The following is a 72,089-nucleotide window of genomic DNA, read 5'->3' on the forward strand; positions in this document are numbered from 1 at the left end:
TCCGGTCTTCTCCCCGATACCCTGTGCACTGACTTCCTCTTCTTCGCCCGAACTCGATTCTGTACTACCCACTGCACCTCTTGCTCTTTCGCCGGTTTCTGGGTCAGTACTTCTTTCACGCTCTTCCTCAACTCGATTCAGTGCACCCTCAGCCGCTTCAGCAACCCTTACAGCTTGACTGGCCCTCTCAGGAGGCTCTGTCGGCTCACTGGGATCTTTGTTCTCGAGAGGGGCTGTATCTTCCAAGGGTGCTGGAACTCTACGGGTATGAGAAGCATGCACCCAGTTCGGTAAACCTCCACACTTGACAGCGGTGTTCGTGACAAGGATCACTTGGAAAGGGCCGCGCCACTTAGCATCCAAACAACTCTTCCTCACGTGCTTTCGGACTAGGACCCAATCGCCTGGGTCCAAGTCGTGGCACCGGTCACTCGCAGCTGGAACCGTTGCTGTCTGCACCTGCTGAGACACAGAACGGACCACGTCAGCAAGGCCTTTACAATAGTCCAGGATCATATCATCAGTGATATTTATCAGAGCAGTAGCAGGTATTGCAGGCAAACGCATCGCTCTTCCCATGAGGATTTCATGGGGTGACAACCCAGTCCTTCTATCAGGCACACTTCGGAGGCTCATAAGGACCAAAGGTAATGCATCAGGCCATTTCAGAGACGTAGACGAACACACTTTCGCCATCCGAGCCTTCAGAGTTCCATTCACCTGCTCCACTATCCCTGAAGCTTCTGGTCTATAGCTACAGTGTAACTTCTGATCTATATTCAAAGCAGCACAAAGCAACTTCATAACTTCGCTGTGGAAATGAGTTCCTCTGTCCGATTCAAAGGACGTCGGGAACCCGTACCTAGGAATGAGTTCTCTCAATAACAGTTTCGCTACTGTGAGTGTGTCGCATCTGCGTGTAGGGTATGCCTCCACCCACCTGGAAAAGACACATACTATCACTAATATGTACCTCAACCCATTACACTTCGGCATTTCGACAAAATCCAGCTGCATCCTATTGAAAGGTCCTCCTGACCTCCCTATGTGGCTCAATGTCACAGCAGTTCTTTTCCCTACATTCATCTGTTGACAAGTGACACACCTCTGGCACACGGTTTCAGCCACTGCACGAAACTTCGGGTTGTACCAAGTCTGACGAAACACTCTCATCATGGCATCCCTACCAAGATGTACAGCACCATGTATCAACCTCGCCATGGGATTCAACAAACTTTCCGGCAACACTGCTCGTCCATCATTCGAAACCCATATATCCACATCTCCCTTCTCACATCCAGCTCGTATCCAACTGTCACGTTCCTGATCCGAGACCCCTTCCTGAAGCTGTTTCAGTTCCTCCCATGAGTCTGCCATTGCTAACATCTGACCGTACACCCTCTCCTCCCCAGTTTCCTCCATGTAGGTCTCAGTGAAGTTGCATCCCTGTTCTGCACAAAACCGAGCTACTTCATCAGCGTAGTTATTCCCCAACGAAACGAAATCGTTCCCCTTTGTGTGTGCAGCACATTTAACAACAGCAATTTCATCAGGACCTTGCAATGCTTTTAACAGTTTCCGCACATGATCACCATTTCTTATGGGAGATCCTGAAGACGTCATGAACCCTCTCTGGGACCATAGCTGTCCGAAGTCATGAACCACACCAAACCCATACTGGCTGTCCGTGTAAATAGTTACACGGATCTTGTCGGCTGCCAAACAGGCACGAGTCAGAGCAATGAGCTCAGCCACCTGCGCGGAGTGTACTCCTTCTAAACAAGCGGCTTCAACCACACCCGTGATGGTGCATACAGCAAACGCTGCTCTCAATCGACCGACACTGTCTCTTAAACATGAACCATCTACAAAGAAAATCTCATCTGACACTGGGAGCGGTTCATCGACAATGTCGGGTCTCGGTTTGGTGCATAGTTCAGTCACATCGAGACAATCATGGTCCTCACAATCTTCATTATCATCTATAAATGGAATAGGTAACAATGTAGCAGGATTTAAAACAGCACACCTCTTCAATGTCACATTATCGGCTGCAAGGATAACTTGCTCATAACGAGTCAGCCTATTATTCGTGAGGTGCTGTGTTTTAGTCCTAGTCATCAACAATTCAACAGAGTGTGGCACATGTACAGTAAGAGGATGCCCCATCACAATGCTCTCGCATCTCTCGATGCTGACACCTGTTGCCGCAACGGATCTGAGACATCCGGGCAACGCAGAAGCTACTGGATCTAAAGTAGCTGAGAAATAAGCAACTGGTCTACGGACACCTCCATGATTCTGGGTTAACACTGCTAATGCGCAGCCTTCTCTTTCGCAGCAGAATAATGCAAATGCCTTGTTGTAATCCGGCATTCCCAACGCAGGAGCGCTACATAAGGCTTCTCTCAGCCTCAGAAATGATTTCAAACAGTCGTCGTCCCATGGTACCGGATCACTTACATCCTTTCGCGTCAGCCGCTGTAAAGGCTTCGCTTCAAAGGAAAAGTTTGGGATCCACTGGCGGCAATAGCCCACCATTCCCAAAAACATTCTAACTTCCCTCTGCGTCGAGGGAACTGGCATTCTCAGAATCGCATCAATGCGATCTGGAGACACCTTCCTTTTACCCTTCTCAATTCTGTGCCCCAAATACTGTACCTCAGGTAAACAGTATTGCAGCTTGTTTGGAGACACCTTGTGACCGTTCTCTCCCAGGAAATTCAACAACGCAATGGTATCGACCCTGCAAGCGTCTTCTGTCTCTGACGCAACAAGCAGGTCGTCAATGTATTGCACCAAAACAGAGTTTTTCGGCAACACAAGACCTTCAAGATTCTTCTTTAAAAGCTGATTAAAAATTGACGGGCTCTCCGTATACCCCTGTGGGATACGACACCACGTTAATATACGATTCTCTAGCCTAAATGCAAAAAGAAATCTACTCTCTTCATGTAGGGGAATCGAAAAAAATGCCTGACACAAGTCAATCACTGTGAACCATCCAGCTTCGCATGGGATCTGGAACAGTATCACAGATGGATTCGGTACCACTGGACAACATGGAACAACTATGTCGTTTATTTTCCGCAGGTCTTGCACTATCCTAAACTTCCCGCTTGGTTTCTGCAGTCCCATAATGGGTGAATTACATGGACTACCCATGATCTCCACCAGTATTCCCTGCCTAATCATAGACTCAATCACAGGTTTAATCCCTGCTACTGTTTCAGGCGACAGTTTATACTGAGGTGTTCTCGGGAATTCTGCGTTTGGCTTAACCTGTATCTTCACTGGTTCCACTCCCCTGACTAAGCCGATCTCCTCTCCGCTTAGATCCCACACATCGGTCGATACAGACTCCCTCAAATCCTGTGGAAGCTCCTCCACTGTCAAAGCCGGGTACATTTCCACGCACACCTGCTGATTTGCAACCTTAAAGGTCGCGTCATCATCTCTTGTCTGTACCTCTACTCCCTTCGGGGTACAGTAGATTGTGCAATTGAGCTTACACAATAAGTCTCTTCCCAACAAACAAACAGGACTAGAATCGCACACCACGAACTGATGTCGATCCCTAAAGTTTCCTATCCTGACTGGAATCGGTTCCGTTAAGGGGCTCACTAGCCTCTTGTTCGCCACTCCAACCACTTGTATGCATTCCCCCGAAAGGGCTACCCCCGGAACTACTGCTGATCTTATAGTTGACCTGGTAGCCCTGTATCTACCAAAAAGGTAGTCGGGCGTCCGTCGAGTTCTGCTTCCACAAAGGGTCCTCTCTGATCTACCTCTAGAATAGCCCTAAGGAGGCAATCATCATCCTGACCTAGACTTAGCTGCGCCAGCAAATCTGCATCCCTCTCCTCTCCCACTTCGAACATGGGCATCTGCAAATAAGTCCGAGCTCCCTGCTGTATGTTCTGCATCCGGGGTGGCTGGGGAACCTGCACCTGCGAGACGCCGGTCCCCCCTTGCATCATTCTTGGTACAGTCACCGTCTGTACCTGCTCCGCCCCAGGGACCTGACCCATTCCTCCCTCCATCTGCGGCTGATTATAGGGGTTCAAGGGACACTCGCGCCTCCAATGTCCCACCTGGTGACACTGGTGACAGGCAGTCGTCTTTTTCAAGATCGCTACATCTATGCCTGTCCTAGGGTCAACGGGCCTCGGCCTTCCCTGACCCTGCGCGTTCTGATTCCCTGTCTGATAATTTCCCTGTCTCCGCCCCACCTGACCCCCATTCGGCGGTCCCTGAGCAGCTTGCATCTGAATGAGCAATAGGTTATCCTTCATCTTCTTGTGCTTGGACTCAATCTCATCCGTGCAGTACCTAGCATACCGCAAGATCTCATCTACAGGCTTATTCTGCCAACAAATCAAATGCTGCTGTATCATGAGACTGACTTCGGGCTTCAAACCCAGCACAAACTTAGACACAAACTGTCCCATGTCCTTCGTTTCCAGCTCATCTAAACCACTGTACTGCTTAAAAGCCTTCAAAAGTCTCTCATAAAATTCATGTACTGTCTCCTTTGGCTCCTGCACTGTCCTGTCTATCTTCACCCAATCGATGTCTTGGGGTGAAACCTTCGATTTCAACCAGGTAATTACCTTATCGTACAGCCTCATTACCACGGGCGACGGACCATTGGTAACTATGTTCCTATCAGGCTCATAGTCCGGCCAATCAACAGCAATTTTACATGCGTTCCACAGATCTCCCGGAACCACGATATCGAATAAGGTGTTCAGATCTATCCACAACACCTTCGAAATCTTAACGAAACGCTCAACTTGCTTGTACCACTCTGCAGGCTTCTCCCTGAGCCTGGGAAAATCATTCGTAAATGATGCCAAATCCCCCCTGCTCCATGGTACATGCACATATCCTCCATTCGCCACCTCTCTCAAGGGAAGGATCTTTACCTCCTGCAAATCTCCTTCAGAGCTCCCTCCTTTCGCTCCCATAGAGTTCTTTTTCCTAGCCCATTTCTCTTGCCATTTGTCAAGCATCAGCCATATTCTCATAGCTATAATCAGTTCCCTAGTATGTGACCTTAGACCAACAACTCTTTTCTCTTCCAATTCCCGCTCGGTACAATGCATCCTATGGTTCCCTTGCAATGCTCTAGTCTTGGATAGATCCACCCCATATTCTCTAGCCAAACCCGCCAGTTTCTCATGTGCCACTCGTGCTTTTCGAGTCACATCTTTTGCTACAAAAAGCAATTCATCCGGAGTATATGCCACTACTCTCTCAAGAGGTAGATTCCCATATATTATTTCATCCGCCTCTGCTTTAAGTCTTACTACATCTATCATTCCTGCCTTCAAGGCCCCTTTCAACACCTGACAACTTGCTCCACGTCCCTCATCATACTCGCATTCCGGCTCCTGCTCTCTCCTTTCTTCTGGTAGTTCTATGGGAGCAGAATGGCTCGTAAAGGCAACTGGGGTTGTCCCCGCTCGGCCCATATTCCAGCTCATTTGCTTCTTTGGCGGTACCCATGACCCTGAATCTGATCTTGACTCCATCAGAGTCCTCGGCCTCACCGGTCTCTCGTCCTCTTCGCCCCTAGATGTGTCTGACACCGCTGCTAATGGTGTACTCCATTGTACAGGGCTTGGAGGTCGGGCCGTTGCCCCTTCCAACTCACTTTCCCCGCTTTCTCTCCTCGTTCTTTCTGCCACTCGTTCTGACCTCTCTCTTTCCTCTGATTCCGGACTGTATATCGACACAATCGGTCCAATGGTGACCGGTACCCTTAAGGCATCCGGTAACCTCATCTCTCTTCCAATCCTTCCACTGGTCTCCGACTGACCCTGAGAACTCGCTGTTTCAAACGAAACCAACCCTTCCACTCGGGTCTCAGGCTGGATCGTTACCCTCCTAGAGTCTCCCCTCTCACCCCACCTATCATCCTCTTCATCTGGATTATAAGGGGGTGGTCTCTCGTCTAGCAATCTTTGCAATACCCCATCATCAGAATCACTATCCTCTTCTTTCTGTGCTTTCCCATGCCTTATCCCAGTCTCCTCCATTAGCGCGGGATACAGTTTCGCTTCCTCAATTGTCTGCACTCTCCATCTTTTCTCCGCTGCGTCCCACTTGGCATCCTGAAATGCCCTAATCGACTTCCTCATTCTCTCCTGACTTCTTCCCATTTCCTTATCATGCGCTGCTCTAATCCACGCATGTAATGCTTCAAACTGTGCTGGTCTTGGCAAGGGTTTTAAGGACCCCATCACCGTCTTCAGTTGGTACAGCACTGCTAATCTAAATGAGCCGTACCTCGGGAAAGCTAATTCCCCTTCACCTTGTGTAACCTTGTGCCAATTCTCAATCCAAACTATAGTATGTAACCCCACATTCTGTGCCATGTAATGTGCCGGGGTATCCTCGGGAGGGGCTTCTTCTCCCCCACGAACCACCACATGCTTATCGCCTCTACACAACTCTCGCAAAGCCCTAAGGCACTTCATAATGAGCGAATTCGATCTCGCGCTCTATTTACTTCTTGTTCTCGAATCCTCCAATAACAGCGCGACTCACACCAACCGGCCTATCACAGCGCGACACCCTCTGACGTCACCTTCCTTCGTTCGCAGCAGTTCCCTTCTCCAAAACTCGTTTCACGCTTGCTCACGTCCCATTCACACACCGAAATAACCGATTAAGTTACTTCTCTGGCTGTCCGTCCACAGCCTCTGACTGTTCGTCCACAGTCTCTCGACCTTGTTGACCTCGATTGGCGCCCGTCTGCCCCGTCCGGCCAGACGACTCGCCTCTGATAGGTTACTAACACTCCGATCTGCACACCACAACCCACGACCAGCGTTAAGTTGCCATACACACACGCATTCGCTCCCCCTATCTCGGTCCAGGTGATCGATGGTACCTCACGATCTCCTTTGGGTGGTCAACAAAATCTATCTCAGGTGTCTTCTACACCACAATTCCCGGGCTGCGCGCGCTCACAGCCTGATCTCACAATCACACAACATACACAACAACTCCGCAAGACATCACACAACAAATCAACACCGCAATCTACAACATCTCATTTTCATACTCACTCCTGGAACTGCTGCTTTCGGCCGTGCTGCTACTCGCCGTCGATGCTCATCTGCTGCCGTCTGCTGCTCGCCATCTGATGATTCAGCATCACTTATCGTCTCTTGGGCCTCAAGGGTCACTTATCCTTATCTAATCTTCCCTCGCTATCAGTAAGAAACCATCCTCGTTTGCTACCAACTGCTCCGGCCCATTTGGGTATCTCGCAATTATCTACTGGAACCCACTCTGGTCAGATGGACCTTTTTACTTGCCCAATAGCGTGGAGGGAAAAACACAATTATCAAAATTACTGTCCGCAATTTTCCATAATCAAGGACTCGAGACTTAATCTCTTGGCTCTCTGGTTTTTATTATCAGCATGAAGATTTGCAGATACAAAGTCCTCAATACGAGGCACAACATGTACATAGGCACTAACACAAATGCTACTCTACGAAGAATCCGCATACGGCTAAAAATAACTAAAAGTACAATCTCTAAAAGCATGAGGTAGAACACCACCAAGCAAATGTCGATACTAGGGACACTGAACCATACCATCTCTGTCCCTACTCTGCACTAGATGACATCCCTACTTAGCAATCCCTTGAGACCCTCATCGAATAAAAGGTGTCAGAGTGAAACTTCATAAGAAGACTTCACTTAGAGAGCTGGTCTAAGTTGCCCCCTCTATCTCTTCGCCTAGCCTTCCTCTGCTCAGGGCTGCTCTGATCTGCCTCCACCCTCGGGGCGCTGTCCCTAATACAGAACCCCAAATCCCAGAACACGCCCTTTGCGCCTCCTCTTCTCCGGGGTCGTCTTTCAGTAAATTTCCACAGAGCGCTGTCCAGTTCCATCGTCCATCGCTTGGCCTTGAGTCCCAGACGCCATCCGCACTAGGAGTTACGATTGGCACATTCCAATACACTCCCATGTCTGGCTTTTACTACATAAGTCAAATTGTGAACAAAGAGCTTCTCTACTAACGAGCAACTGTCCTTGCACCTGGGGTGAGATCATGCAAAGCAGACATTCTTCACATCTTTTAAGTTGCAATTTACTACAGCCTAAAACCTCTACTGGAATAAATCCTTTTTGGCCTATTGCCCTTGGCTAACATAAGAAAATACCAGGCCTTTCGCCTCAACGATATATGCGAATTCTGGCCACTACTTCGGTTACACAAGCAGGTTTCAATCACAGTATTGACATTTACGTCTTTCTTTCATGTGTGGTCAAACTAAACAAACTACAGACACGAAGTCTAGGGTGCACATTTCTAACACCACATTACATTTCACATAAACTAAACTCTATACATTTCTCCAATACGTTTACAATGGGCTTGTACATAGCTAGCACTTCTATTAAAATCGATATAGGTTATACAATTCGTAATACACTGCACACAAGATACCTGGATACACATTTGATTATATGCGGGTGCCGACTAACAGTGAGTATAATGCACCCCTACAATTTTCAAACTTTTAAGCGCTACATCAACGGCGTTAAAATTACGGCCGATATAGCGGCAGTTTCCTGCCGCTAAAGCGGCGATAATGGGCTTGATAATATGCCGCAGAGAATTCCAATAGAAGCCCATGTTCTGGTGTCAACATGGGCTTCTATTGGAATTCTCCAGGGCATATTATCAAGCCCATTATCGCAGCTTTAGCAGCAGTTTTTTGCCGCTAAACCGGCGATAATTTTTAATGCCGTCCTTGATAATATGCCCCTAAATTATTTCAATTAAATCAACTGATATCTTTAGACATAGTCACAATGTATTACTTCAAACCAAATCGCTCCACCTCAAACAAAAAAAGCCAAACATTTGATATCAGTAATCCAGTGCATTAGCATCTGATACTAATCACATTTTTCACTCATGCAGTAGCAATAAAAGTGCGCTTACTGTTTTATGCAAGTTGTCTGAATATTGCGTTTTTTATGTTGAATACATAATAATGCCACTATACTTCTGTTGATGCATGTAGATTTATCTATTGTTATAAATTAGTGATGGCTAGATAGACGTCACTTAATGTAAACTCATTAAACCATTAAATCTCTAAATGGTGTTCTTCTTCACATCACTGCATATTCATTTTCATTACTAAATTGCATATGTTTTCTAACATTCTAGTGAGCCTTAGGCCTTCTGAAAGATGTCAAGCATGTTTTTTTTTACAGAGCGAAGGTATCGGGTATCAGAGCGCTTTACACGAGCACCATGTACATGTGGACAGGTTCATTTTTGTTAGGCACGGGGAGATTGAGTGATTTGCCCAGAATCACAGGATATTGCGCATCTTTGCAGAGACTCAAATCTGGTTCCCCAGATTAGAGGTCGGACACCCTTGAGTTAGGCCAACTCCTCTCCCCAACCATAAAGATTTACTTTTTGACAATGAAACCTCCCCCTTTTGGTTGTCTCGTTCTTTAAAAAATAATTTTAAATTTTCTTTTTTTAATATTGGCAACAATACACATCTGTATAAATATTACTTTTATAATGCCGTAGCGCTTCAGGGTGATGTACAAAAATATTTTTTCGAATGAATTTGTCGTCTATTTATAGGTAATTATGTATTAAGAAGATTTGTTTAAACTCCTGTGCACGCATCTTTGATGAGATGTTGCAGAAATCATGCTGACTTACACTTAGGAATAGCACAACATTTTAAGTCTACATCTTAATGTATTTGATCTCTGCATGTTTCTCTGTTATGTGTTTTATACTCCAGGAGGTATGGCTCTGTGTCTGTGAGGTTGATTTTGGAACTTGGAAAACTGATCTATATATGTTTTTTGGAGTCACAGTGTCTTGCATCTGTAGAACCAAAATGAGAGTCTTTTTTAACCTGCCAGCAACTTGGTTCAATAGGGAGCTCTAATCAAATTGTGCAACGTCATTAACGCTATAAGTAGCCCTTGTGTGTCCCGTTATCCTCAATGTGTCAGCCTCACATTAAATTACATGAGGGCAAACGCTTTTCTCCATGAGGGAGATCTGCACACCACACCCTCTTGCCTGGAGCACACATCCATGAGCAGAAAGTCAAGATTGCTTGACAAATGCGGAATTTTCTCAAATATTTTGACTGTTTTGGAGGTTCACAGGGGTGGGAACACCAACTCCCAAACCTCTGCCTCACCACTTTAAATCTTGTCCAGCCACCCCTGATGCTAGATACTGGGTCATGACAATTTTTTTTTTTTTAATGATGTTGATATCTTTGTTGGCTGATAACCCAACAACCTTACATGAAGTTTGGCTAACATTGATTCTGTGAATATGAGTATAAATTCATAGTTGACAATGTTAATATCTAGTTCTATCATAGTTGAGTGTTGTAAGAATTAACCCATGCTTAAACCTCTGGTAGTTTGGCACAAAAGCAGTCAAGAGTTACTTAGATGCAAAGTGTAAAGTAGTCATGCAGCATACAAACAATAACAAAGTGAGAACACAACAGAAGAAAATCCCACACCAATTTAGAAAAATATGGTAATATTTACTAAACCATGTGACACCTAAGTGACAAAAATCCAATCAGTAGAACCAAAGATATGCAGTTTCAAAGAATTAGAATAAGAATAACACCTTAAAGCACAAAGCGTCACTCATGGTTATCTGGTCATGCAAAAAAAGGTGAAAATCACACGTTCTGGCCACTCAGTGCTTTGCTGGAGTAGTCCAAGAAATCTACAGAAGACAAGCTTGATAGTTTATGACTGTCCCTAGACCTGAGAAGGTACCTCTCAGGGTTCAACCTAAGCTTGTCAAGTAAAATAGCCTTCATACGCGCATACTTCATCTGATCCCTCACCTTTAGTGTCAGAATGGTGTCCCTCTTCATTGTGAGTGTATATTTACACAAGCTTGCTCCCCAATTCCCACCTGAAACCCTCTGCATATGAGGGCTACCTCATAGGCAAACAAACATTTGTCTATGTCATCTTACAACACATAGCTGGGCACCAGGTTTTGAGGTATGCTGATTCTCACCTCTACATTGGACACTGGCTGAATGCTGGCACCATATTTTGCTGGATTCTCCTGCTTGGGTAACTTTAAGGTCTAGCTCCCTCAGGCTTACCTCATGAGCTAGGACCAACTACCTATAAGCCAAGGCTATCAGCCTTCTCCAGGGACAGCATCTTCTCCTCTAGAGCCCTTTTGGCAGCACCCTCCTTCGCTGCTTCCAGTTTTAATTTGACCATCTGCAGCCTGAGCTGCTTCTCAGCATCCCTGTGAGACAGGTTGAGGGCTGACACATTGCTCCCTGCCATGGCAGGGACTCCTCTACTGTAGCCACGTAGTCATCCTCTTCCTCAGGGAGCTGCAGCTCAGGGTTTGTGACCAGATCGTCCTCCTCTAAGTCTACTTCTTTCTTCTCAGGGTTGTCAGTCTCTGGCACCTCTTCTACGGACTGCATCCTCTTGACTTCCTCATAGGCATGGCGGGCTGCCTGAAGGTCCACCTTTGTGGCTTTTCTTCCAGCACTCAGTCTTCTCTCCTTGCAAAGCCTCTGCAGCTTAGCTCCACCTTGATCAGCTCTTTCTCCATTGTAGCAAAAAAGGATGTGAGGTAAACTTAAATTTGGGAAAAGAAAAAAGTAGCCAAATAAAAACTACAGACAATGTAAAAAAAGGTCAAATCTTGTGTCAAATGAGGGCACAAGTTCAATATAACTGGGATGGTGTGGCGTTTGATACAGGGACCAAGTTGGTCCTGCTGATAGAGTTACCTTCTCAAAGTCCGGGGCAAAGAGTTCAGCTTGCGGTGGACAAGGCCATGAGGAGCAGGGAGAACATTGAGGTTTGTCACTGCTGAAGCGCAAATAGCAGGCCTGGTGTTGCAGAGAGTCATCCCGGTAACATGAAGATCCTGTTTGGCGTTGAGGATGGTCGTTGCTGAAACTTTGCATTGGCAGTCACCACAGGCTGTCGATGCTGTAGCACTAAGTGCAGATCTCACATTGCTGGTCATCACTGGTGCTCTATGTAGGGCAAGGAGTTGCATTCACCAGAGCTTCATTTTGATGTTTGGTGTGGGTGCCAATATATCGGTGAGAACTGGCCTGCTTGTGGTCGCAAAGACCAAAAACTTCAGGATTTCTCCTTTGTGTTTAGAGAAGTGCATGCTAATGCCAACCAAGGGCCCAGTACCTGACCAAGCACCTCTTAGGGACCAGGCAGGGCACTCCTTCTTCTGTGGTATCCACAGGTCCAGGAGTATACTAAAGAGTGGGCCTGAGGCTCCAAATGTTGTACCTAGTGCCAGCTTTGAAGTAAAAGAACCTTTTAAAGTTTTCCTCTGACAGATGTTGTTGGAATTTCTTTCCTCCGAGGATGTCTGGGAGGACAAAAGGCTACTGTGAATTTCTTGGCCTGTGGGTTGAAGCAATGTCTTTGAAGTGTAAGTGGGGCTGTGCACAGCTACGCCCCTCCCATCCTGTCTGGACAGCCCATCTGTTAAAAACCATTCCCCCTTTTGTTGATTGTCTGGGAGCAATACACAACAGCTAGTTATATGACTCAGGAAATAGGCCCCAAATGGTTAGGACAAGAAAATGCCAACTTTCTAAAAGTTGCGTTTTCAGATTTAAAATTACAATTCAATAGACACAAAAAATGTCATTTTCACCTGCTCCCATCAATGGTTGTCACTTATTAGTTGTAATGAGGTAACCAAATCTTAACCTATGGGAGAGGTGGACCTCACAATAGTGAAAAATAGATTTTGTGAATTTTTCATTATCAGTACATATAAAACTTAAAAGTGCATACTCAATTATTTAAATACACGGGCACCCTGCACTGTGGTCTGTTTAGGTACTACCTTAAGTGTCTTACATGTATTAAAAAGGGAGCTTTAGGCCCGATATTGGGTTTGTTTTACCAGTTTGAAATGGCAGTTTTAAATTGCACACAGGTTGCAATAGCAGACCTGAGATATGTTTTAAGTCGTTTTATTACTGGGTGGCAAAGTAGGTGCTGAAAACCCATTACTAGCATTTACCTTTCTAGCCCTTGGTATATGGTATACCACTTTACTAGAGACTTAAAAGTAAATTAACTATTCCAATTAGGGGTTAACCAATTTTACTATGTTTTAGGGAGTGAGCATAAACACCTTACCACTAGTCAGAAATAGTCAAGTGCTCAGAGTCCTAAGACCTACAAGAATGAATTCAGCAAAACAAGAGGAGAGAAGGCAAAAGGTTTGAGGGAAGACCAACCCAAGACCGACAGGTCTAACAAATTTTACTTATTTTAAAATGGTGTTCTGCATAAGAGTTAAACAAGCATTTTGTTTTAAACAATGTGTGTTTTGAATGTTTAATACCGATTTCCAATTACTGATGTTGAAAAAAACCCATCTTGTTTCCAGTCCAAAAATTGCATCTCTCTCTTTGGAATCCCATATGTTACTGATAGCCAATCGCGGCCGGAATGACTCGTGGTGGGGGGGGCGTGGGGTCATGCGGGGAGGGGGTCATGCAGGGGAGGTTTCATTTACAATTAAAATAAAAGTTAACTTGCTTTTGCCAGCCCGGTCCAGCGTCATCTTCTCTGTAACAGGAAGCAGCCACATGTATTCCCCCTCCCCTCCCCTAAGCCAATCACAATGCTGCAATGGCAGCCTTGTGATTGGCCGGGACGCCTATCAGCCAGGCCTCCATGGGGAGGCCATTTTCTCCGTTTAGGCTGCATGCAGCCTACAAGGAGAAAATGGCAGAGAGCGCCTGACTGGTTTGGTCAGCCCAAGAGGGCCGACCAAACAGTCAGCACCCATAACAGTGGCCAAACCACTCCTCCCCTTCTCTAGAGCAGGACCAGTCTCCCACCCATCACCAACCAAACCCTTCTGCTTTCTCGCAGTGTGAGAAGCAGAAATATAAAATGGTATTTATAATACCATTTTATGTTTCTGCTTCTCGCACTGCAAGAAAGCAGTGGGGCGACGCTCCTCCACCAACATGGAGGAGCCACCCCGGCTGATAGCAAGTGGTAATGGAGTCTCCACCTGAATGAGTTGCTGGCAGCGAGAAAGGATGGAGAAGAACCATTTCAGGGATATCTGAGACTTGTTGGTGTGGGCAAATATGGCCATTTGGAGAGTCTTGTGATTTACAAAATGACACATGTTTGTAAGATTCAACTGCAGTAGACAGGGGTCCACATGGTAGATGACAAGAAGGATATCAAGGGCAAATCAACAGTGTGGCTGAGGTTGAAGTATTTCTTCTTTTCTTAAAGAGTTTTATAAAAACAAGGGCTAAGAAAGTTATGGGCTGTTATGTAGGAAGTTTGTCAGGTGAATTTGCATGTAATTAGTACGTTGAGGATTTACCAGGTTTTTGGAAAGATTAGCATACTTCTTTTCAAAAGGAGTGTGGTGAAAACATTGAGGAGCTCGTGCTTCGCTGAGGAGTGATTTAATGATGGAAGATGGTAGCATATTCCCAGGATATCACCTTACTGTGACAAAGAGGACACACTGAGTGACAAGACATAATGTAAGCTAAGTGGAAATGCTGAATGTTGCAGTCATTTTATTGCAAAGATTGTTAGTCATGTCAGTGTTTTGAACTGTGATGTTGATTTTGTCAATGACTAAAAGGTTTATGTCAGTAGACTGATAAAAGAATGATGGACGAGGAGGCCATTGATAGAATTTTAACAACTTTACAACATGTTATACTCTCATTGTTTCTTTTAACACTGTTTACAGATGGGACCTATATTTGGCTTTTATGGCAGTTCTCATGTGAGATCATTTTGAGGCCTGCATTTCAACGAGGTGTGATGGTATTGTGACAAAAGCCTTAAGAGTTATGTATGTATCTCTAACCTGAGAGTATCAAAGTGTTCCTCACAAGTACCAACCAAGGATGCAGTGATTTTAGCAACAAAAGGGAAACCTATACTTCCTCCTGGACAACGTTTTTAATATAGCAAATGGTGTCCTCATCTGGCTTGATTTGCACTTTGTGGAACTTGGAGTGCAGTATAACGGCAATGTCAATGCAGTAGATGGTATGACAGCAATCTCCGGGCAATGAATTGATTATTGAGTTGTTATTCCATTGGTAAAAAGCATAAACTATGTGAAAAAATACTTTCTAGAGGTTAAACAGGGCAGCAGATAAATGAGAAATAAAACACTTTATCATGTACATGTTTGAGATAGACATGGAAGCAATGCAATTATCAGCAGAAACTGATCTGCACTGAACAGTTAGTACACAAATACCTATGCAGCTCCATAGTAAAACAAAATTAAATAGACAAGGCTGCTTGTTGGTGAATTTAATTGCACCTGTCCTAGCAGAGCAGTAGAAAAATGCTGAGACTGAACTATGAGCAACATTAGTAGGATTGCGCAAATCTGGTGAGGGAAGGAAACAACATATTACTCCTTGGATCAAAATGCTAGTAGCTCAATACATAAAACAATCATAGGAACATTTGTGAAACACAATGGCTGTAATACTTTGGTTGCAAAATTAGAAGACTTTATTAAGCTTATCAGACAACATCCAGACTTCATTGGATGTATCCTGCTGCTAATTTCAACGTAAGATAGCTTTTCACTGTCATATACATAGTTAACTGTGTTGAGTGATCCTAACATTGGTCACAAGCAATCTCTGTCCTACCTGTGCTTAACCCGGTCCAGAAAGTCTTGGCACACCTAAAAACATCTATAGACACTTGGATATATTCCTGAATCCTTACTTATCTTACTTAACATTGATATGTGCTCAAATGAACATTTTAATCTTATAACCACAGCACAGAGTGATGATGAAATGTGTTTTAACATAGTTTGACTATTATATAGATATTTCTTTTTAAACAGTTTTTTTAATTACAAAGGTTCTAATTTTTTTTTCTTCCCTGTCGTTTAAGGGCCTGATGTTCAAACAGTTTGAATCACTGTTTACATATGCAAAAAACATTTATTTTGCCATGTACCAATTTTGGAAGGTGCTAAATTGTTACCAAATCTGCAATTTTCAAATTAGATCCCACATATCCCCGACAAATAATGGAAGTTCTATTTAATAACAGTTATAACATAGGCATAGTCTCCTCATCATGGCATTGAGCATATTTCTATCCACTCTACAAAAAATAGTAAAGAAGATCCATCTAATTGCAGGCGTATTGCTTTATTGGAAATTGGATATTGAATCCAAGTATTAGGCAACTTTGCTTTCAAATTGTCTGAAATCATGGACACAGGAAAAAAAGAGTTCAAAACCAGTTTCCAAGTGTATTGCAATACAAAAGATACAATCTTAGCACTAATTCATTTATTCAAACATCTTACCAGACACAGAGCAAATTGCATGCTTGTTTTATAGATTTAAAGATAGCCTTTGATTCAATCAACAGAAACTTCCTTCGGGTGAAATTAGCTAGGTGGAACTCCCAGAGAACTATCTGAAAGCCATTTAAGTCTTTCTTCATCTAACTGGTTCTAGGTGAAATTAGATAACTACAACAGTTTGTCAAACAAAATATAAATAAACAAATAATTAAAACAGGGTTGTGTCCTCACACAAGCTCTTTTTAACCAGTATGTATGCGATATTGAGGCATTCTTAAAGAATCTAAGAGCCTTTCCAATCCATAATACCGTAATGGGCAGCAAACAACTGTCATTCCGTTTGCAGATGATCCTGTCCTGTTGGCCCAAATGAGCATTGAGTTAAGCACGCCCTGAGAAACTTATTTTGTTATTGTGATCAAAATCAACTGGAGATGAATTACGGAAGAACTAAGGGGCATATCAACAACAACCGGCGATAATTATCTCTAAGCGCACTTAGCGCTAGGATAATTATCGCCGGCTAGCGTGAATTTTTATCGCTGAGATAGCGTGCTATTAGCAACGCTTATCTCAATAGCGATAAAAATCCTCACGCTAACAGGCTAACGTGAGATTATCGCTGGAAACCCAGCGATAATCTCACGTTACCTTGTTGATAGGGACAGGCAAACTTAGCCATGATATCCTCCTTCCATAGAATATCATGGCAACTTAGATGGCCCACTAATTAAGCCTCTGCTAAATGCAAAGAAAGCAAAGTATTTGCCAGGAGAGCTACATTCATGGCTAATCACTGCGCAGGGTAACCTTTTTCAGATCAGTTTATAATCTGCAAATTCAGCAAAAGTTCCTTGAAATAAATGAAAAATGAGTTTGGTCTAATTGACCAAGTACTGAGACTTAATGGAGTTTTGTTAAAATACTAGTATAGCTTCAAAAGAGCCGAACTGAACACCTTTAAGAGTATAAGGAATTTGAGACTTCAATTCTACAAAACAAAGAAAAATACTGTGGCATCGGACAGTAGAGAATTCCTTATATGAACTGAATCTGGTCAATCCTTGGGAGCAAGATATCTCATAATCCAACCATAAAGCTCTGTTAAAAGAGCATATTTCATAGGGGTAGGTGAATAATAGTTTTGCCCACTATGTTTTTGTGCTTCGAGCATGAAGTTCTGGCAAAAAAAACTCTGCCAACTGCTGCGTGGGGCAGTTTTTTCTCATGTGCGGCTCAGCAATGTAAAGTTGGTAAGTGCAAGCGAGAATGCGTGCCCTCTAGCCTGATTTTCGGGTGCTAGAATGCCTACTCGCAAGATGTCACAACAATGTGAGCGGTTGCGGCTGGTCTCAACCATTCATGTTGAGAAAGCTGCCGCTGGAATCTACACGAGCAGAGGAAAGTAGCAGCACGCTCTGGCACACGTCATGCTGCCATTTGTCCTGGTTTTACAGCGCAGAACAAGCTCCATGGGCTAAAATTTCATTCATTTGTGGAATTCAGCGGAAACTCGCGGAGCTTTTATGTAACTCTGTGAGTTTTTCCCAACCCTATTATCTCAATCCACTCCTGTGCAGTGATTTAAGGAAATGTGCTCCCCACAAACTCCCTTTTTGGTAAAAGAAAAATAAGTGCTAAACTATTTATTGCCTTGATCATCATGTATCATTTATCTCTTGCCAATTAAGGTTAAATTATTTGCATTGCAGATTTTGACTTTTTGCTTTAGGAGAAATCACACAATTATCGAAAACTATGAGGTCATCTCCAGCGTATGGTTTATGTGACTACCACAAAGAAAGTCTAGCTCACATTATTTGCTCTGCTGCCCTGTATCAGGTACTTTGCTCCGAGAGCTGTTAGCACACATTTTAGGACATAGGATAAGATCGTGTAACAGTGCATTAATGTGCTATTTCTGTTCCACGGACAGTTTTTATGTGCTAAATTTCGAATGTTCATGAGTCTTGCTAAAACAGAACTAGAAAAACAAAATCAATAAACTGTAACTTTTAATCCTTGACCATTGAATCAGGTTTGTGCTGTAAATGCCCATAATGTGTTAGAAATGTCTCTTTTATCTTCTTTAAATTCTTCTTTATAGATGATTGCATATTTATTGCATTATTTCATGTTTCTTGGATTTTTCTAAATTGGAACTGGAAAAACCAAATCATTAAGGTATAACTTAACTGAATATGTATGCACTCAATGTCCATAGTTGGTAATATTCAGAAATTCCTATTAATTTCTTTATGTTTCTTTTACAGATCTTACTATTTTTTTGTCTGACCTATAATTACTCCACACTACAAATGGAAGTAATGGACTCTAAACCTTTAATTTTGTAGAAATTGAGATTTGCCTTTCTTGAAGGAAATGAAACAGTTTGGTACTGTGCCATCCGAATCAACCCAATGATGCGGAATGGCAGATTGTTACCTAGAAGAGCACATAAAACGGATTGTACACATTTGTATGTAACATGTCATTTTCTGGGTAATGTGTGTTTCTTCTGTTTCATATTGGTTATCACTCATATTAAAAGCTTGTAGCTTGATGACCAAAAGCCAGAATACTACTACTCTTCTACGGTTTACTACTATTTGGGGCTGAAAGTATAGCAGACAAATGGGCTCACACAGTCAATCTTAAGCTGAGGCTAAAATGACCTGAATTCTACAGAAACTTCAAATAATATTAAGTATGTAATGTATACTTCTAAAGTTCAGAATAAATTATCATTTTATGAAAACTCCATATTAGCAGAGTTCCTCTTCTTTTCTATTAACTGCTCTTTTTCCCTAAGGTGTTGAATTTGGTTACCGGTAAATCAGATGGCCAAAGACATCAAAGCAAAAATATAACAGTGCTGGTATAATAAACAATGGCGCAAATCAAAGAAGTTTGATGTAAGTTTCCACTATTTATTTAACAGGCAACAGCAGTGCACTAGGGTGTATATTCTCAAGAACGTGTGATAACTACCGCAAGAGTAGCTAAACGCAACTCTTAATATCGCAGCCTACCACGGCAAAAATTACGCCGTCTCAACCAAGTATTCACAACGCGACGGTACCATGTGATAGTCACAAGATAACGCGTCAAATGGCCGCGCAAAAATCAACGCCACGCCGCAAAAATGCGAAACACGAAAGCCAAAAAAGCTGCGATGAGGCCAATCGCGAAACAAAAAGCCGCGAAAACCAGCGGAAGGCCAGCAAATCCCACACGTCTGGCGGGAAAATGCACTATAAAAGCAACAAAAACAACACACCAGAAAGTGCGTAGCAACATGGATGCACCCTGAACCAGCGCAGAGGCCAACGCGAACCCCACAAGCCCCACTGACCACCAGCAAGGATCAATTGGATTTGGGAAGGTTAAGGAGAAGAGGGAGAGGAAGACGGGGTACAGACCGCAGGAAAATAAGACCAGCGTCACGGAGGTGACAGAACACTACCAGCAACTGACCCACAAGCAGACTATCTTGAATGCAGACGGAGTGTCGAGGAGGCCAATGGAGGAGGCCAAGAGGCGCTGGCATGAAGTGGAAACCTAAACCAGGCACAAAGCCTCTGCCAACAGGAAGGCAGCAATGGCAACAGGAGGTGGGAGTCCTGCGCCACAGGAGGAGCTGGATGAAATGGAGGCCAGTCATCAATGTGCAGATGGTGCAAGGAGTTGGGAGTCTGGACACAGCTCGATAGGACCTGACACAACACCAACAGGGTGAGGATCCAAAAGGGACTGGGGGGACGGGGGGAGATGGGCACAATGGCACACATGTGCAACAATGTGTAACACAATGCACACCCACAAATACCCAGGGACATGTCCCCCATCCCCGTGGCACACTGCAGCACACACACATAGCAATCACAGCACATCCCATGACAATGTGGCACAAAGTGCAACACTGAAACTGCAGAGCAGGGGACACAACTGGGTACGCCAATGCGCAGAAACAGGCCAATCACATTCGACAGAGCAGGGAACTGTGAGATGCATATGTACGGGTACAATTGCTGGAGCAGGGTTTTCTATTGAAAATTTATTGAGATTTAAACTCCAGTTTATGCTTATATGTCATAATTAAAATTACTGATAATTAATTATTAATTGCTAATTTTGTTAAAGTTTTCCTATTAATCAACATTACTAATGAAAGAATTACACGTGGGAATGCATTTATGTTGCTTTATTAATACGTGAACTAAATTGGTGAGCAAATTAATTAAATAAGTGTCGCAAAAGTGCTATTTGTTTCGTGTTTGCGCTTTTAAATAACGTGCTTTAATGCTTTTATATGTTGCAGACGGCTAGATAATTACATACACATAAGGGTATTAGTGGGAATTAACACTGTTTAATCATTACGATGTGGTAACGTTGTTTTGTGTTTCTTTTAATTAAGATGGTCAGTTTTGGCCTAATCCAAGATGGCCGATATTTACAGCCTGCACTAGAGTGATTGAAATACGACGAGAGGCCTTGCTGAACATGGTTAGAAACCACCTGACTTCGGCCTCTGACTGTATTAAAAGTTTCCGTGAGGACAGCAGCTCCAGGCTTGCTGCCAGTTGCCCTTGGAGAAGAATAAAGCCACAATGAACTCTGATAAACTTGCGGTGGCTTCACTATGATTCCGAGGAAGAGCATTCATGGATGTAACATTTTCTAGCTTGAGCTTCCTTCTTCCGTGTTTTTATTTTTGTGATTTTCGATAGCGGAGATTTTCTAAATGTTGCGAGTCAACATCCTTTCCTGCTCGCTCTGCTCAGCGGCTCAACGGACGTTTAGAGTTTGTTTGTTACTTTCAATTCGTTATTTTCCCTATAAATAATGTTAGACTAGAGAGGGTCTAAGGCCACTTCTTCCCGAACCTATGCTCGAGAGGATCGACGCTGATTGAAAGGACGGCGACTCGGGAGACTTTACTGAGAGACCTGTCCTGACCCATATGACACTTAGCTAGAATAGGTAACTATGAGAATAATAACTTCACTATTGATTGACTTTCTTTTGAACTAATTTAGATAAAAGATGACCTTTGTTTGAATTCCAGTGTCGGGTGGTTATTTCTTTGTCATTTATTGAGTTCCGAATGTATTTCCTGTGTTTAAAATCATGACTCAAGACATATCTTTAAGGTCGCATTGACCTCGCATTAGATGCAGATTGGTTTAGGTTTTCTCTTGTATCTTCAGTGTGGATAGAGTAATAGTTATGAATGTTAGTGTGATGGGCCCTAGCGTATGATGAGAGTATGTGCGTGTGACTGTGGATTTACTCTGTCCGTGGAAGTAGGGAGAATTTATATGCTCCGATCTTCAGCAGTTTCCTGGTAGCAGTATGATGGTTTTAGATTATTGTCTTGATCTGATAGATTGCTTGTACATAGGCTTTTGATTTATTGGTTTATTGATTGATGTTGGTATATGTACTAATACTATATGTTGAAGTCGTCGTATTGAGTTCTATGTAGTGTGTACGGCTTCTGGAACGTGGGGTGCTGGTGACGGTTCCGTAATAGGGCAGAGGGAAGTGAGTGCTGCTCTCGGGAAAGACGGGATTGTTGGCCCTGTAGGTATGCGGGGAAAAACGTGTGACAATTGAAGTTGCGCGTCACATTGTCTGGGTTCAGAATCAGTGACATCGTCGTGTGTTACTATTAGAGACATATTTTCAGTATAAAAGGAGTGTGTATGGTAGCGAAGGTTATCTGTGAAACTCTGGTCTTAAGTCCCAGGGATCCGTAAGGTTCGCCGTTAAAGCTTATCGCTGGAGGAGTGATAGGTATTCTCTGAGCTTGTCTGAAGGACTGGGCAGAGGTAAGCGCTGCTTGGTTAACGTGTGTTATAATTCTGTAGTGGGACAGACTGTTTGCTGTTCTCGGGAAAGACAGGATTCTGTGTGGAGGTGCTACATTTTCTGGTATGAAAGTGCGTGAATGTATGAGCATTTGGTTGATTGTGAGACTTTTGGGGGCATTCCTGGAGGAAACAGTTAATGGATGCATGTTAGAAGGGCAGAGTAGAGGGATGTGCTACTGTGTCAACGAAAGTAATAATTCCGTGGTAGAGCAGAGGAAAGCGCTGTTCTAGAGAGAAGCGGGATTCTTGTGAAAAAGAATTTTCTTTACTATTCTGTGGTTAGCGAAACAGACAATGGAGATGTTTATATGTTGTAACTAATAGATTTGTAGAATCTGAAACGAAGTCTACTGAGAAGGCTTTGTAAAGGAGGGGTAGACGAGTAACAGGAGACAGAGTAGAAGCTGCAGCCAGCGACTACTGACGTCGTACAGACCGCGCTGTGATTGGGCAGTGGATCAAAACAGTGCTTGCGCTAGGATTGGTGCGTTGGTGTGAGCCGCGCAGGGATTGGAAGGAGTACAGGGTGACGTAGACGCTCCAGGATTGGTGCGTTAGTGTGAGTCGCGCTGTTATTGGGCAAAAGATCGTACAGTTGCGGAAAGGACTAGAGTGTTGTAGTAAAGGCGAAAATGTATTATCAACCGGAGGAAAAGAAAAAGAAATCCTTGTTCGGTAAAATTAAAAGATGGTTCGACAAGGATAAAAACATAATAACTAGAGAAGGTGAATTATTACCTCCGACAAGAACTCCTGCATCCTTCATGGTTGCGAAATATGGGTATCATACCTGTATATGGTTAGACAACTGGGCTAAGTACACTAAGGACGATGGTGTTTTAGCGTTCCTGGAACATGGTTCATTTAATCTGGCCGTGTTGAGAAATTTATGGGAAAAGATGATGTGTCTAGAGCCTAGACCAAGGCCGACACAGTTCGAGGCGTTGGTGGAATGGGAAGATGAGGTGCATGAGCGAGAAAAGCAGAGGAGTGGAGGCAATTATAGGTATATTTTTGGGAGGAAATATGATCGTGAAAATCATCATGATCGAATGAGGAGATGGCGAGATGCTAGTATGTCAGAGGGATTATATCCTATGAGAACTGTTGAAGAAGCAGAAGAGAGGAAAGGTGCAGAAAAGGTGCCTGATACAGAAGTGAGAAGGTATGGGGCTAATGATTATGAGGATGAGGTCTTGGATGACATGATTTATAAGAGACCACCTCCATATAGACCAGAACCAGAAGAGAGATTGCCAGTTGCTACTCCCATAAGAGATACTTTACGAATTGTTAAAACTGAGATTGTGACACCTGATTTGAAAAGTGGTAGCTCTTTCACGGAAAGGGAGAGAGAGAGAGAGCGAGAGAGAGAGAATCAAATCAGTGATGAGAAAACAAGAGAATTAGCCAGAACGACATCTGAGCTGACTGAGAAAATTAGAGAGCTGACGAAAAATCTAGAAGCTGTTACAGTACCTGTAACCATTGGTCCAGTTGTGCCTATTTTTGATAAACAAAGAATGGGTGAAAGTGGTTTGACAGTTCCCTATGTAGGAAATGGTTTGGTTGGTTCTTGCTCTTTGGAGGAATCAGGAATGAGGACGGGAGAAAATAATTTGAGACAGCGGAGACATGACACATGTAGTGGAGGATCAGATGTACAGCCTAGTTCAGGATTGAATACTGGTTGTTTGGGAGGAACGATTTTGGAACCACAGAGGAATGGCAGAACAAGTGGGTGCAGTGAAAAAGTCTACTGAAATAACAGCTGAAGATTTGAATGATTGGTTGAAAGTTCTTCAAAAGAAGGATAAAGATTCACAGGCAATTGATGTAGCCAGGTTGCGCATAGAATTGGAGGAGCTTATTGCAGGAACAATTCCTTCAGAAATATTGAAAAACCATCATGATGGAGAGTTGTTATTCATGTGCAAGAGTATCACCTGGAGGGCTAAGAGTACACATGACAGGTTAAAAGCAATAGCGAGTGAACAAGGAGTTGACATGGATAAGGTGAAAGCTTTGCAGAAGCCTTACAGGGTGGATTTTTCCGATAAGGACATTGAAAATCTAAATGGTGTTGGTAGAACGGGGCAGATTAAGGAAATGATTTCCTTATTGCGAAAATGGGGTGATGTGGAAAAATGGAAGGATAGATTGTACAAGAAAAGGGAAGATTCAGTGGACAGGACTTACTCAGCTTTTCCTATGAGAGAAAAAGAGAAAACAGTGGATGCTTATCCTATGAGAGAGATTCCTGGAGGAGGATATGTACATGTCCCATGGACTAGACAGGATATTTTATCATTTACGAATGATTTTCCTCGACTGAGAGAAAAGCCCGTCGAGTGGTATAGGCAGGTAGACAGGTTTGTGAAATTGTCAAAAGTGCTGTGGATTGACCTGAATAGTCTGTTTGATATAATTGTTCCAGCAGACTTGTGGGCAGAGTGTAAGATAGTTGTAGATTGGCCTGCTAAGGAGTACCCAAGAGATCCGAAAACGGGAGCACCAGACCCAGAGGTTATGAAGAAGTATGAACAGGTTATTGTGTTCCTGAAAAATAAGGTACCCCCGAAAGAGACAGACTGGGTTAAGATAGATCGAACACATCAGGAAGCGAAAGAATCAGTTCATGCTTTTTATGAAAGGCTGATACTGGCTTTTAAACAGTTTAGTGGAGATGAACACCTGGATGACAAGGATTTGAGTCATTTTGTATACAGGTTTGTATATGGCCTGAGACCTGAAATCAGTGAAAGGATTCGAGAGCACACAGTTGATTGGCAGAGTAAAAAGATTGATGAAATCTTGAGACATGCAAAGTACTTCAGTGATGAGATTGAGGCAAAACAGAGAAAGCTGAAAGAGAAAGCAATGTGGGCACAGGTGAAAGTTGCTGAAAGACAAGAAGCACAGATGGTGGAACAAGCAAATAATCCAGGAAATAGGCCTAGATATGGTGTAGGAAAAGGGAAGGGAAATCTAGAGGAGGCCAAGAAGAAGTTCCCATGTCACAACTGTGGACAATTGGGGCATTGGAGATCCGAGTGTACCAATCCACCATTAGTGAGTAATGAGAATAAATCATTGAATCAACAGGTGCAGAACGAGGGGTGTAATCATAAGCAGCAACAGCAGAAGGTTGTCAGACAGCAGAGTCAAGAGCCAAAACCGCCCTTGCCGCAGAATAGAGGGTCCCAAAAGTATAACCAGGACTCAGGATTCTACAATGATGAGCAGGTAAATAAACCGAGACGTTCAAACCCGGTACAGCAGTACTGGTTAAAGAATGAGGGGAGCGAGTCTAAAGGGGACTATTGACGGTGCCGAAGAGAGGAGGAAGAGTGCATACTTGGTGCAACTCTAGAAATAGACCAGGCAGGACCATTTGTAGATGGGAAAATAAATGGGGAGAGTGTTACTTTTTTGGTAGACACAGGAGTGACGAGATCAACTGTCAGGTCAGCAGATATTAGAAATCTTCCTCTCTCGGACGAAGCAATCCAAGTGGTTGGTATAGCTAATACACAGATTAAGACTTGTCTTACCGAACCAGTAAGGGTAAGAATAGGGAAATTTTCAGACATGCACAGGTTTGTTGTCTGTGACACTAGTCCAGTGAACTTGTTAGGTAGGGACTTATTGTGTAAGATGAATTGCACAATTTTTTGTACTCCGGATGGAATAGCTTTTGAGACACCAGATGAGGATGTTTTATACAGGATGACTCTAGATAATAGAGAGAGTGAGATAGTTGGAACATATGCTGTATTTAATCCGGATGATTTGCCTCAAGAATTGAGACACAGTGAAAACAGCGGTTTGGGATTTTACCGGAGAAGATGTGGGATTGATGAATAATGTAGATCCAGTCAAGATTTCAGTGAAAGAGGGAATCACTTACCCTAATATCCCACAGTACAGATTGACACCAGAGATAATTGAGGGAATAACCCCTATAATTGACAAGATGATTCAACAGGGTGTTTTGAGAGAGTTACTGAGTAGCCCGTGTAATTCACCGATAATGGGGCTAAAGAAACCTAATGGAAAGTTCAGGATTGTACAAGATTTGAGAAAAGTTAACAAAATTGTGGTGGCATGTTGTCCCATTGTGCCAAATCCTTCAGTGATTTTGTATCAGATTCCTCATGATGCTGAATGGTATACGGTGATTGATTTGTGTCATGCTTTCTTTTCAATTCCATTGCATCATGACAGCCAGCCGATTTTTGCATTTCGGTTTGGACAGCGTATTTTGGCATGGTGTCGTATCCCACAGGGGTATACAGAGAGTCCTTCGATATTCAATCAGTTGTTGAAAAAATCATTGGAGAGTTTGATCATGCCTGAAAGCTCAGTACTAGTGCAGTACATCGATGACCTACTTGTGGCATCGAAGACACGTGAAGCTTGTGAAGTAGATACCATAGCTTTACTGAATCATCTGTCAGATGGAGGGTTAAAGGTATCTCCAGCCAAATTGCAATTTTGCAAGAAAGAGGTGCATTATCTTGGACACAATATTGAAAAGGGTCTGAGAAAGGTGACCGATGACAGGATCAAAATTATCAGAGGAATGAGAGCCCCAATGACCCAGAGAGAAGTGAGGATGTTTCTGGGAATGGTGGGTTATTGTCGTCAGTGGATAAGTAATTTCTCCCTGATAGCAAAGCCATTGATTAAATTGACCAAAAGTGAAGTGAAAGACCCATTGGAACTGAATGCAGAACAAATGGCAGCATTTGAAGAGTTGAAGAGCAGAATGTGTGAAGCTCCTGCTTTGGGAATGCCAGACTATGAGAAGGAGTTTGAGTTGTACTGCAGTGAGAGAAATGGATGTGCACTTTCAGTGTTAATCCAGAAACAGGGACAACTGAGAAGGCCAGTTGCGTACTTCTCATCAACACTTGACCCCGTAGCTGTGGGTTTGCCAGGTTGCCTGAAAGCAGTAGCTGCTACATGCAGAAGCTTGGAACAAAGTGAGGGTATAATAATGGGATATCCTGTACGGGTATTCGTACCTCATGATGTGGCAATTCTTTTGACAAGAAGCAGGACTCAATACATGTCACATAGACGATTGACTAAATATGAGAAAATCAATCTGGGAGCATCAAATGTAACTCTTGAGAGATGTGTGAATGTGAATCCAGCAACTTTGTTGCCAGATGCTGAAAATGTGAATGTGGGAGATGATGTTGATCATGACTGTTTGGATGTGCTTGATTACTGCACAAAACCCAGACCAGACATAAGAGATTTGCCATTACCTGAGAGTGATCATGTGCTGTTTGTGGATGGATCATGTCTGAGAACTGATGATGGTGTGCTGAGTGCAGCATATGCAGTGTGCAAGGTTTCAGAAGTTATGGAAGCTTTGCCTTTGAAAGGAGTAAAATCTGCTCAAGTGGCTGAATTGGTGGCATTGACAAAGGCTTGCAAGATTGGGAAGAATTTGAGAGTGACTGTGATGACTGATAGTCAGTATGGATTTGGAGTGGTTCATGATTTTGGCCAACTTTGGCTTCAGAGAGGTTTCTTGACGTCGAGTGGGACTCCAATAAAGAATGCTGAAGTGATTGGAAAGTTGCTTGAGGCGATACAGCTGCCTAAAGAATTAGCGGTTGTAAAATGTGCTGCTCATGGACAAGGAGATGATTTTGTTACTCTTGGTAATCGTTTTGCCAATGACATAGCACAGTATTGTGCAAAGAACAATCATTCGATTAATCAGGGACGAGAAAGAGAGATGTCTTTTTGTTCTGTGATGTTTACTAATGTCCTAGAAACGTGGGATGAAGTGAAACAGTTGCAGGATGAAGCAGGAGATGAGGAAATGAGAGATTGGATCAAGGCAGGTTGTGCCCCAAGAGAGACAGATCCTGTTTGGATCTATAGAGATGGAAGACCAGTTATGCCAAATTCCATGCTGTCAACAATGGCAAGAATGTATCATGGCCAGGGACATCTGGGGAGGGACGCAATGATTAGGTCCTTTAAACAAACCTGGTACAATGCAAAGTTCAGGCTGATTGCAGAGAGCATCTGTCAGAGATGTTTGATTTGTCAGCAGTTCAATACAGGAAAAAAGACAGTGGTGAGCCTAGGAACAATAGGCAGAGAAGGAGGTCCTTTTACCAGAATGCAAATAGATTTCATTAAAATGCCCCAAGTGAATAAATTGAGGTATGTTCTAGTGGTAGTCTGTTTGTTCTCAAGATGGGTGGAGGCCTATCCGACTAGGAGGAATGATGGAATAACAGTGGCAAAGTTACTGTTAAGAGAGTTGATTCCTAGGTACGGGTTCCCAGTGACAATTGAGTCAGACAGAGGTGGACACTTCTACAATGAGCTGATGGGTTTAATTTGTGAAGCATTGAGCATACAGCAGAAGCTACATTGTGCATACAGACCAGAGGCTTCTGGTGTGGTTGAACAGATGAACGGCACAATCAAAAACCGAATTGGTAAGATGTGTTTAGCCACTGGAATGAAATGGCCTGATGTCTTGCCTCTAGTGCTTATGACTATTAGGTCTACTCCAGATAGAACCACAGGGTTGAGTCCACATGAAATATTGATGGGACGTGCAATGAGACATGCTTTCGTGCCTGTCAACAAGTTGATGACAAGAACTGATGACATGATTTTGGATTACTGTAAAGGCCTGGCTGACGCAGTTCATTCTGTGTTTCACCAGGTTGGAGAAGACGCCACCACACTTGAGAAGAAGCAAGCCCATGATCTGAGTCCAGGGGACTGGGTGAGGATAAAGGTGCACAGAAGAAGAAATTGCTTGGTTCCAAGGTGGGGAAGGCCAAGACAAGTTATTCTGACTACGACAACTGCAGTGAAGTGTGCTGGTGTGAAAAACTGGGTTCATGCAAGTCATACTCTAAGAGTTCCAAATCCAAAGGATGGGACTGGGAAAGAGTATTTTGAAGAGTCAGATTCCAGTGATGATGCGGAGACTGAACCAGTGAGAAGAAAAAAGAATCATGAAAGGGGGGAAGGAGAAAGAGAGTCAGAGTCAGGTGATTCTTTTTTCTTTCCGAGGGAGGCTTCAAGAGAAACATTGAGAGTCTCAGAGGAGAGATCGGATTCTGTAAGAGTGACTGAAGTTGTTCCAACAAGCAGTGGAGAACATAAAGGAGGAAGAAGAAGCGAAGAGAGCAATTCCACAGAGACTACACCTGAATCAGATGAAGAGGTTGAAAATCCACCTGAGATTACTTCTGAAGAAGCAGGGTCAGTAGAAGATAGAGAGGGACAGATTGCGGAAGACCCCCGAGGAGGTGTAGGGAACATTCCTGATAAGCTAGGTGAAGGGACAAGTAGACAGCAAGAAGATTGCATGTTGGAGACCCGAGGAGGCACAGTAGCAGGGAAATCTCAATCGGTGGGGAGGAAGTCTGTGGAGCAAAAGAAAATTGTTGAAGAACAAGAGGCAAATGAAACAGAATCAGATGAAAGTGAGAATGAGAAATCAGAGGGTCGAGTTCTGAGAAAGAGAACTTGGATGGGAGAGAGAAGTAATAAAGAAGTGAGACCGAAGAGGAGTGTAAGAGGAGATCTTTGGCCTAACAGGATAAAGAGGCTAAGGTACAGACTGACACGAGCAAGTGCAAGTTCAAGTTCATCAAAAGCTGAACAGGTGAACGAGGTGTCCAGTCAGAATCAAGCGAAAGGTGAAAAACAAAAGGTCTCAAAAGAACCAGAGGAGATCAAGAGAATCAGGAAACCTAACCAGAAGTATAGGACACCGGAATGGACGTACGTGGCACTGTCTGAAGGTGAAGAGACAGAAAGTCAAGGAAATCCAGAGGGGACCGTACGAGAAGTGGTTGAGGAGGAGAAAACTGTTGGAATCCTGAAAGTTATCTTGACTGACATTGGAGAGGAGTCGGATGCTCAGGATGTTGAAGATCTGATACAATTTGATGTTGTTGAAGAAGAATTGAAAAGTGATGAAAATCCGAATTGAGTGAACAAAAGGAGTCACTTGGAGAAGAGTGAAAAGAAGAAAATCTAAAATTAGCTGTTTGAAATAATCTAGTGTTCTAGTGTTTCAGTAGTGGAGTAGTAGAGGCTAAGCCAAAAGACACTGCCAAAGTAGTAAAATGGCTAACACAGAAAATAATCAAAGTAGATGTGCCTTCTTGAAAAGATGGTGTAGAATGTGCTGCTGCTGTACGGGATTATTAATGCTGTTATGGGGTGAACTAGCTTTATTTGTTACTTTTAGGGTTACAATAGACACTTTTTGAATACATACTGAGAATATGACTAATATAGAGAAGAATTCACAGAAGGTAGTTCCAACTAGAAGTAGTAACATTTACATACATAAAGATAGGTCAATTAATGATTTTTCTAGCAATGTTTTTTCAAAGTTGTTGTATGAATACGTAAAGACGATGGAAGTTAGGGATTGCTACGTCTGTCTGCAATTACCTGCATCCGTTTCAGAGGGTGTTACTTATCACCATTTACCAGCTACGTATGGGATTTCATGTAGTGTGCTAAGTAGTGTTTTTTATTTGTTAGGGACAATAGATTATGAGATGTCTAACAGAGATAACATTTTTGGGCAATTACCTATGAATGCGAAGCTGAATCCAGCTAAAGAAGCTAACATTTTTGGTGAGATTTTTATTGAGGCAGAAGAATTAACATTAGATTACGTTTTTAGAAACAATTTAACTTGCAGTTTGAAAGAAGAAGAAAAAGTTTTCCTAGACATGGTAGAGAAAAGGAGAGTGAGCATGCATGAAAAGGCAGGGAAATATGAAGTGAGTGAGACAATATGGGATATTGAGATGGGAAAGGAGTTGAAGAATGGGGCCAGTCCAACTTTGGCTTTAGATGCACCACAGAAGGGTAAACTATGCATTACCATAAGGAAATCCCAATATGATAGGTATTTTGTTGGGACTAGTGAGTGTCATGATACATACTTTATTGCAACAGGATGGGGTTTTAAAGGTGGAGAAGATCCAGTTTTCCCGGGAGTGTACTATATTTGTGGGAATAAGGCTTATTACAGGTTGCCTGACCATTGGTATGGCACGTGTTATGTTGGACTGGTCTTTCCAAAGATTTTTCATATAGATAAGATAGAAGATGTAGAACACATTAATCTACTAACACGCTTTAAGAGAGAAACTTGGTCAGAAATTGTAGGTGATATTTTTGGAGCTTTAATTCCAGCAGTGGGAATTTCATTAAATGCATATGGAATTCGGAAACTGTCAACAGTGGTGGATCGCTTATCGACAAGTACCGCTGGAGGGTTTCTTTTGGTAAATACGGAGATGATTGCCGTACGTGCCATGTCTATGCAAAATCGACTTGCCCTTGATATTCTATTGGCCAAGGAGGGTGGAGTCTGTGGAATGCTGAAAGTTCAACATTGTTGCACTTACATTCCTGAGGAAAGCAAAGATCTAAAGGTCTATATCAAAAATATTACTGATTTGCATGAAGAATTAGTACCACTGGAAGCTGAAAGTATCTGGACTAAAATGGCTAATAAGCTACTTGCTGTTAAGAGTTTTATTGCTAAGATAGGTAGTACCATTATTGGTAAAATATTATTTCCTTTGACATGTGTAATTGTTGCTTTATTGATGCTTAGATTAGGGTGTTTGTGTTGTAAAAACAGGGGAGGGAAAAAGAGAATAATTAGATTAAATACTGAAAAGAAACAAAAGAGGTCAAAGAGAGACCCACAAGAAATAGAATTAGAAGAGTTGAGGGAGAGTGTTTACTTGGAGTCGAAGAGGGATGATGAAAGAGAGTCTGGTGTTTAATGTTGTGTCATAAAAGACATTTCAATTTTTCCTAAAAATGGGGACTGAAGTTTTTTTTTTGGGTTGGTTTTGTGGTGATATATATCACCAAAGGGGGGATTGCTGGAGTAGGGTTTTCTATTGAAAATGTATTGAGATTTAAACTCCAGTTTATGCTTATATGTCATAATTAAAATTACTGATAATTAATTATTAATTACTAATTTTGTTAAAGTTTTCCTATTAATCAACATTACTAATGAAAGAATTACACGTGGGAATGCATTTATGTTGCTTTATTAAGACGTGAACTAAATTGGTGAGCAAATTAATTAAATAAGTGTCGCAAAAGTGCTATTTGTTTCGTGTTTGCGCTTTTAAATAACGTGCTTTAATGCTTTTATATGTTGCAGAAGGCGAGATAATTACATACACATAAGGGTATTAGTGGGAATTAACACTGTTTAATCATTACGATGTGGTAACGTTGTTTTGTGTTTCTTTTAATTAAGATGGTCCGTTTTGGCCTAATCCAAGATGGCCGATATTTACAGCCTGCACTAGAGTGATTGAAATACGACGAGAGGCCTTGCTGAACATGGTTAGAAACCACCTGACTTCGGCCTCTGACTGTATTAAAAGTTTCCGTGAGGACAGCAGCTCCAGGCTTGCTGCCAGTTGCCCTTGGAGAAGAATAAAGCCACAATGAACTCTGATAAACTTGCGGTGGCTTCACTATGATTCCGAGGAAGAGCATTCATGGATGTAACATTTTCTAGCTTGAGCTTCCTTCTTCCGTGTTTTTATTTTTGTGATTTTCGAGAGCGGAGATTTTCTAAATGTTGCGAGTCAACATCCTTTCCTGCTCGCTCTGCTCAGCGGCTCAACGGACGTTTAGAGTTTGTTTGTTACTTTCAATTCGTTATTTTCCCTATAAATAATGTTAGACTAGAGAGGGTCTAAGGCCACTTCTTCCCGAACCTATGCTCGAGAGGATCGACGCTGATTGTCATTTATTGAGTTCCGAATGTATTTCCTGTGTTTAAAATCATGACTCAAGACATATCTTTAAGGTCGCATTGACCTCGCATTAGATGCAGATTGGTTTAGGTTTTCTCTTGTATCTTCAGTGTGGATAGAGTAATAGTTATGAATGTTAGTGTGATGGGCCCTAGCGTATGATGAGAGTATGTGCGTGTGACTGTGGATTTACTCTGTCCGTGGAAGTAGGGAGAATTTATATGCTCCGATCTCCAGCACAACCACACATCAGTCATGTAGTCCAAATGTCCACTGTCCCAACTCAAATTGCCAGCAACGCACACAAAGTCATGATGTACATGGTCGCACAGTCTGCATGTCTACAAGAACAATGCGCCAACATAAATGTCAACATGCATCTCCCCTTCACATTGCAGAGGAACAAACAACACCTCCAGCAGGTCACACCAGACAACCCATCAGTGATGCCGGAGACGAACACCACACCTTCCACACCGACGCCCTACAACAGCCCAGGGACATCCCACGCAACCCACGCAACCCACTACCAGGACCAGGGCAGACAAGCGACTTAGAGGAGAACCCAGCCCCTGCAACAGACCACACAGCATGAAGCACCCGCAAGCACGGCTGGCACACAACACTTCACCAACCCACACATGGCACACCAATGCCAGGTGTCAGAACGCGAAAAGGAGGTGGCCCAACAGGTGCGGGTGTGGTCCGAACTCATGGAAGGTGAAACAGAACACATATGAGGGTGTCCATTATGCTTCAGGGACCACCTAGGCCCCACAAAGGAGACCCACACTGCCATAGAGACACATGCAGATGCACATTCCCAGTACAGAACCACGTCCAGAGCACACACATATCAGTCACACACCCACGTTGGCACTGCGTATGACGGCACAGTCCACTTCCCTTACAAATTGAGTGGGTGACGACAAAGCTACATGTCCAAGCTCTAACCCGCTGCCTGCAGTGACATGTCTGCGTCCGCTGTACATCGCACAATGTAATGTCGTAGGGCCCAGGGCCCTCATCCATACAACAAGACCACAGGGACATACACAGATATTATGTCGAACTGGCTACGGGCACGGGCGCCCGGCCCCTTTATTGGCAGGGCCACATGTACAGTGATGCCGGTGCTGGATGTGCGTGGGGTGGGTGCAAGCCAGCCCTCAGGGAGTTGTTGGTGCTGGCAACAAATACAACAGTGAACACAATGACTATGGAAACAGACAGCATTACAGGGACAACTGCGGAGCATCATGGAGGTAGCCTTAGCAAGTCCAGAGGGCACAAAATGAGCAAACAGAAGTGTCGTGAGTTGCAGTGCGCTGAGTCTGGGGCACCAGAGCTAAGCGCGCTCATGTGAAAAGAATGTCTAGGATTCTGTCCCTTCTGCAGCTGCAGTGGGGGGGTGTCGCACATGTATCATCTTCCTCATCATTGTCTCAGGTCTCCCAGACCACCTGAGGTGACATTGCTGTGTGAACTCACCACAGTACATCACCAAGACAGTAATGTACGATGATTCGTGGTGCACTGAGTCAGTGGCACCTGGAGTGCTGAGCAGGGAATCAGGCAGAAGATGGCATCCACGACATGTGGAAGCAACTCTGTCAGTCTGCCAGTACAACCATTTCTACACAGGCATTTTGCATTTGGAGTCGGGCCTGGCGGTGGTGGCGTGTGCTTCCTGCGGTGATGCGACATCCAGGCCAGTCAAGACTCGATTTGATGTGTGAGCCCTGGTGGGCCGTAGTTGAGTCCGGAGGCTGCAGACAGCACAGGGCCCCAGACAGATGGTGTTGATGATCCCAAGGCCATCACTTCAGAGGCAATCCAATATCTTAGAAGAAGGGGTCCCGGACCTGACCAGCACAGAGTTAGTGGCCCCGGATGCACTGCGGCTGGCAGAGGCCCCCAGCCTCTGGACGGTGACTTGCGGTGCAGTCAGATGGGCCATATGACCTGAGCGGGTCCTTATCAGTGTTTGAGGTGTATGTTGCGGGGGACAGTGGAAGGTGTCCTCCAGGGCATGATGCAGAGGGTGGAAGCTGTCCGGCAGCAGCAAATGGAGGAGTGGAATGCCACAGCCTCGTTTTCGCCACAAAGTCAGTATCACCGCCATGGTGGCGACGACAACCCCAAGTCCATGGACTCAGTCGCCACCAAAGTCCAACCAGAAAGTGTGCATGAGTCTCGGGGAATAAACATAGTGGCATCGGGGCTGAAAGGGGATGCAGTCTGCGTTGAGGCCTGTACAATGACATCAAGTCAGCCATAAATAAATCAAGGCTGAATTCAAAATTGTGAGTAACCTATTCAACCGCAGTGTAGGCTGGGGGAAGCGGTCAGCAAGGGCCCACAGCCATGTGTCATTGTCTTGTGATGCACAGTTAGTGACACCAGGGCAGTTGTCGGTAGTGTTCGATCACCTCTGGAATGAAGATCCTTTTTTTCCTCCTGCCTGAACCGCGTCTTCCTCTTACGCCTCTCCTTGCATGCAATGATTCTTACTCTGCCCTTGAATAATCGATGCTCTGTTCCAATTCTGTGGCCTACTCGAGCACAGCGTAGGCTGGGAGCAGTAGTCCGCGTGGGCCCACAGCCACATGTCGTTGGGATGCTATGCACATGGTTGCTGCCACCTGATCGAAGGGAGTAGAGTGAAGTAGAATCTTCATTATTGTGCGTACACTGACAATGTATGATCAAGACTCAGTTCCAAATGTGTGATCTACTTGTCCGTAGTGTCGGCCGAAGGCAGTGGTCAGCAGGAGACAACAGACATGTGTCGTAAGAATGCCATGCACAGAGTTGGTGGCACCACATCGAAGGGAGTACACTGATATAACATATGCAATGAACATATGTACTCTGCCATTGTGTAATCAAGAATCAGTTCCAAATGTGTGACTTACTTGACCATGGTGTAGGCTGGAGGTGGCAGTAGAGTACGTCAACGAGAAAGGACTAAAGCGGGCCTGTGTCGTGGAGGCCGTGATGGTCTGAGGAGGCTGCCAAGGTTGCGGGCCTCGGGCTTGGAGCTTGCGCTGGCACGTTGTAGGCCCTCCATGACAGACGCCGGTGTCGGCAGTTGATCATTGTGGCCTGGCTGTGCAGGGGTGGGCCTGACAGGTTCGGGGACCTGCGGGCCTTGGAACGGCAGGCACACAGGATCGCAGGCAACTCCGCTCACGAGGACGGCATCGGCCTCGTGGTGGGGTGAGAGGCGCCGCCCTGGCAGAGACGTTGGGCTTTCCGGAAGAGGACCACGCCCAGGGCTACATGCTTTTTATTCACACCCCTACGCTGGCCTGGCATACGCCGGGCCATTCCACTCTGCTTACGGGGGGAACGTAACAGGCAACATTTCCGCGAACTCCCCCACTGGCTGGGGTGACATGGTTGCGTCCACTGTCCACTATACTCCATACAACAGAGGTGTATGTCGCCATGGATATGGGTGTGTTCTGCCTACTGCTGTCTGTCCGGCACATCTCCGCCACTCGTGGCATTGTGTACTTTCCCAATCATGGTTCTCCTGCATCCTTCACACATGCCTGGTTGCCACCTCTCCCCACATTTGGCTAGTTTGTGGCTGAGGTGCCATGCCGTTGATGGCTCATGTTCACGGCTTGCCCAGATTACCATTGTGAGTTGCATGGTTGTGGAGTTGAGTTGAGTGGGGTGTTCATTTGGAACTTGCCAAGGGGCTGTGCAATTCCCTTGGTGCCATCCTGGGAACGCTGGTTGATGATGGACTGTCGGAGAATGAAGGAATCATGCACACTGGCTGGGTATTCGGAGGCGACATTGGTGGAGGTTCCACAGTGTTCGGATGTTGCCTGCACATTGATGTGAGACGTATGCGTTCTGTTGCGGTGATTGTGTGCTGTGTCACCAGGGGGCAAAGATAGGACATGTGTGCTGGGGATCGCCCCCAACAAGTGCGTGCATCCAGCTATGGCGTATGGTCCTTACTTGGTCTCCAGCGGATCCTGCGCATTGTGTTGGACGTATAGGGACTGGGGTACCAGGCTGATGGTGATGTCCAGGACAGGTGTGAGGGACTTGGATGTGGCTGGCTGTGAGACTCCTCCGACTCTGGCGGGTGTTGTTAGGGGGGTACCAGGGGCCAACAGGTGCAGCACAGCCAGCAGCTTTGTGTGGGGTGGGATGTTGGTTGTCCGCTGTGTTGGCGCTGTCAGCCTTTTGGGCGATGATGGTCAGGATGCGTAGTATGGTTGTCCTTTTGAGCCTGTAGTGGGCAATGACATTGGCAGGTGTTGGGTCTGTGAGGCTGGTGCGTTTCCTGGAGTTCCGCTGTCTTTGTCTGCGCTGCCTCTGTGGTGGTCTGGGGGTGTTCTGGGTGGGGGTTGGGGTGGTGGCGGTGGATGTTGTGGCCCTCTTAGGTGTCCGGGCTGCATGACCAGTGGCTCTATGGCATCTGTTGCCCTTCCGATGTAGCTCTGGGCTGGGTTCCCTTTTTGTGGTGCAGGCTGTTGTCCGACTTTGCACCAGGTCTAAACAGGTGTTAGTTTCCAGGTGCTAACGCGCCTTATCGCCTGTTTTGTGTTCTTATCGCCAACCTGGTTGGTCTTTGAGAATGTTGAGGTGTGGTGTTGTCGTGGCTTTTCGCACAGGAACGCCTACTCTGCATCTCATTGGCGATAGTTGCGCGGGTCATCTGTGGTGATGTTTTTTGCGTAACCACAAACCCAGAGTGTATCTGGGGTGAGGGAACCAGAGGCACGGGGTACTGGGAGTCAGCAGCCTGCAACATAAATGTTTAAACACAACAGAGCTGCTCCCAGTGGGGTGATCTAAGTGCAAATGTTTCTTAGTTCGTGAGTGCAGGCATCTCACAAAAGTGAAGGACTGGTCTCACACACCACCTGGTGTCATGCTTCATCATAGACCAGTCCTCGCCCTCCAAAAACTTGGTTTGATAGAGGGCGGGCATACACCTGACGACAGTGAGTTCAAAAGCCATTATAGATGTCAAATTAAATTTAATATTACTGGCATCTATATGGTATTTAAAAATAGGGTTATCGGTGACTAGGAGATGTTATTGTCTCCCCACCGATGTCAGTAGGGTCGACATGTTTCTGCCAGATGGCCCAGTAGGGTCCGCGGCATTCATCAGGACCTAAGTAAAAGAGGTGTGGGTTTCACTCTTACCAAACTGTGGTGAGACTGTATCCACTGTGTGGGGTGACAAGATCACACTCTACTATGACATGGCCTTGTTATCTAAAGCCTGTAGGAAAAAACGGAAACAATTGGAGGGCAAACCCAATATACCCTTGAGGGCTTGGGCAGATGAATTGAAAAGGTCAAAGTGCCGACAAGGGATTTTGTTTAAGACAAACTAATTACTCGGTTGTATTTCTCAGCAAATTGTGGGTGTATTTAAACAAATTTTACACCAAGAAGAAATTTATCTACTAAAATAATCATCAAATACAAAGAGTACACACGCGGGAATTCTTTTTTGTGAAATGAAAACAAATCTTTTTATGTATAAATCAGAATAAAAAGGAATACATAAGAACCATCGGTTTTGAGCAATAAATCATGAAAGGAGGGTTACATCAAATCCACATTTCATCAAGAGACATCTATTCCAGTGCAATATTAACAGAGACCAATCTCATTGTTGAGAAGATAATCGACTGTGTATAACGGATATTGCGAAAATAGATGATGGAGTCGATGTTTCGGTCTTTGGTGGCAGCAGTCCGTCAGACCATCGTTCTTGACCGTAGCAGACCTTTGCGCGTTCGATTTTCAACAACACATTTTCGAAATTATACGAGGAAGAACTCTCTCCCGTCCATATATCTGTTGTTAGAGATTTGGAAGGCCAATTGTATCCACCAGAACGGCCATACTACGATTAAATACGAGTATCGTGGGATTTCTAAAATTCACGAAGGGTCTTTTTATGCAATAAATTAACTGTCCTGAAGATGGTCAGTAGTTTAACCTCCAGTGCCTCTGCTTGTTCATGAAAGTTTGCGGCCTCTGAACAGTTTCTGCGCACCCGGAGGAATTGGCCTACGGGCAAGTTGTTCCGCAGGGCCTTCGGGTGAAAGCTTTCATATAGCAATAAGCTATTTTTGTTGGTTAGCCTATTATGTACCCTGGTGCTGATGCCATTCTCCTTCATTGTGATGTCTAGAACCAAAAATGTAGCATGGTCTTTGCTGATAGAGTGGGTGAATCTAAGGTGTTGGTCTTTGGTATTGACCCAATCCACAAAGGTTTTTTCTGTTTCCTTATCCCCTCGGCAGACGATAAAGACATCGGCGATATACCGTTACCATGTCCTCAGATGTTCTGTGAAGGGATTGCTTGCATGAAAGATATGGTACTCCTCAAACTGATGCACATAAAGGCATGCCAAACTAGGAGCGAAAGTACTGCCCATAGAACTACCAGTGATCTGGTGGTACAATACTTGCTCAAATTCAAAAAAGTTCTCAGTTAAGGCTACTTCACCACATTCCATGATGAAGTGTTGTGGTGTGAGGAAGTTCCATTCTGTATTCAATAGAATATGTTCAACGACTTCTAATGTGCGCATTTGGAGAATACTCGTATATAATGCCTCTATATCCATAGTGATGAATAGATCTTCCGAGTTATTAGTTTCCAAATCTCTCAAGAGGCAGAGTACATCCTTTGTGTCTCGTAGGTAGGATTGTGATTTTTGTATGATAGGTTTGATTAACCAATCACAAAACTGTGATAAGAGCTCGAGAATTGATCCGATGATGTTTTTTACAGCTGCTATCGCGGGTAAACTGGTGCTGTGGGCTGTTAACACCAGCTTGTGATTGGGGCGATAAGTTTATTGCAACTTTGGCTGTGATAAAGTGCCGTTAACTCAGCGATGGATCCTTGTGAATATGCCCCTGGGTGTATTGCATAATTGAAACTCTCTCCTTCCATGTATTTCTCATTGTACTCCATTACATCACAACTTTATAAACGGTAGATGTGTTGAACAATCGCAGCTCTCAGTTTGAGAATATAGAATGTATTAAAATAGATTTTTTCGAATTTCTTCACTAGAATATTGATGAAGAAATTATTCCAAAAGTATAGTTCTAAATATTTTCCCTACAGGACTGTGGTTCAGAGATTTTTTTTCAAATGCAGATCTTTAGGTTGGAGGTATTCAGTAGGCCTACACACCCTACTTTACCTACCCCTTCCATTTTACCATTTAATCACTGCAGGCTCTCACAAGTATAACTGTATTTCTTCATTACTGCATACTGTTGTGAATCCTGGTATTTCATACAAATTGCTACCTATCTTTGGGTCCTCCACTGATCCACAGTTCTCTTTTATAAGTAAGGGAGATAGCATTGCAGGAACTATTAATTGCCTCCATAAATCCTGTGGCCTCTTCCAAATCAAATCTGAGAAATGGCTGGGGTATCCTATAAAATGTATGTTGCTGCAGGGTCTAAACTGTATGAAGGAGTAAATCCAGATATTCTGTATTTCACTGTGACATCCTGGTCTTCACCCCTCTCGGCTACACCTTCCTTTCGATTTACTCAGGCACCCAACTACCTCCTCCCTATGTCCTCCTGAACTCATTCATGCCTCCCTTTCAGCAGAGCAGCAACATTTCATTGAAGACATAATAGGAGCTTTGTACAAGCTAACACCAAAAACGTTATCATTACATCACTCACACAGAGTGTGTGACATAGAAACACTTTAAGTTGTGCAGACCTGAATAGCTTTGAGACAAACTTTGGACCAGAATTACTCCTGACTGTAGCATTTTCTTTCCTTTAAATAATAATACTGAGACCCACACATGGGTTACATACTTATGACCTACAATGAGCTTGATGTTTCACTTCTCATCCATGTAGTCTCACTAACATAAACAGCTGACACTCCCAGTGAATCTTCTTCAGAAAGCAAGTTACCACATTCTTCAGAGAAGTAGAGCAGACCCACATATGACAGGCCAAGGCAGAAGATAGAACACCTTCTTGTGTTGTGGCTATGCTGAACAGTTGATTGTTCTTATTGGGTTGAAAACCTATTTACACTGATGATGATTCTAGTTACTATTGACCTGCCCTTAGGTGCATTATCTGGTATCTATGATGTTGTAAAAACCTGCAATACATTGATCATTCCCTAGACATCCCTCACATAGCAGATTACAGGGTCACAAATGTGAATCTGCACATGCTTAAGCAACACATATTGTGATAATTATGATGGTGCTAGCTTGGAAATGAAACTGGCCATGGTGTTCTACACTGATTTGCATCCACAGAAATGCTTGCTATCACAGACCTAACGATTTTTCAGTGCTTTAAAAATATTAATGTTATTCTTAAGACTCGTTAGAGATAGCTTCAGTTGTTTGTCAGAGCTCATGTCATCCAAAAAGAAAATATAAAATAGGTTTAAAAGGGAATATAGAGAGGGGTTTTGACTCCACCACTCTCTTGTTCAGCCTTTAATTAGTAGCTGATACGTTAAAAGTTGTGTAAATTTGCACACAGGAAAGGGTGCTCTCTCTCTGTTTGTCGGTCTTTTGTTCAGGAATGGATGAATCAGCATACTGTGGTAACATCAAATATCATACAGGCCTGCTTTACAAATAGAATTACATTTTTTTAGTAAGTTTACATTTTTGTAGTATCCTACTCTTTTGTAGTTAGTCCAGCCCTTCACATTGCCAGCCACTGGTACTGCAACATCCTCCAATAAAAAATAATGTAGGTGGTGACTTCCTAGAAAAGTGTAAGTTACTACAAAAGTGCAGTTTGTAGCACTCATTGATGGTACTATTAGGGTCGGGGACCATGGCGGCCAGCTAACACGCCGGCCGCAAGCTCACGTATCTCTGACTTCGCAATACAGAACTTACAGATGACCTCTAGATATCCTTACTTTGTCTTGGGCCTTTAATTTTGGGCACTTGTGCTCCTCTTTTTCACCTCTTTTGACCTTCTGTTTTAGTCTCTCCAGCTACACACCGGGGTTGGTGGCAATTGCGATGGCAGACGCAGACTCTTCCTGGTCGTTTGCTGCCTTGCAGATTTGCCGCAAAAGGCGTGCGACCGCCCGCATTGGCTTCCAGGGGCTCCCGGGCGGAGTCAGCACATGCCCGTTGGAACTTCAGAATACTCTGAACCATGTAGACGCTGAATTTGTGAGGAGGGAGAGCAACAAAACCCATATGACCTCAAGGAAAGCCAGCAAGCCTTGCAGTCAGAAGAAATCGAAGCTCTAGACACCGATTAAACCTCCCTGTATGACAGGGGCCGTTGGAACACAATCAAGAGACAAAACAACAGCTGACTTCATAGAGACAATTTTAAATAAACCGACAGACCAGGGAAAATATGGTATGCTCTAAGGAACGCCGGTTTTGGGGGACAACAAGTTCAGCAAACGTAGAGGGTAGGGAGTAGGGAGTAATGACCAAACCCAGAATTTAGAATGGGCAGCGATTCCCTCTTGTCTGGCCTCTCTAATAGTCACTGATTCTTAGGCCCCTTTTAAATAAATAACTCAAAGGCTATCTCAGAGAGGAATAAAAGCATTAAAGGTATCAGCTAGTAACCCAGGAGGAAAAGTCAAAATTACTCCCTCATTGAGTTCATACTTCAAAATAAAGGAGACAGAATCTCAGAGCAACATCCCTAGGCTTGCCCTGATAAATGGTACAAATACTAGCAAAACCCCATCAGACATTGAAACATCAATGGCTTCACAACAGGAGTCTCAACCCCTTACTATGTCTAACCAATTTTCAGTACTGGCCACTGCGTCTCATGTTCATAATTCTCCAATAGACCGTCCTCAAATAGCCTCTGATACAGAAAGCATGAGCGCTTTAAAGAACTCAGGAATGGTCAGCACTGACATTAATTATATCTTGCTTTCTCTATTGAAAGATATAAAGGAAAGATTTTCAATCTCAGACTAAGATTCAGGAGGCTTGTGAAAATTTAGAGGAAAAACTGGCTGACATCACAGAAAGGCTAGCCACAACGGAGGGTTCGATAGGGGTACTGCAGGAGGGTAATCACATGGAGATTTCAGTGCTAAAAACAGGAGAAAAGTAGCTGAGAGACAAATTGGAGGTGCTGGAAAATAACTCTAGATGAAATCTTAAGACTTCTAAATGTCCCAGAGGGTACAGCAGGTGGAAACGTAAAAGGTTTTGTTAATGATTTAATGAAGGAATTCATCCCAGAAGCATCAGGGATTGATTTGGATTTAGATATTCAAAGGGTACACCAGAATCCTTTCAAAAGAAACCCGGAGAGAGGGAAACCCAGGAAGATTCTAATAAATGTTCGTACCTAAATGGTTAAGGAGGCAATTCTTACGGCAGCCCTCAGAGCGAAACAGTTTAAAAAGGATGACTGGTCTTTTTCTATAAGGTCAGACATTGCGAAGGTTACTCAAACTCAACAGTGGGAACTGGGGTTGTACATACAAAACCTGAAAGCTTTAGGCGCAAGTGCACAGCAAAAATTCCCAGCATTACTGAAAGTGATGTGAAATAATAAAATGTACAGTATGAGAGAGTCACCCGAGGTTTAACACTTAATTTTGCAGATAAAGTCTCAGAAAGGTTTATAACAATAAGTCAGAGAGAAAGAGCTAAAAGGGTATAATGAAATACCCAGCTTGGATGAAGGGATGGTTCCCCAGGGTGGGTAAGGAGGAGGGGAGGGAGAAGGGGTCACTTTTAGATAATTTAGTTGAGCACGGGGTGGGGAGAATAGGGTAAAAATGAAGAACAATTGCAGTCCACATATACACAAGGGAGTTGAGTTTCAACAGGAGTATCAACGGGAGGCTGTGCGCTCACACATACCTAAATGATGGTAAGGGAGAAAGCGATTCATGAATTAAGGGTCTGACCTGGAATGTGAATGGGTTAAGGGTTAGTTGTAGGAGGAGGAAGATCTTAGAACTACTCAAACTTTCTGATAGTGATGTTATAATACTGCAGTAAACACATTTACTGTGCTAAGAATAGGATGGGGTTCTCAAAAGAAATACGTGGATCACTCTTTTTTCATGCACCAATCAAACTTGCAATGTAAAAGGCATGGCAGTTATATTTAAAAGCTCGGCACCAGTCAGGCTGGAAAGCACCATTGCAGACCCAGGGGATAGATGGGGAATTTGCAGTGTTTAGATATATAATACAGGTTATGCAATTGTAGGATATTATGGGCCCAATATTGATGATCCATCTCCACTCTGGGATTTATACCTCCATCTCCTCAGAAAAAAAGTACCATGTAATAATAGGAGGAGATTGTAATACGTTACTAGACCTGAAGTTGAATAAATCCACATCTAGATCAACAGTGAACTCTCCAAAAATGAGAGGGAGCATGCATAAATTAATGAAGAACTTGTGTCTGGTGGATATCTGGAGGTTAAAGGTGGGTTGGAAAAGAGAGTATACTTTTCAGAATATAAAATATACTCACTTCTCTAGAATTAATTTCTATTTAACAGATGTTAAACTAAATAAGAATGTTAGCTGGGTTTCACATCACCCAATACATTTATCAGATCATGCTGCAGTAAAATTAGGGATTTAACTTAAATATTTCATTCCCAGACTAGATGGACCCTAGATAGATCTCTCCTAGGTGAGCTTAGTGTTGTGAATGCCTTGAAAGCCAACACAGTAGAGTTTTGTAAGTGACAAAAAGCTGTCAGACCCCATACATATTGTTTGGTATACATAGAAAGCCTACATTCATGTAAGATTAATTAGTCTTGCAGTGTACAAAAGAAAATAGGGCAGGAACAAACTTATACAATATGAATTGAGAATTAAGGAAACCCAGGAGGATTTAACAAAATGTCTGCAGCCCCCCACAACTGCAGCACTTCATCATAAACTAAGGGAGGCTAAAGAAACTTTATTGGAGTATTTGGGGGGGAACGTGCAGAAGAGGTGGAATGCCGGCAAGTTAGCAAACTATGAATATGGAGATGGGTGTGGGAAGTTGCTACCCTGGAAGAAGAGACAAGATAATATCAGAAATGAAATTAAGGAGGTAGTAAATAGTGTGACCAAAGGGCGATGTACGGAAGATCTGATGATTGGGGAGGACTCTCTGGGCTTCTTCCAAGATTTATACACTGATGATACAATAGCTACACAAACGAAAATCAGGAAGTGGATTCAACAAGATAATCTGACTTGTTTGGGAGTATATCAGCAAGTATGTCCTAATCAGGAAAACACATTAATGGATATAGATAAGATCATCAAAAACTTACAAAATAGGAAAGCTTCAAGCTTGGATGGTTTGCCCAATGAGCTGTATAAGGTTTTAAGGGAGGAACTTACGCCTTTCCTCTTAAAGCTACTGAATAAGATTTATATGGAACATCTTCCCCTTACCTCCTCATGAAATGAGGCAAATATAACACTAATACTCAAACCTGATAAGGATCCTAAAAAATGTTAGGCACATAGACCAATATCCCTGCTTAACTAGGATTATAAAATATTTACCCTATTACTTGCCAAAAGACTAGATAAGGTTCTAGGTGATATTATACACAAGAATAAAAAAAAGGCTTCATGAAGGGAAGACAGCTCTCAGAGCAAACTCATGTTTTGGTTTGTGAAGAGATGGACCAAAACGGATTAGGGGGAATTAATAGTATTTATCACGCACCTATGGCAAGGATTTTTTTATTAAATCTGTTTTATTGCATTTTTGTTTCCCTCATTACAATTGCTTAACCCCTTCAGCGCGGCGCGGATTTCCGCGCTGTGCTGACGGTTCAGTGCGCGGGCGGGGCCATGACGGAGCGGTTCCGTCATGCGCACAGCGCAACCGACGCGCATGACGGAACCGCTCCGTCATGCGCATCAAAAGGGTTAACAAGCAAATGAAGTATAAGTATCACAATACATAACATCATCAGCAAAAATTGCTACTTTTACATAGTGCATAACAAACTGAGTGACAAGCTTAACCTCCCAGCTATTGTGTGCTCCAGCTGGGGTCGTGAGTCTGTAACCGGCATGGGGCAACCCTGACCTATTGTTGATCGTCGTGGAGAAGTTTGCCTATTGATGGAGTGTGTATGTGCTATTACTTTATGATAATGATGGTGGGGTGTAGGCAAGAAGTTGTGGGGTAACTAACACTAACTGGGTTAGGGTGTTGGTTGGCGTTGCACCTCCTTGTGGCCAGACCGATAGTCATTGGGTTGTGGTATTTGCTGGGGCTGGCATGTGTTCATTCGCTGGGTGTGTATGCTCTGCCTGCTGTATCTTTAGTGTATTCCTTTATAGGTGCTGTGCATAGGTGTCGTATATGTGAAAAGGTGTTTCAAGGCGTGTTTAAAGGCTCCCCTTGCTAGTTGTTTGCTATTGGTTCAGCTTCAGGTTGTGGGTTCTCGCTCCGGCCCAGGAATTCCTAAAGTATTGCATCCCAACACTCTGCGATTGGGACTTTACGTCGGCCCAATGCATCTTCCCTGCATATTGCTACACTCTCCGCCATGGCCTACATCGGCAAAAAGTGTTCCCAGGCACGTATGGTCGGGGGCTCGGGTGAGCTCCATCTCTTTGTGATGAGCCTCTTTTCAACAATCAGTCCTAGTGCCATATACCGGGAGGTGACTCTCGTTCGCTTGGTGGTTGTGTAGAGGTGTAGAATGCAGGTCTCCAATTTAGGGGTATTGTTCGGTCTGTGCAGAGGCTTAGAGTGGACACTACCGATTCCCAGTATTCTCCTAGCCTCTAGCAGCTCCATGTCATGTGCAATAGGTCTGCATTGGCAGCCTGCAGCGTCCGCAGCAACATAACATTTGTTGACTTTCATTGGGGTGAGGTATGCCATGAGGGTGACAAAGTACTGTTTTGCGCACCTATGGCAAGGATATTGGTCAATGGCTGACTAACTTCATGCTTTTCCATAAGTAGAGGTTCAAGGTAAGGCTGCCCTCTCTCGTCGCTGTTTTTTAACTTATACATAGAGCCACTGGCTGGAAGAATAAGACCAAAACAAATAATTTTACCCTTTCATTATCTAGGCTGGATTAAAAAGGAGGCTCTATATGCGGATGATTAGATAATCTACACAAGTGATTCCAAAATATCACTGCCGGTAACGGAAGTAGCAGACAACTTTGGGAAAATGTTGGGGTACTAAGTTAATGAGGACTAGACCGATATTATGTCATGGAACGGTCCTTCAGATAATCTTTTGGCAAAAGTAGAAATAAGATATTTGGGAATCCCTGTGGTTAAGAACTTGGGCGAAATGGCATACAACAATTTTAATAGACTAATGATAGAAACCATAAAACTTCTACGCCAGTGGACCCCCCTCCTGATTTCCATTTTAGGAAGAACCAACATAGTAAAAATTATGATTCTCCCATAATTCACATTCATTTTTAACACCCTTCCTCTGCACTATAAACCGGAATGGTTACAAAAAATTAGAGGGAGAACTCAGCAGCTTTATTTGGAGGAAAAAGACTGGAAGAAATGCATGGAAAAAACTCTGGAAAAAAGAGTTTCTGGATTTTCAACTTTACTACTGAGCATTCTCCTTGAAAAATGTAAGGAGATAGTTGATGGATACCCGGGACACCCCAGCACTCCTCAAGGTTTTAATAAAAAACTTTTCTGTGGAAGGCAACTATTTTTATTTAATTTTTGTCACCTCAAGTACTTTAAAAAGATCAAATTTAAAGTTCTAATTGAAGCGTGTAAAACTAGGATCAAAATCAGAAGAATTTGAGGAATCCCATATTATAGTGGTAAGGCCCCAATTTGGAAATCTCCAGGAACTCCTCTGTGTCTGCAAGATAGTTTAGCAGTCCCACAGCTCACTTCGGGTATGGTAAGGTGGGCCCAGCTAGTTTATCAGGGGTGTTTGGTATCATGGGACTCTCTACGAGGAAGCATGCAGTATAAACAGTTTAGATTAAAAATGTTATCAATTAGCAAGCTGGTCCCGAACTTAGTCGAACTTGGGGATGGAAACGGAAATTGAGGAAGAACTACAAAGTAATCAGATATATAAGAAGGAGATATCTAAGTGGTATTGGGCCCTGGTACAAGGAGAGGATGACCCCCAACTCTACCAGAGGAGATCTGGAAGCTGGAAATGCTAGGCAGCAACATCTTACATCTATGGCAGTATCCATGTCTACACTTTGGACTTCAGTGAAGTCTGCACCCCTTAGGAGGAATCATCTGTTCACATTACACAGGGCATACTGGTCTCCTAAGAAGCTCTCAAAGATGGGTGGAGGTAACAAGAGGTACTGTCTGACGTGCGCACTAGAGAAGACGGATGATGTCCATCTCTTCTGGCAGTGTCCATTTATCCCGTCTTTCTGGCAAGAAGTGGGTGAAGTATTGACCAGGATCTCAGGGGTGAACCTTGAGGTGAGCCTGGCACTAACCAGCTTCGGGATATTGAATGGAGATGGGGTTGAGCTGGGGAAGCTTAGAACTCATTTAATTGTTATCCTGGTGGTTATTGCATGAAGAGAAATTTACATAAAATGGGCCTCAAAACTACATCCACTTGTGAAGGTTGGAAATCCTCTGTCAGACATATCGCTAGCCTCAATTGTCAATCTGGGTCGGCAGAGAGGGACAAAATGTGGGCACATTTATTTTTAAATGTCACTTAAAGTCACATATAGCAGAGGGGAGGGGGTGGTAGATTAGGCAATCACATATTGGAGTAGTCCAAAGAGGAAGACATTTGTTGAGGTTAGTGGTGATGACCACTAAAACCTCTCTCTAACTACTGGTTGTAGAAGGCTGACCTAAAAGAGTACATAACTAAGTGGTCCTGTTTTCCGCTGCTCCCAGACCATTTCTAGTTTATGGCTCTTCGCTTTTGTTGCATATGAGGAATAAATAAAATTTAAAAAGTGCAGTTTGTGAATACCCAAAAGAAATACACTCACTCTCAAGTGTAAGTTACTGCAAAAGTGTAGTATTTGAAGAGCTATTTGTAGTAAGTTTTATAGTACTACTGCAAAATGTACTACTAAGTGCAGTTGGTGAATCTGGCCCTATCTATGTATCAAAAAAGAGTGAGAGGAATGAAGAAATGTACAAGCCACGCTTAATATATTTTAAATATATATAATAGATGTTTGTTTATATTTAGTCATCTAATCTTACAAAGTTTTACACATTAGTAATGTTCTTTATACTGCTTATTTTTCAATCATTTTGTTAATTATTTCAAACTGATGCTCTCCCATTTTCAAACTTTGTATAAAATTGTAAATATGTGTTCTTAGGAACACATGTTATACATTTAATAATGTCTCAATAAATTGTTTCTACTACTTTACCAATGAACATATTATACATATTGTTCTATACTATAATATTTCCTTTTTGAAAAGTGAATATTATTAGGTGATAGCAGGACAGTTATTTCTTATGTGTATTTTTTTTTCAATACAAAATAGGAAATTAAAGGCAAAGTAGGAAAGTTCAATTCCAATTGAAGCCCATGCTAAATGTGAAGGACATCTAACATGGGATTCAATTGAAATCGCATAGAGCATATTATCAAGCCCATTATCGCCGTTTTAGCGGCAGTTTTCTGCCGCTAAAGCAGCGATAATTGTATCGCCAGGCTTGATAATATGCCCCTTAATGCCTTAAATTGAGGTGATAGCTTTTTAGTAGAGTCTAAGCCAATTGTTGGGCAGCCCTTTGGGGTACAGTTAAGAAAAGTGGTGAAACTTATTTGCATTTTTTAACTTTGTTTTTAAAACACTGCAGACTTTGTAAGCGTCATAAAGTTTGCAAAGTTGATAAAAAAAAAAAAAAAATACGTTAAGGTTTAATGCGGAAAATAATGATGCCTAAAAAGTTTTAGTCTGATATATACCGTACTAACACTTTCATTATTTAATCTGAGTTGGGTAGAGCTTCCTAACAATAAATCGTCATTAAGTGAAAAACATGTGTACTTCAGCCAATCTTTCAAGCAAGTTATAGCTTGTGATGTTACTATTTTAAACGAAAGTAGGTCTTCCAAACATGAACACAATATTAGATAATGTCTACAAATATAAGAGCTTGTCCATTACACCTAATGAGGGAGGCGGTACCAGGCCAGCTGACAGCTGCCACAGTCTTCCATCTGCCATAGATATTATTCATAAAATGTTGCGTCCTTGGCAAAGGATCCATAAAAAGCCTCATAATCTTTTGATTAGGCCTATGGATGCAGGAGGATCATCTGACAGCTGTCCTAGTCTGCCTCCTGACTCAGATAAATATTACTTTAATGTAAAGAAGTTGCAGGTAATTCCTTTCAAAACGCCTTATCTGTTCTCAATTGACCTTCAACAGAAACTGTCAAAGTGTGTCATATATTCGTGATGAACTTTGAAAGTGCAGTGTTCCACAAATATGCATGACTGTCAAATGTTTGTGGATGACAAACTGAAAATGTCATGTAGTCTGAATCATATTTTGGTCCATAATTAAGACAAACATTTTCTTGAGATTACCCATGACATGTTCTTACACTGGAATACTCCCCACTATCAACTCAATGTGTTTAAAAAATGTTGAAGAATTTTTTCAGTGTGCACTGTTGTTTCATGGCTCCCAAAATCAGTGATAGAAAAGGTATCATGGGATGAGATGTGAGTGTGGCCTAGCAGCGCATGGTTCCACTCTTGGAAACTAGAGACCCAGGGTTGAATCCCAACCTCGGTGCTAGATTCGGCATCGTGTGATTCTGGACTAATCAGTTAATATCCCTGTGCCTAAATCTGTGAAAAATGTCTTAGTTTAATTTCTTTTGATGTAGAAGATCTTGAAGAATCTCTCCCAACCCCTCACATAATGTACGGCAGTCTATTGTTTTACAGCTAGGTTTTTGCAATATAAATACCAATAGAGTCATTGCCAGATGTAATAAAGGGAAGATCACAGATGGATCCAGGTAACCCTAATTGGAAATCATTGCAGCAATTCCAGCATGTATTGAAATGAAAGGTGCTAATTTTCCTCCACAGTGCTCTCTTTGTAGAAAAACCATTGGTCTTTGAAATATGTATTCACAACTTGACTTCCCAAGGAAACACAAATCAGGGATGAAGCTTTACTGATTGTGCTCTTGCATCTTCAGATAAACAACACTGGAAGACTACCAGCAGTAGTTATACACTATACTAAACATAACACAAGATAACATAATGAAACTGAAAATTATTTACCTTTCAGAGGTAAGAGTATTTATTTTGAAATTTCCATTCAATCGCATCCTTGCCTCAAATGGAATTGACACCCTGGAAGAGAGGGGGGGGGGGGGTAGGGTGCATATGATCCCTCTACAATTAATATTTTGTGACTTTATAAAATGTCCAGGACTCCTAGTCAGAAAAGATCATGGGGTACTGTTAGAAAGAAAATCATATAATAGAGATGCATTTATTTGCCAGGCATTCCTTGGGATGCAGTCTGGAATATCGAGCTAGGAAAATCCTTAATCCTTAATATAGGAGGCAAGTTATTGTGGAAAAAAAATGGCAAGGTGAGTGCATATAAGGAAACATTGATTTACTATTCTTCTACCTGCCGCCTTCTCCTGCTCTCTGCCAGTCGCGCCCCGGTCCTGGGGGACGCGTGAACCGGCCAGCACTCTCCTTGCAGCGCTGGCTGCCGACGTCATCTTTCAGCGCCAGTAGGTGCTTCAAAAGCGGCAGCGGGCTCGGAAGAGACTGAGCTGGGCCACCCCCCTTAGGTGTCCTTGTGGAAAAATCATTGTCCCATGGAACCACTTCCTAGACAGGAGCTTAAGGTGGGTGTCAATATATCGTAACTGTCTGATTATCTTGAGTAAGATATGGCCGTTGCTTCTGTCTTCCTCCTCCCCCTTTGTGGGTGTCTCCTGCAGTGAGCTGTCTTGGTTATGTTCTGGCTCCTTTTTCAATTTTATTTTTAAGTGGAACTGTTGATAAGGCAGAACGCGGAGTTTGCTCACGTTAACGTTAATCAGCAATGATGGGGAAACGTGCTTGTGCTGGGAATAAACAAACTTTAATCATGCAGTCTCCAACAGCCCATCAGCCTACCTCTATTGATAATATGTTTCAGTGGCCAGAGGGGCGGTGTCGACTGAAATTGAACTGACTGAAAGGCACCTATCGATAACACTGGGCCTAGCCTTCACCCTTACTAATCCCGATATACAAACTCCTCTGTTAATAGCTGACCCTGACTCCTCTAAGACTCAGTCCAGGACACATGTTTTGGTACATGATACACCCACCATGGACGTGCATATGAAGGATACTCCTCCAGGCCCAGGAAAAAGAGGGAAAGCTAAACCTGCCATGAAGGCTGGGACCAAACGAAAGAAGGGTGCCACGGAACTCACAGTGAATGGTGACCTGGGGAAGGGAGGGACAGGTGGCCGTTTAATTGAAGATACAGAAAACCCAACTTAGGTGTGAAATTTGGTGATGGACTTGCAGCTACAAATAAGAGAAATCATTAAAGATTAACTGAACGCTTTAACTATCTGGGTAGATAAGCTTACAACCCTGCTAGAGACCCATCATGTCAGCAAGGTAGAAGCAAAACAAAGGGTGGGGGAATACCCTCAGGGGCGAGTGCCACAAACTCGGTCTCTCCCTTCCAAGGTTGATCACCCCCCTGAAATTAACCTGAGCCCTTCCCTGCTAATACAGAATGATAAGGGGGAGACAAATGGATATGTGACCATTCCTAATAAGTCAACAGATAGGGATAGTGTGCAATGCCATGGGCCCAGACGGGGTTGGGAGGCTGGTAAGAAGCATAGACCCCGCCCAGAAATGTCAACAGCTGGAGACAATGTGCAGCGATTGGGGCCAAACTATAAAGTATATGAGGGGCAAGATGTACTAACAGAAGTAGCGGAGGGGAGATCCGCTCTACCATTCATTAATCTCCCCTCAGACTCCTCCCCATACGTCATGATTTTAACTGGAGTACCGGAACTCAATAGGGGGCAAAGGGAACCCCACTCTGAATTAAAAAATAAATGTATTTTCTGGTTGGCCAAGCAGCTTCAATTCCCGTACAAAGATGCAGGTGAAATTCTGTGCAGGTGAATACACGAAGGGTGAGATGGGTGGCCAGAGGCTGAAAGATATACTGATGTTAGTATTGTGATAAATTTTTGAAATCCCTGGGTTGTTAGGGCCCTATTAGACCGTAATCAACAAAGGCAGGTGGGGGGCATAAGGCCTCTCCACCGTGACTTGTGTCTGAAAATAGATCTTGGACTGTGCATGGGGAAGGGACCAGGCAGCAGACCAAGCAATACACTATTTTGGGACAGGACCAACCAAGCCCATTATTTTTTAACTTTCCACTCACAAACAGATTTGCGTCCCTAGAGTCAGTAGATTGACTAAAACCAGCACAGCCTACAACAATGGAACTAAATGTACAGAGGGATCCTTGATGGGGTCTCACAGTATGGAGGGTGTTGTCACAGAGTCCTGTTACCCCCAGACAGGAAATACGACAGGATAGCGAGAGGGCTGAGGGAGTGGGAAGCGACCAAAAGAAGGGAGCACAAGGGGCATTTAGTAATCGAATCATAGCAGGTTCGCCCCCGAAGACCCCACAGGCATATAAAGGCCAACAGCGGGCAATTTTAGAACCCATAACGTCCATAGATGATCACTTCAGTGTTGGGATTGGCCCAAGGCCCCTAGGGAAGGAGCCCAGTGGCCCCCCACAGCAAACCAATGATGTACCCAAGTTCCAGGTATTATCCTGGACTATTGCTGGCCTCACTTCCAAATTAGACAATCCGGAGTGGGGAGTATTCATTCAACAAAACGAAATTTGGATGTTCAAGGAAGCCTGGGCTAGGGAGGATACATATAGACTAGGATACGCAACTTTTAGCCTAGCAGCCACATGTGGGGGAAGGGGAAGACCCGCAGGGGGACTCTGCACTTGGGTTGCCGTACACCTGGGGGGGTGCTCAGCAAAACAGGTTGAGACACCCTCCCAAGATATACTTTGCGTCTATTTGAGCTTCCTGGCAAAGATCAGAATTGCTCTGATCAATGTTTATTCCCGCCCAGTCGGATACGGACAGGAGTCTTCAACTCTTGATCATCTGACAACCTTCTTGCTCACTATCCCCAATAATATCATGGTGATCCTTGGTGGTGGTGATATTAATGGTAAGTATGAACCCCTGAATGACTTGAATGCGAGTGAGGAGGACCTGCACTGGGCCATCCCAGAGCCCAATGCTCCGACAACTCTGGCTTGGACCCCACTGGTACTCCAAATAAATACCCTTACATTGAACCACTCTCTTAGGGCATGTGATGGGCGCACAAAATCTGATTCCCCGGGAATTTCACTTACAACAGATGCAGATGCGTCTCCATTATAGACTATATCTTGATTGACACTAAATCCTGGCACCGTGTAATAGACCTCAAGATCATGCCACAATACGATAGTGACCATAATGCCCTGATACTTGAGACTGTTCCCCCATGTCCTAAGAATGTACTTGAAGGACAATCTCTAACTGTTCCCAGGATAATTCTGACTAAATGCAGGAGGAGAGTTAAATGGGGGCAATTTGCCAATCTCAGGAAAAGTTAGCATCCCTTTACCAAATTGTCATCCCATTTCTCAAGGCCGCAAACCAACTCAGTGGAACTGCTGACTTTCCCAGCGCCTTTTGTGAAATTGCTGAAAACCACCAAGGTTTAATATATGCCATGGCAAATATTTTTTTCCCTAACAAAAGATCAAGGGAAAAGGGGTCCTTTGGGCACCCTTGGTATAGCGACGATTGACGTAAGGCTGAGCAAGCACTCATCTTAGCGATTAAATCTAATGATAGGCTACTAATAAAAGATAAGCGCATAGTCTATCAAAATATTATTAAATTGGCAAAAAGAAGCTAGGAAGGCGATAAGTGGGAGAGCCTGAGAAGTGCCTTAAGCACTCGGGGCATGAGGACTTTCTGGAACTTAGGAAATAATGGATGTCCAGAGGGCAAAACCGCAATAGAACCGAACATAGGGGCAGAAGCTTGGAAAGCTAATTTCGAGTCCTTATATCTAAGAGCAGAGGGTGATGCAGGGCAAGCTATAAATGAGTGCCCACATTCCCAGTTAAATTCCCAGTTAATCTTCTGTGATGCCCCAGTAATCTCCTTAAAAGAGATAACGGATGCCCTAAGCAGGGTAACTCCAGCCAAGGCTCCACGTTTCGATAAGATCCCTAGTGATCTTTTTCGTAATGAGCCCAATATTTGGGCCCTGTACCTACGGACCCTGTTTAATGCTATCTTGCAGGGAATGCCGATCCCTTACACCTGGTTGGGTGCGGAAATTATCGAGATTCATAAAAAGGTCTCACCACTCCTTACTGCCAACTATCGCCCCATCGGCCTCATAGATGTCACTCAGAAGATATATGCACGAGTGCTGCTGGGCTGACTACAGAGTTGGATGGAGGAGCATACCATTCTTGGCCCCTACCAGGCTGGTTTTAGAGCAAGAATGTCCACAATAAATCACATTTTTAGATTACAACTATTGCATTGGAAGAACGTTTTACTGGAGGGTGGCAGCCTCTGTTTGATCTTTGTGGACCTAAAATCGGCATCTGATCTCGTCCCCAGGAACAAACTGTGGGCCATTTTACTGAATTAGGGGGCCCCTCCATATCTCTGTTACCAGCTGAAACGGCTTCACAAATGTAATTATGCCCAAATTAGGCATAGAAAAAATGGTGAGCTTACTGATCCCATATCAATAGACAGAGGTGTATGACAAGGTTGTGTGTTGGCCCTGACCCTCTTCTGCCTTTTTATTAATGGCCCAGTGGAGACCTTGATTGCAGGGAGGGATATAGATGCTCCAAGGCTGGCGAACCGCAAGGTACCAGCCTTGATGTCTGCTGACGATACCCTCCTGCTATCAAAGTTTCCTATGGGAATACAGAGGGCCTTAGACACCTTTTATTCTTTCTGTAGGAGTAGAGGTCTAGAGATTACCTTAGAGAAAACCAAATACATGGTTTTTAACGCAGGTAAAACCACACAACCAAATCCCCAGCTAGATGGGAAACCACTAGAGAAAGTAACCATTTTTGAATATCTGGGAATTACACTTACTGAAACAATTGAGTGGGGTGTACAAATGAAGAAGGCAAGCCTAAAGCTGGCCCAGACAACGGGGGGGTTAGCAAAGATGCTTAGGAAGTGTACCGATAAAACAGTTGGACTGGTGATGGAAACTTATAAAGTACAAGCTAGGGGGGCGGTCTTGTATGGGGCAGAAATCTGGGGCCATCGCCCATCCGACCCTCTATGTAAGATCGAGAATTCCTTTGTCAGGCAACTTTTGGGTCTTCCCATAAGCACACCGCCTACGCCGCTCCGTGTGGATCAATTGTAGAGGATGTTGCCCTTAGACCCCTTTCACATTGCGACGCTTATGGAGTACCCCAGAATTAGCTGTCTATAGAGAAGAGTTGAAGGAAGTGCTAAGTTTACAGGGAGCGAGCAAAATCTCATGGCCTATGAGTTAGTGCTGAAGAAAGTTGTCTGACAACATCTAGGAAGGCCCTGTCTAAGAGCATTCGGGAATACAAATTCGCTCCAGGGGAGCTCTGCGACTGGACATTGACCGTAGTATTTTTACAACAATATAGGCTAGAACCTTCCCTTGATGATATTCAGCCAGCCCTTGCTAAAAAGCTTTATTTACAGTTTAGGTATGGAGTACTCCCATTACGAGCTTTTATAAAAAACTGGGGGGGGGGGGTACTTCAACTCAGGGATGTCCGGTATGTAATAACGTACTGGAGACGGATTACCATGTATTATTCTTTTGTCCGGCAAATAAGAAGGCGTTATTGCAGTTGTGCAGAAACCTCGGAACAAATCATTGCGCACAGGCCTTTAGGATACTAAAATACGACACCAGTATGCCCATTGCGTATTCAGGTTCTAACTTTCTATTTTCTATGTGGTGTGCACGTCGAGCTATTTTAAAACTAGGGCTTGCCTAACTGTGATTGGTCTTTTCTTGAATTTTATCTTGCAATATTTCAACGTTACAAGTGTGTATCTTTTTAATTATTTACTATATTTTAAATTTCTACTTTTTATTGGATTTTAAATAATATAGTAATGCACAAGCACTTTATCAACTATGAAAGCCTTACTGGGAAAATTAAATGAATGAATTGTGCTGTATCTTTTGTTTGTGCTTTTAAGGCCTAAAAGGCCGAAATAAAGAATGCTTTGACTTGACTTGACTTGACTATTCTTAACTTCATATCTGTGTACTTTGAAGAAATATAGATCGTCAAGCTACACAAATGTGCTGTTAGTTATAGAAGCTCTATACATACTTACCTGTCAATATTTTTGTCCCCATTATTATGGATACACTTTCAAGGCAAAACCATATTCCTTACTCAGTATTCAGGACCCACAGCATGCCATGGTTCAGGGATATGTTTTAACATGAAACTTTCACCGATGCACTTGAAGTTCAAAAAAACCTTATTTGGTACATAAAAAAAGATGACCATCAAAGCACATACAATAACTTTAAACCAAATGTGTAACAAACCTGCCCGCACTTTATTAGTTAAAAAATTGTTATAAAAATTTAAATACAAGTAAAATCTTTGAAATAACAGTAATGATCATAAATGTGCAAAATACATTAATGATAATGAGGTATTGAACCATACATGTATCTAACCTATGTCACTTAATGATTTCCTGATTTTAATCACATAGGCAAGAAAGGACGTGAAGGCAAAACTAGTGTTTGCATCATGTAAATCCGTCAAAAACTGATAGGCTACTGTGTGTAATCGCTGCACTTTGCTTAAAAAAGGGGCCTTAAGTACTTTTTCTGCCCTCATTGTAAAATTTGCAGAAAATGACAACATGCTTTGTTAATTGAGGGGTTGTTTTGTCACAGGGCACTTATAGTCCTAGTGAGTCCAAGTAGAGCCTGTCGTTGATGCTATCAGTTGGTGGACGTTTGGCAAGAAAACCCAAGTCGCTAGGAACCTGTCAAAGGTGTTATGAACCATTCCCAGGTACTGCTGCAGTCCATAGGAACTTTGATATGATGTACATAGTGCAACTCTTGGTTGGGACTCGGCCCTACTTCTTGCTATATGTTAAATATCTTCCTTGGTCCGTTCTTCAGCTCTATGTTCCCAGAGTACTCTCACAGGTTTGTATTATTGTCAGCAAAAGTGTACAGGGCCTTTTTAATTTCAGACAGCTGTGTAATCGTATGTGCTTCATCTAGTGACATACAGTCCCTTATAATGTCCTGGGTCAGGATAGCTTCATTTTTTTGTCCAGACTGAATGGCAAAGCAGCAGCGGTCTCATTTCACGTAAAGCTGCTATGGGCTGTAGGCCAAGTTCTAAATGAATGAATAATGATAAAGTAGGTTGATTTAGGGACCTATAACAACCTTCTTACAAATTATCTTACTGCATTTGCAAGGTTGTGTTGTCCACTGAACCCCAGATTCCTGCCCCATATGTGGCAGCACCAATTGTATCTGCATTATATCACATTATCATGTCCCGTTACGCTTCAACCCAAGCTTAGCGACAAACTAAAAATAGACTCATTGTTCCTGACCATGTTAGTGACAGTAAAATCTTTATACATTTTCCTACCCCCTTTGCCTGAAAATCTAAGGCCAATGCAACTAAAGTGATTTGTGCTTAAAATCCTTTCTCCTCCCAAAAAAGGGATAAGATCTCCCTTTTTTGATAGTGCATGACATTGTAGATGTATTGCCCTGATTAATCTTCAAGTCAATTCCCTCTATGAATTCAATAAAATAATTAATAATCAATTGGTGGCTCGCTGGAGTTAAGGCTAGAAGAATGGCATCATCCGCAACAAAATAGGTATCCATCTAGCCCCTACTTTGGGGGCGCCAGTGCCAAATGATTAAAGCCATTTACCAATGCCATTGATATACATAGAGAAGAGAAACAAGCCAGTACCCACCCGTGTTTTACTCCCCTATGAATGTGAATAGAGTTGGTAACTTATCCTTGTGTACTAAATCATACCTTGCTTGCTACGGGACTACAGGGGCCAGAATTCCTAGCTCTCCCAGGAGGGAGGAGCTTGCTCCATGTGCTGCAAAAGCACCAGAGACCCCCACAGTGCGGGTCGCTGTTCGTGTTGCCACCTTTCTTGCTGCCGGACTACAGGGGCCAGAATTCCTAGCTCTCCCAGGAGGGAGGAGCCTGCTCCACACGCTACAAAAGTGCTAGTGCCCCCCCAGCACGGGACACTGTTCGTGCTGCCACCTTTCTTCCTGTGGGACTACAGGGGCCAGAATTCCTAGCTCTCCCAGGAGGGAGGAGCTTGCTCCATGTGCTACAAAAGCACCAGAGAACCCCGCAGCGCGGGACGCTGTTCGTGCTACCACCTTGCTTGCTGCGGGACTACAGGGGCCAGAATTCCTAGCTCTCCCAGGAGGGAGGAGCCTGCTCCACGCGCTATAAAAGCACCAGCGACCCCCACAGTGCGGGTCACTGTTCGTGTTGCCACCTTTCTTGCTGCCGGACTACAGGGGCCAGAATTCCTAGTTCTCCCAGGAGGGAGGAGCCTGCTCCACTTGCTACAAAAGTGCCAGCGACCCCCGCAGCGCGGGACGCTGTTCGTGCTGCCACCTTGCTTGCTGCGGGACTACAGGGGCCAGAATTCCTAGCTCTCCCAGGAGGGAGGAGCTTGCTCCATGTGCCACAAAAGCACCAGAGACCTCCGCAGCACGGGACACTGTTTGTGCTGCCACCTTGCTTGCTGCTGGACTACAGGGGCCAGAATTCCTAGCTCTCCCAGAAGGGAGGAGCCTGCTCCACGTGCTACAAATGTGCCAGCGGGCCCGTACTTGCCTGTCATTGACAGGAAGAGGCAGGGCAGGGCCGCCCCCCCTCTATGGAGGGGAGTGGCAGCAATGGGGAAGTGGTAATGGTCCGGCAGATAAAGGAAAAAAGGCTAGGAAGTCACAGAAACACGCAGGCAATAACAGTGTTTTAGACCGAATAGATACACTTATTAGTGAATGTGAAAATATTCTAGAGGTTGACCCATCTATGCACTCCAGCCCTGACAAAGCCCCACACTGGCCTTCCCACCCCACTAACCCTGGATCTAGCAGCTGTCCATTTATTCCAGCAATATTTCATAAATCACTTAGAAAAATGGTCCCCGCATCCAACACAGAGGCAAACACAGAGGCAAAACCAGACGTAGAGGGAGTCTGCCATTCTTCCATCTCTCCCGTGGTGCCATCCTACAACAGCCGGGACCCGATATTTCTTGTGTAAATAGTGTTTTTCCCCTTGTTGGACCTGCCTGACGAAGACTGGGACGATAGGCCCCAGCTACTCCCGACTCCAACTCCTTGCAGAGAGTTAGGCTCTAAGTCTAGCCTAGAACATCAAGAAACACATCATCTTATCAATACCCTTAGACTCGAAATAGGGGCTATGAAATCTATGATTGATGGCCTTACTTCCCTGGTCAGTCGCTTAGTGCAAAAGGATTCTTCACGGCTTTGACCAAAGAGCACTAATCCTAAAACAGTTCATACCCAAAAGACCCGACAGGTCAATCATGCTGGAAGTGAGTCTGCTGAACATGGTATAGGTACCTGCCCTATCAGTCCCAACTTACCCCTTCCCGCGGGACCATCTTATAAAACACTGCCACCGCCCCTGGTGGCTAAGTGCCCATTCAGTCCCAGCATTAGCCATCTAAATACCTGTCATAATATACCAGCAATACAGGGCCAACCATCACGCTCTAGACCTATTTCCTTATCCCATACTCAGCACTCAATATGTAGTACACAACATAGGTTGAATCAGGCAAACATCTCTAACTCGGCCATAGCACCCATACTTTACATGGTTAATGTGCCCAAGCTTGAATCTGGAAATGGATTTGAAAACGCAGACTCTCTGACCAACAAAGCCATTCATTGGATTCACCAAGTCCGGGGCTGCAGTTCAGTTATACAAGGTGATATTACCAGGGCTCGGAGGTTAACCTCTCCCACCAAACTGCTAGATTACATTGAGCTCACCCTGAAAGGGGTCGATCTGGTGGAAAACCTTCTTGCCCTGGAATTTCGCACCTGCCCGCCTGAAACATCTTCCATACAATTTAGGCGGTTTCCATTAGACAGCCGGTGCAGTCGCTTGGCTAGGCAAACACATACTTTTTTGGCCGGAAGCTCCTCAATAGATTGTCTACAGAGCGAGCCCCGACTGTCTTTGGAACCTCACATTGCTCCTCTAATTTTCATTGCCCCCACCCCTAGTATCCGTATACATTCTACAGGTGACAATCAGATGCTTAGAATTGCATCAGCTATATCCCTACCCTATGAAAAGAAGCAGGTACTAGTGGCATGGTATCTAATATATCGGCTTGCCAAAAGATTTAATTAGTGCAGACTGCTTTCATAAAATCAAATGGTTATGGGAGGTTAGAGCCTCCCTAGTAAGCATGGGCATGGGTATATTGTGGTAAAACACTTCATATGCCATCTTCCCTCCTAAGGAGACCTTAAAAGAAAGATATTGGGATTTGGTGACCCAAAATACTTTTGGAAACTGTGACACGTCCTCCGTCACGGGAAGATTCATAGAAGTCAAACCATCCCCAAGCATGGAGCAGTATTGGGACACAATAACCAAACTGCACGATCAGAGGTTATACTTCCAGTTTAGGATAGGTTCAGTAACAATAAGATCCTATACAGCGAGATGGGTGACTCATGGCGATAGAGCTTGTCCCGCTTGTAAAGCACAACTGGAGTCATTGGCCCATCTGTTGTTAATTTGCCCTGCATATGATGCCCCTCGTTGACGGTGGCTGACGCCAATTTGTAGGACACTGGGTGCCACAAGGAGTGCTAATGCACTAAGAATACTGCGCACAAACACCTCATCCCCCATTGTATTTGCAGTACCGAAATTCCTGGGATGGTCTTGGGCAATCAGATCACAGACACTTGATGCACATTGATGGGTTCTATCAGTCTATCCTATTCTGAACTAGTACATATGAAATATATGAATATATGATAAATGCTTGTGTTTTAATCTCTGTAGCCCAGTATCAATTAATACAATGAATTGTAATTCTTTTTAAAGGTTGTATAATCTTTTTTGCTGTTTTTAAATTGTGTTTATCCTGTTTTGATATCCCTGATCCAAGATCTGAAGAATTCAATCATGCGTTAATTTATGTGCCTGTACTGTGTTTTATGGAGTATGTATTGTTCGTACTGTGCTTTTATGACACACAAGTCGAACAAAGCTTGTTGGATTGGATTGGATAGTATGATGAGCTCTTTAGGGGCGCCCAAATCAGACATACACTATCATAGCTTACTATGGTTCACCAGATCAAAAGCACTACTTATATCTATAAAACACATATACAAATTACTATGCCTCTAATTAAGATATATACATATTAAAAGATGTAAATTACGGCATTGTTCGCTCGGACCAATACCCCATTCTGAAGCCATACTGTGCATTTGGGAATATGTTATTTGCCTTGGCCCAATCCTCCAATTTCTCTAATACTACTCTTTCTAACAAAGTTACTGTTGAGTCCAACCATGAGATTGGCCTATAGATTTGGGATCCAGTTTTGGGTCTTTTTTAAATATAGGAATGATGGTTGAGTCAGACCAGGTGGGTGGTATATATCCCTTTTCAAGGGCGTGTATGCATCTGTTGGTACCACATCGGGTCTGGGAGCCTTCCGCTGTGGGAATTTATTTAATGCTCTCTTAATTTCTTCCATATTAAATGTAAAGTTAAAATCTACAATGTTTGATGATTGACAAACCACCCCTGAAGGGTCAGTTTTGAATGCAAACATGGTTGAAAATTGGTCTACCAATGCTTTTGCCCCTATAAAGTTTTCTAAATTCTGCCTTGATTTATCATTGAGGAATGGGGCATTTACATTTCCCCAGAAAAGATTATTGTCACTGGTGTCAGCTCCCTGTGTGAAATTATCCCAGGTTATTCCAGCAAATTCTGCTTTCTTACCTTTATGGTCTTTTTATATCTAATTATCCTCCGAACATAAATAAAAGTTATCCTTATTCCCTCTCAGTAAGTCAAGTATAAATTGGTCGTGGTCCATACCTACCTATTTTATCCCTATTGATGTCTGTTTTGCTAGATAATTATGTGCAATGACTTCCATCCTGTTTTTAGCAGAAATTGGGAACTCAAATGATAACTTAATAGGGTTTTGATCACTTGCACACTTTATACCTATCACCAGGTCGAGGGGAGTTACACCTTTATTTCTAGAAATGAGTATGTGATCTATGGTACTCTGGCCCCTGGTACCAATGAAAGTGTATTGTTGGCTATTGACCCCCCTAAAAGTAAGGGACATAATGTACATGTTGAGTCTTTCCACTAGCCTATTAAGGTGGGTGCCATACAACCAATGTATAAAATGGTCCAAATCTTCATCTTGGAGATATTCTTGCCACATACATTTTCAAGAGATATAGAACATCTAGGAAGGTTGAAAACTCCTGCTCAAATGATGAAAACCTCCTTATTCTAACAGAAAATTATCCAGAGCATGCTCTAAATTAATTACAACCTGGGACCTATGTTTGTCATAAATATTATTATAACATTTATAATCAAGACATCCAAAATACCAGCCATGCTTAACAAGACTAATTGGAAGTGTGGAGAGGCCAGAAAAGTGTTAACAATTCTGTGGGATGCCGTTGTAGAAATCAATTTCAGAAGGCCCTCTTTGCTCTACCCTTCGTCGATGCAGTGGGTAGAGTACAGACTGAAATGAAACTGTATATGGCTATATCAATGGTGGACCAATTCTCTTGTAGGCAACCAATCTCAGTCTCTTTGACATAATTTCCTCAATCGTCAGTTGTAGGTTTATTATCCAATCCTGCAATGTTCCAAGATACAATCCCCAGAGTTTTTGATGGGTCCTGGACCAGCTCCTTTTAGGGTACAACTGATTAATTCCTGTTATGGTTGTGTCATGGAAATGCTCTAATTCTAAGTGATTGCCTATATGGCCATTCAGTTAAAATTCACTAGGAGGCGTGTTGGCAACTGCAAACTTGGGTGACCCATACTCTATCAATAAGTTGCGGGTGAGTTGAAGGGGGGGGGGGGAGTCAAATCAGCTGGTCCAGGTTTAAAATAGGAGCAAACCTGCTTGAGATCAGGATGGGGTCACTAGACAGCAGTGAGGTAGATAAACCGGCCTGTGGCTTATAAAAATAACCCAATAGAAAAGTCTCAATTGCAGCTCCTGGGACCACGGTGAAACTTAACCTATTTTAAACATTAGCAGCCACCCTCCTATCTCTAAAATTAATCACAGCGCAGATCGAGGCATCAGGTTTGGGAATGTTGCCCACCCAAAGAACTCGGCTAACACGATTGATGTGGCTGTGAAGTAATAAGTGACTGTTGGACCTGGCCCTTTTTGCAGGGTTATCCCCAAACCTTTTGCCTTTCTCCTACTATTTTTCTGACCCTCTTTTTGTTGGCTTTAGGACTCTGGGCACTTTACAACTGCTAATCAGTGCTAAAGTGCATTTGCTCTCACCCCTATAACATGGTATGTTTGGCTTACACCTGATTGGCATATTTAATTTACCTAGAAGTCCCTTGTTCAGTGGTATACTATAGATCCAGTTCCAGTAAATTAAATGCTACTAGTGGGCATGCAGCACTGCTTGTGCCACCCACAGAAGTAGCCTCTCAAACCTATCTCGGGTGTCTGCCACTGCAAGGCTTGCATGCACAGTTGACTGCCACATGGACTTTGCATTCAAAGTTACTTGCCAAGTCTAAAAATCGCCCTTTTCCACATATAGTTCATACCTAAGATAGGTCATAGGTAGCCCTATGGGCGGGGTGCTGTGTAGGTAAAAGGGTGCCTTTATTACGTGATATGTCCTGGTAGTGACAAACAGCCTATTTGGTTTCCTACTGCTGTGAGGTCTGGTCCTTCCATATGCTTGCATTGGGAATTCCCTTATATATGACATGGTGGTAAATCCTGATCTGAAAGGAGTAGCACTGTCCTGTTTGGTGGGTTTTGAATGGTAGTGAAAAATCATGCTTACTGGTGTATGTGAATTTTAAATTACTATTTTAGAAATGCCACTTTTAGAAAGTGGGCATTTCTCTGTGCTTATAAATTCTTGTGCTGTGTAGCCTGACTTCAATCCTCCCTTAGGATAGAGTGACAGCTGGGTTTGTGCATAATTTCCATACAACCATCACACAGAGAGGGAGTAACAAGGTTACATCAGCATTAATCTGCAATTTGAATAGTCTTCCTGGGCTGGAAGAGTGAGGGGCGTTGACCCTTTACATTTGTATAGGTTGTGTCCTGCCCTCACACAAAGGAATCGTTCACCCTCTGCTGATGTCTGGAGCCAAGGCAAGGGAGGAGGGAAACTCCTGGAACTTGTCAGACCTTGCTGGAAACTTCTCATACCTGTTAGAAGCAAGGCACCAGGATATAAGTACCGGAGCACTGACTCCACATTTTTAGCACAGTAATGGACCAAAAAGGAACTCTTCTGGAGTAAAGGCTGCTGCGCCAGCATGATTGCCACTTTGCCTGGTCTGACTGTCTCCAGGGACTGCTGCCTGCCTTGCTGAGCTGCCCTGCTGCCTGCTGACCTTTGCCATGCCAAGAAGAATCTATAAAACAGCTCCAAATTGACTGCAAGGGCTTGCTGGCTTGCCCCCTGTATTTTCTTGATGTACTAAGAATACAAAGGACCTCATAGCTTGCTTTGTTGACTCCGCTTGTGCAAGAGCTTTTTCCACAACCACAAGCGTACTGTGCTCAGCTCACAACCAAGGTTCAGCACAGTGGGTCCTTCTGTGTGAGATTGCTTCTTCTGTGTGAGATTGCTTTTTGCTGGCACAGCGGGAAAACGTCAATCACCCTGTTCCTCTGGTTCCAACAGGCTGCTGCACTGCGATAACCCCCACAGCGGGCCCCATTAGTTGAACAGTCATGCAAAGCTCATTGTCGTTCCATGAGACTCCCCCACGGGACTTGCGCCTAGGGTGTACAGGCTGGGGAACGCCAATGGAGACAACAACAAATGCCTGCCCCATCATGAGAGGCTCGAGGGTGTCCTTGCTTCCCAAGGCCTGTAATCTACATAAGCAGCCCACTCCAGAACCAGCCTGGGAGAATCACAGTCCTGAACGGACCTGATAGCCGCCTATCTCGGCTCTGCGTGCCTGGCCAGAAACCAACTGGATACTTAGAGATCAGACCAGCGTGGTCCTAGGTGCAGTGTGGCCAAGGATTTGTACCCCTGAGATGGTGTATCTCCAGACTATTAGACCCGAGTGGTCCCCGTGGCATGTGTTGCACTCCCCGCAACTGGCGGACCCTAGTCCTCATGATACAGGGTCACCGGCATTTACTTCTGACTCATGAACCCTGTGATTACGGAAGCTACCCTTGTTTGGGGCTTACAATGGACTGCTACCCTGTGGCTGGTTATTACTGGGTGAACCCTTAACGGAGGCCCTGTTTACCACCAGGACATGGCTTTGCTGTATATACTTGCCCTAAATGCCACCCAAACCGTAACAGGGGTGCATGTGCTCTGGTGCCACATGTGCATATTACCTTAAACCTTCTAGGAGTAATGCAGGCATCCTACAGTTGTGTTCTGATATGCTTCTGGTGACATTGGAGGATTTCTGTGGTGACTCATGGTTTACTGCTGCATTACATACCTCAGAGTACTGCTACTATATGTTGCTTGGGTCTCCTAGAGTCCAGAGCAATGAGTCCTACATAAGTATCTGCATAATGTGCATACTATTGCTGATGTTCTTATTTTATAACCTGTTGCCACTTGCATTGTCAGGATAATAAGTACTATTTTAGGAATGCATAGTAATCACAGTGATTATGTTTCACTTGTTCTCATTCTCTTAGTCTGTTGCATTACCTACCTTGTTGGCTCATGAGTGATGTTGTTTTATGCCTTGCACTGTCAGGATAACAAGTACTATTTTAAGAGTGGTGCAGTATGCACAGTATTTATGGTTCATGTTGAACCTTATATGCACAATATATAATATATTTTTATATAAGCCCATGTGGAATCTCTTTTGTGGTGTGTCCATTGTGTCACTGCTGTGAGTGCGTTGCGCAAACGCTTTACACTTTGCCTCTGGGATAAGCCTGACTGCTCTGTGTCAAGCTACCAAGGGGTGAGCACAGGTTATCTCTGGTGTGTAACTGACTTGCCTTGACTAGAGTGGTGGGTACTGCCTGCTTAGGTGCGTACCCTAGCCAGCCAGAAATCCAATTTTTAACAGGGACCATCTAGTTTACTGTTTGCCCAAAGAACTACCTTGTTAACTAGTTGATTTTGGTCCTCCTACATACCACCAGTCGTGGGTGGGGGGAATATTTCATTGTGACCACAAAAGGAGTCGCCTGGGGTGGGAACTGCAGTGTATGGACCCTAGGAGATGACAGCGGCTGAATGGGGGCAGTACTGACCGGCCTAGTAGTTCAGGACCGTGATGATAGCATTTGTGTCACGCCCTTTCCTCGTGCAGCCACCCTAGGTGCTATAATGAACCTATCCTGCTTGGGGCATCGTGCTGATCCCAGAAGCGTGGCGCCCACGTCGCCCAGGAGCACAGACGGTACCAACGATGCTGTACAAGTACAAGCTGTGGAAATGGAGGAAGGAGTAGGACCATGTAACTGAGGGCCGTCTGAGTAGTGTGCCCAAATAATGCTACTAGGTTTGGTCAGAGATGCTTCTACCTGCTCCACACGGGTCATAATAGGGGCCATCACACATGACTTCCAAGGTTGACTTCGGAGAATGTGAACATGGAGGACTGGAATCAGAGATTGACACAGGTACATCGGTGAGCCTCACAGCTGAGGAACCAGGGCATTGGCGTTTAGACTTGACCCCTCTGAATGCCATTTACCTTTTGCCCCCCAGACTTTTGTGCATTCCCCTATTGGGAAGGCCTGGAGCATGAGGAGTCGTCCTGGGCTGGTCAAACCGATGCACTCAAGTCACTTGCACAAGCACTGCATTCATGGGAGTGGGCTACATACATTGCACCAACAGAATGTTTATTCTGTCACTTCCCGATCACATATTGTGCTGGCACTGCTGAAAATGTGATTCGAGATTGCCACACTCAATAACATTTTCACCGACTGACGTGAAGTGCAAAAACAATATATTGTACCAGTTGGTCGGTGAAAATGTCGGTGAAAGTTCATAGGGCGCCTGGGTGAATTAATTAATATCACCCAAATGTAGGTGCAGATTCAGCCCTGAGCTGCAGGTCTTCCAGTACTCACAGACAAACGCAACAGAGTGGACACGAGGAGAAGTCGGTTCAGTAAAGGGTGCACATAAGAAAAATGTCAGAGGCGGCAAAAAAAAAGGGTATGTTTTGTAAAAGTACTTTTAAACGTGAATCTTTAAGTTTGAAACGGAACTGTTTTTACAAATTGGGACATGCTAGGAATTTCATGTACTAATGTGCAAAAAGGAGTTTTCGACAAACACTATAATTTAGAAAGGATTGACTTTTGACAAGCATAAAGTTCACAGGAAATTGTTAATAAGAGTCCATGCCGTATTTTAAATGTTAAACCTTTCACTTTCATCTTACAAAGGCACATACAGCCGCATTATGTCCTCAAAGGTACTGCAGACTTCTTGCCAACATTTTATTTGAAAATACTTTAAAAGGTCTCTGGTTGCTAAGCGATCAAGTGGGAGGCTCCGTCTAGTCACAATTTTTCCTATTGATGATCATTTAATGACGCTATATTTGTGCTGCTTCGAGTGTTGAAATATTTAATATTGGAGCACGTTTATTCAGAACCGGACAGCATCAAAGGTAAGTACACCCGACTTTTCATTGGCAGCAATGAAGGCTTACTCTAGCCGATGGTAGTGGGTTTGAAACTCAGATTTAGTGTAATGCAAAATATTACACACACAAAAACATCTCTTTGAAAAGAATAGACTTCATGGGGCAGATTTACAAGAAACTGACGCATCGGTAGAGATGCGTCAGTTTCCCTGCGCCCACCTGCGAAACCCTTGCGCCACCATGGATGTGGGTATTTACAACACGGCGCACCATGGCGCATGGATTGCCAGATGCGTCGGAAATTCTGATGCATCTGTTGGTGCAAAAGTCACGCATTGCTGGAGTCGTGTCGCAAGCACGACGCAACTCCAGCAATGCATGTTTAGGCCTATTCTCACTACACTGCATCACTCCTTACGCCTGCTTCAAGCAGGCATAAGGTTTTGACACAGTGGTGTCCTTGAAGTGTCACAGGGGAATCTTGTAGATTTCACTGCGGCACTTTTACGGGGCTTTCCTGCTTGGGAACGCCCACCCTGCATACATTATACCTGACACAGGTATAATGTGACGCAGGGCTTAACAATTTGACGCATCTCCCTGCATCAAGTTGTAAATTGGCCGTAATTTCTGCTCTGTCGCTGCGTCACAAAAGTGGTGCAACGGCGGTGGAAAAGTGTCGCAAGGGGCTTGTAGATCTGCCCCAGAAGGTTCAATCATCTTTTTAAGCAGAGACACAAAGCCAAACACAAGTGGGGTGTGTACGCAGTAAGCATCAAAAACCATAATAACACTGGGTGTAATGGCACACAACCCCCACCCCCAGTTATGCGTAAGTTGATGGAATTTTCAATCAAACTGGTAACTTTCCTCCCCTTCAGAAGTTAATTTAAAAAGGCATGCATCATCTAACTATGGTCAGCCCCCACAAACTGGCACTGGTGGATGATAGCCAACTTTCTGACTGCAGTGCCCTATGATCTGATTGTGGATTATTTCTAAAAACATTGGAGGACTGATTTATCAATGCATCACTCAACGCAGCAAGACACCTTGCTGCACTGCGATGCATGAAAGGGAGAGAGCAGGAATGTGCCACATTTAACGTTATATGGCACATTTCTGTCCTCTCCTTTCACTGGTGCACATTGTGCTTCCTTGTGCCAATACAGGCACCTAGGGCCCTCATGTATGAGAACTGATGCATCACTGCGGCGAGGCAGCAATGCTTCAGAAAAAGTTGCGCTGTGGTGCGACACTTTCAAACGTCTTGGATACATCGGGGCAGATTTACAAGCCCCTTGCGCTACTTTTGCGTCACTTTTAACATGGGAAAAGTGACGCAAAAGTGGCGCAAAGTGCTTGTAAATCTGCCCCATCGTATTTACAGAACGGCGCACCATGGCTTAAGGTCCCCTGGTGCGTCAAGAAGAACGCTGCTTCCACGGGACAGCTGCATGTGCCGCCAAAGTAAAAGCTAGGCTGCTTTGCAGCACATAAAGCAACACAAATCACCCTAGTGTCACATTGGCGTGCGTCAAGCGTCACAAATCCCTTAAAAACTGAAGCATTTGAAGAAAAAGCTTTTCCCTATTTCCTCCCTCTACTCCCACTACTCCCACCCCCTCTCCCAATCCCCCGCCCCTGAAGCTCTTCTCCTCCCCTTCCACCCCCATCCCTCCATCCACCCAAACTGTGAGACAGGCAGACCAAGTGAGGTCTGTGTGATGGTGTCTTTGTCGCTTCTCCCACCACTCAATGCCCATACTTATGCTAACCAATCTTTGTGTCTGGGAGCATCTGACTGTGCATCGCTTTGCCACCCCAGTTTTATCCCATCATCATCACAAGTGAAAGACTTGGTTCATTATTCTTAATCAGTCTCTACTTCCGTATTTCGTCCAAGTATTTCTTCGCTATTATTTCTGATGTGAAAACTCTCACTTCGTTATTATGAATTATTTTCAGGCAAGCTGGATTTAATAAATATGCCTCTTCCCCCTGCGCTTGACATGGCTGAATCAGTTGCCTTAGGCGCCAGCGTCAAAAAAGAGCGCTTTCTAATGCGTGGCTAAACCAGTATGTCTTATTCACATAACAAACCTCCTTGTTATTAAAAAAATCGAGGCTTTCATAAGTCAGGTTTGGAAAATTCTGCAATCTTCGTCCATGTACAGTTATAACATTGAACACGATCTAATTCTTTGATAAAGATAGCATTTTGTTAAATAGCCTAAAAGGATCATTTTATTAAAATGTGTTTTTATCTTCCTGAATTCCTAGACAGTAATTAGCTGAGTGTGAAAAATCCTTCCAGGGAGAAGACAATAGACTTGGCTTGCTTGTAATGTTTGCTAGTTGTATGAACAGGAACAACGAATGTTAGATAACACAAATACCAGTCTGGGGTCTGGGCATCTGGCATAAAGATTGTAAATACTAACTTAGTGTGAAGGGGGCCTCAGAATCACTCAATGCCGGTTGGGTCATGTGAATAGGCTAACCCTAGGGTGGAACGTCAAAGCTCCACACACTGGCCTTATGTATCTGACATTTTGACCTTCATCCTAGAAGGTTCTGTCAGCTTTCTGTCAGCTATAGAAATTAACAGGAAGACATTACCCAGTATGTGAAGAATCTAGGGGGCATATTTAAAATGAATTGGCACGGCGTGGCACTGCAAGCAATGTTGCTATGCTGAGCTGCACCATTTAAAAAACACAGGCATGCACCATATTTACAGGAATAAGGCACAGCCCTGTGCTGGAACACAAACAGCAGCTGTGCCCCAAAGTAGGCACCCTTGCACCATGGTGCAAGAGTTCCTGCATTGCCAGGGATGATTGTGTTTGTGCAGGAAGGGACACTTGCATTCACAAAAACAATCAATAATGGCGTTTTAATCCTCCTATGTGTGCTTTTGTAGC

This window comes from Triturus cristatus, chromosome 4_1 (assembly GCF_964204655.1).
Source record: "Triturus cristatus chromosome 4_1, aTriCri1.1, whole genome shotgun sequence".
NCBI classification, from domain to species: Eukaryota; Metazoa; Chordata; class Amphibia; order Caudata; family Salamandridae; genus Triturus; species Triturus cristatus.